At 43.4% G+C, this 72,089-nt stretch overlaps 1 protein-coding gene across 1 annotated transcript; it reads right to left on the bottom strand.

Moving 5' to 3' along the window:
* Window positions 1–19,854: 19,854 nt before the first annotated feature.
* NUAK1 (NUAK family kinase 1) lies at window positions 19,855–71,464 on the bottom strand. Its single transcript, XM_064155411.1, has 7 exons — window positions 71,101–71,464; window positions 46,465–46,585; window positions 34,733–34,884; window positions 33,469–33,534; window positions 26,181–26,300; window positions 25,758–25,890; window positions 19,855–24,191 (listed from the first exon to the last, which is right to left on the bottom strand). The coding sequence occupies exons 1-7, from the start codon at window positions 71,425–71,427 to the stop codon at window positions 23,038–23,040; spliced, it is 2,073 nt and encodes a 690-aa protein (XP_064011481.1). The 5' UTR covers window positions 71,428–71,464; the 3' UTR covers window positions 19,855–23,037.
* Window positions 71,465–72,089: the final 625 nt, after the last annotated feature.

The following is a 72,089-nucleotide window of genomic DNA, read 5'->3' as shown; positions in this document are numbered from 1 at the left end:
TCTCATGAGCTGCATGGTTTTTGTTACTCAGGATTAAACTGTAATGTTACTGACACTTCTTTAACTTTGAAATGCCGCATAGTAGGAAAGTGCAAGGGTAGGAAAAGCCACCTGATAGACATTGTATATCCCTTTCTCTTTTTAATGAGCTAAAAGCTCTCAAACTCATTCATAATCTCAAAACAGGATTGCACATTTAATCTAATTATGCACTAGACTTTGGAAAATCCTGAGAGTTTCCTGTTATGATGTTTGGCTTTATCCCTCCTGTAAGCTGAAGCCTCAGAGCTCACTTCAAGGCTCTGTGACACCGTGGATCTGATTCAGCAAAATGCTTAAGTATACACTCAGCCCAAGCACTTTGAGGACTTGCATCCTTGTTTGGCAACACTTACAAGCACTTACATAATTTTAAGCATATACTTAAGTCCTTTCAACTTCACTGAAGTGTGAGATCTATTAAGTATTTTATTTAATGAAAGTGTAAGTGATCAGACTGTCATAAAGACAGACTGAGTTTTCTCTGGGTTGCATTGCACACTTCCAAGTAACCCAGCTTGACAGATCTATTTGTTTATACTCATTTTAAATGCAGAACTGTCTGTGGGAACTCTACAATCAAATTCTCCAACCTGTCTGTTTGATATTCCCTGCAGATGTGGGAATTCTGAGCTCTTTCGGGAAGTGCTGTACCACAGAGTTTAGCACAATGCTAAAGCTAAAGCTGGGCTACAAGTCAAGCTCACTGCTTGTTACAGAAGCAGATGAGTGAACTAAACTCTGTTTCAACAATCTTAAGCAAGATTTGTGGATCTAGTTAGTTATCTTTGGCTTTAAATGAGCAAGACAGCTATAAGCAAATTACGTTCACTCACTCGAATATCTTGAAGTTGGTGAGAGCAGTTGGTGTGCAGAAAGTTTACAGGGACTGATCTTTATATAAGCAAAGAGAGGAGAAAAAGGTGCAAACCAAATCCAAGAGAGATCATATGCATTTGCTACTGAAGTCAGCATCAACTTACCACCAGCTTCAGGAGAAGCAGGCTCAGCAATGAAGGAGGGGCTGGACGCTTTGTTGTCTGTGCCATCCATACAAGCAGACAGAAAGATTGCTTTTCCCAGACTATTGTGGCATTAAATAAATGAGTTCAGGCAAGACCATCTACACTCCTTGTCTCTGCAGCCTCTTTCATAAGGCTAGGTAATTATACAGGAATTACTTCTCAACCTGATTTTTCTCCTATAAGACAAAGACAGACAAGATATCACACAATGAAGCTGACTTTGAATGAACAGTTATTAGGAGCTTCAGCACTCTTGTTAGTGTGCCATGTCCTCACAAGCTGGCTCCATGGGGAAAAGGTTACATGGAGACAGCAGAGAACAGCGGAGCCATGGTGGGTTGCTCTGAATATCAGTGTATATCATGTTCTCCCAGTGGCTATACCGACTGACTCAGGGCTTTGTTCTCAGTGCCAAACCTATCCCAGCTCTTTCTTCTGGAAAAAAAGAAGTCATAAAATTTCAATTGGCTTGAGCAAAACAGATAATAAAAGAAATGGAAACAGAGAAAGGTTGTTATTGCCAAGTTTTGTAAGAACTAATACAATGGCACCTGAAAAATACAAGCAAGAAGTTTGGTTCCATCAGAAAACAAATTCTGTACTGCAGAACTGTTGTCTTACATTTGTGAGAAGAGCCCAAGCTGCCCAGCCTCTGTGTAAAAATATCTCTCCCTAGTCCTTCCCTTTAGCAGATGAGTCCATGCTATTTTTCTCCCTGGCAAAAAGACACAGCTTGACTCCTTAACACGCAAGATGACATGCCAGCTGTTAGGAAATCTGACTGCTGTGATGAAATGGAAGGGATTTTGGTGTTCTCTCTACAGGAGAGCAATTCCACTTCACAGCTTGGCCAGATATAGTTGTAAAGAGTGATCCTTTCTCAGGATATACTTAGGAGAAAAGCCACCCAGAAAAGCTGAAGGCAAGTGGTAAAACTGCACCAGGTTCAATAAACTATGTTGACAGAGACATTGATTTCAGCACTCAAACGAAAAGAAGATTAATCTAGCTTTGGTGATGCTAATGCACTGGGGAATCAGCACAAAGGGACTGCAGAAAGCCCTAAAACCAGAATTCTTGTCAGAAGGTTCTTTTGGAAAAAAACAAAACACCCAGGAAACCAGCAGCTTTTGAGCAGTGAGGTACACAGAAAGAGGGCTGCTAGAGGAAGAAAAACACTGCTTTTCTCTTAGCTTTGAAGGGCTTTACCTTTGAACAGAGCTAGTTGGCAGTGCCAAACAACATCTGCTAAAAAGAAGGGTAGCTAAGCACAGGCATCAAGGACATTCCAATTGTAAATCTGCTATCTTAGTCAGAGTATCTTGATTCTGATTTAGTCTCAGGCATCTTTAGTGATACATCTGAAACATTCACACAACGTGTTTCATTGTCCTATGCTTCTTCCACAGCCAAATGAGAAAGGATGATTCAGATAATTTATTCTTCACGTGCAGGGTTGGGTGATGGTTAAAGAATTCTCATCAGGGAAAGGAGTTAAGTCCTGCACCTTGGAACAGGGCTGCTTCCTTGTCTCACATTCATAGAATTAGAGAGCCATGTAATTGACTTGGTTAGAAAAAACCTTCAAGATCATTGAGTCCAACCATTATTTAACTCTACCAAGTCTGGTGCTAAACCACATCCCTTAGCATCACTTTTATGCATCTTTAAAACATCACCAGGGAGCCTACACCAGTGTTTTATTACCCTTTCAGTGAAAAAGTTTCTCCTAATATCCAATCTAAAGCTCCCCTGGTGCAACCCGATGCTATTACTTCTCATCCTATCTCTTGTTACTAGAGAGAAGAAACTGACATCCACCTTATTACAACCTCCTTTCAGGTGGTTGTAGAAAGTGAGGAGGTCTTGCCTCAGCCTCCTTTTCTTCAGACTGGAGAACCCCAGTGTGGTGGTTTGGCTGTTATCCCACCCCCCACACACACTTTGAGAAATGCCCCAGCTAACTCAGATGGGCTCTGGGAATATAAATGAAGCTATTTATTTACAGCTAGCACAATATACAAGCAGCTATTTACAATATATACAGTTATAGACAGAAATATACAAAGTAAAAGTAATACAGAAACACAACTCCCCTCCCAGAAACCTGAGTCCCCAGGAGGGGCTCTCAACCACCCCTGCACCTCCCCCTGCCCCTCTCAACCTTACCCCAATCCTGAGAAAGAATAGAGGTGCAGCCAAGAGGTTAAGAAGGAAGGTTAGTGGCAGCGAGGTTAACGAGATGTTGCTCAGTCTGAAGCCAAAAGCAAAGTGAGACAAAATGGAGAATGTTATCTAATGTTTACTTCTTGTTGCCATACTTCTCAGCGGGACTGTGAGAGAAGAGACACAACCATGTTTTCCTTACATAGCCAATTATCTGCTTTCTCTCACCAAAACATTCTAGCCTGCTTTAAACTAGCACACCCAGTTGCCTCAGCTGCTGCTCACCTGGCCTGTTCTCCAGACCCTTCAGCAGCTTCAGTGCTCTTTTCTTGACACTCCAGGACTGCAATGCCTATTTTTTTATTGAGGGGCTCAAGGTGTGGCCTAAGCAGTGCTGAGTACAGGGGGACAATCACTTCCCTGGTCATTCTTGTCACACGGTTTCTGATGCAGGCCAGGATGCTGTTGGTCTTCTTGGGCACCTGAGCACCCTGCTGCCTCATGCAGGTCTTTCTCTGCCGGGCAGCTTTCCAGACACTCTTCCCCAGACCTGTAGTATTGCATGGGGTTGCCATGTGTCTCTGGAAGGACCTAATTTATAGGAAAGGCAGACGAGGCTCTGGAAGGAGCAGCTGGTGTTGCTCACACTGACAGATCAAACACGTGAAGTGGTCTACTCCAGCTGCAGGCAGCCAAGGTATCGTGGACCGTGGCTGATGAGCATCCATGGTGCGCTAGGTAAAGCCCTGAGTAATCTTTCTGCTATCACTAAAGGGAGGGTTTTCTGGAGAAATGAGTCCCACGCCGAGCCCTGAAAGATGTCTGCAGAGCAGTGACTCAGCCCTGCGTGGCAGCAGGACACCCTGGTTAGAGCTCTCATCAACGCACGGCAGCACCTGCAGGGACACTCGGCGCACAGCCGTCAGAGGCGCTGCCAAGCCGCCTGACCTCATCTCGTCTTTCCCCCGGCCGGCTGCCGGGAAGGGCCTGCAGGGCTGCACTGGCGCGCCCCGAGCACTGCCACCGCCGGCAGCCGTGAGCCTCTCAGGGCAGGCTGAGTGGCTCGCAAGGCTCTCCGTGCCCCGCGCCGTGGCTGCCCTGGGCGTGCCAGCCGTGGCACTTGGCACGGCAGGCGGCGCGGCGCCGAGCAGCTGGCAGCCATCGGTGCTGCGGCGGAGTACCTTATTTAACCTTGGTGAGGGAAACACCAGCGCTTTTCCCTCTCAGCATTTGTTTTCAGTCGCTAATCCAGGAAACACACGTCCTTTCTGTTTACACGGAAAAGAATGAATAATAACCGCGTTTCTCCTCAGCTCTTTCCCCCTCCCTGGTCCTCTTCTCACTTCCCCTGCAGCTCTGTTGAAATGGAAGCCCCTGCGCTGCAGACCTCGCCGGGCTGCTAGAGCACTTAAGCAGCGCCCTGTGGGCTGCAGCCATTTACTGTGTGCGATTGTTTCTGCGAGACCTAATAATTCTACCATTGTTATTATAACACCGTGCACTAATACAAATGAGCTTGTAAATAGAGGTCCAACTAAAATAAAACCGTTATAATCACAGCCCGGGCCGTAAATCACAGACCAGTGTGTTCTGCTGTGGCTTGACCGAGAGCCAGGCAATAGTCAAATAATCAAACTGCAGATGTTGGGATAGCAAATCTGCTTGAATTTAAACAGTGGCAAAGGTCCAAACAACGGGGGGGGGGGGGGGGGGGGGGGGAGGGGGGGGCAGAAAAGAGTCCTTTGCACAATGAAGGAATTCCTCCACACCCCCTTTCTTGTTAACCGGGTCTATAAAGTAACCAGACATGTTACCTGACGATAGTGCTGCTCCTCAGCAGCTTGCACACACCAGTGCTGGCTCGCAGGCACGGGAGCTGTGCAAAGCGTCTGCGAAGTAACTGATGATTAGCATTAGCTACCAGGCTTGTGTGGTGTGCTTCTCACCAGCCCCACGGCCATTGTCCTTCAAGATCAAGCCCTCCAAGCCTTCTTGGCAGAGAAGCCATAAGGTACCCGGTAAGGTCCTGAACTTCATCAGAAGTACCTCAAAAGTCAGTGATACAGGGTCACAACTTGACCCTGTCTAGCTTCTTGAGCTCTTTGTTATGACTAAGCTCATTCCCTCTGCCACCTCACTCTCACATGATCCTGTTTCACCATGGGGCATCGCAAGACACAGCTTCAATTTGAATCCTTGCTCATGGGAGTTCATGGCAGGCACTTACTACCCCACGCCAGGCCGAGAGCTCATGTCCCTGCCCTGAAGCATTCCTGGGTCAGGGCACAGTGAAACACCTGCCTACCAGTGGCATGCTGATAGTTGTTCCACTGAGCAAAGCAGCATGCAAGGCAGTGGTGGAGTACTGCAAACATGGGGCAGCTGAGCTGAGAAGGAGGCAAACAAGGCTGCGACACTCTGCCAGCTGCTTCCACAGCTGTGGGAGATGCGGTGCAGTTGCTTCTCTCCTTAGCTCGAAACCAGGATCTGTGTTGATGGTCTTCAAACATAGGCAGTGTGTTTTCATTTGAAGAATACATGATCCTTGGCTGTTGCCCCATGACATTCAAAGTGATGTTATAAGCTTCCTCAGGAAAAGTATACGGTCATTTATTTCTCTGACAGCCCAAGGCAAGCAAGTTGGATGGGTCCTGTTGCCCACCACTTTGTCACATGTGGTCGCGGGAGGACTGCTAAATGTAAGAACCTCCTTGATGTAACTTTAACTTACCATGAAGGAATTTTTTATGCTGCTTTTTCTAAATGCAATATTTAAGCAGCTGCCGGGCAACAAGTCATAAGACCAATCAATCATGCAAACAGATGCCACGTTACTACTTCTTTTAAGCCAGGAGCTCAAGAAATCCTTTAGGGGACCAAGCAGTGATGTCTTCAGGGGAAAATCAGCAAAATGAGTTTGCCAGCCTCGGTTGAAGGCTGGTCAAGATAGAAACCAGCCATCGTCTTGAAGCTGCTGCTCCTCTGTGGCACAGACACAGCAACTGTGGATATTAATGTTGTTTCCCTGAAACTTTGTGACTCAATTCAACTAGCAGGACAATTTGCCCTTCCTGCTCAGGAAATATTTGCTGTTAAAATGACTTGAAGGCAACGTGAACCAAGTATATTCTACCTCCAAACTGCAGGGACCCCAGAAGGGGATTTTGGTTATGAAAAGCTCATTCATTGATTCAGAACCTTTTTCTTAGAATTTGAGTAATCGACTTGGAATAATATTCTCTTTCTCTTCTTTTTTCCATTCTTGGTTCTTTTTAAAGGACAGTGTATCTCCTGGATGTGGAAAAGGTTTTTGGCCTGAGTCTCCGTTCTGGGGGGGAATATGTTATTAGAAGCAGAAAAATGTGCTGCTCTGAGTACATATTGCAAAATTAACACCTTGGCATGCACTTCTTGCGTATCCATTCTGCTGGATCCAAATTTCCACAGGTTTTCCTGCTCTTTTTTTTCAGGGACACCGTTTTCATAAAGTACTATTCTTTTAGTCTCAGACTTACAGTAAGTCCGTCACTCAGAGGAAGCTTGCAGAGAAAGCCTGGCTTCCTTTGATGCATTCCTAAGTGTCTTGGTGAGAGGAATCGTTCTGGTGTGTGAATCAGCTCTGCTTCCTCTGCTTGTCATGAAAACAGCAGAACCTTGTATGGCTGATATATGCCACGCCACATGAGATGTGGTTGATCTGCTGCTGCTGCTGCTACTGCTCCACAGAGATCTGTTCCACAATGTGTGCAGTAACCAGATTAAAATCAGTGCTGGAGGTTGTTGTGAATATTAAGCATTAAATAAACTCCAGCATTGTACTGTAATTCCTCATGAATGATTAGATCATCCTGCTGGGAGTGCTACCATTATACATAAGGCAAATGTCACTGGGTGCCTCATAAATTTAGCATACAAGTACTAAACATATTAGGTCTGATTCACTGCTGCCTAGCTTCAGTTTATCCTCGTATGAGGCAAAGGAGTTACATCGGCATAAATGTCCAGTGAAACACTGGTTGCCTTCTCATTTTAAAGGATCAGCTGTTTCCACTGACTTTCATAAGATTGATGCTAAGTGGATTCACAGTTGCTCTACTCCAGCTGTGCTGTTAGTTGTGGTAGATCATGCAGGGGAACCAGTCCTAGGGAAAAAAATATAGGCTGGTATTTCTGGCATAGAAATTGCATCCCCTAATAGCGAAGATAGGTCTAGACTGAAAAAAAAAACCATAATGTGCTCTGGAGCTGAGTTGACAAAATCAAATTAGCTGATTTAGGCTAAAAAACTCACAGAGGCAAGGAAGGTTGGCTTTTGACACTGAATAGCTGCTCAAGTGCAAGTCTACCACAGAGCTCACGTGGAACAGGAGCTGCGCACATGATCCAAAACTCGGATTGTCTCCTATTCCTTGGAACTTCAAGCAGAGCACTCCTGTCACCCACACTGAATAGTTGGTGGGGGAAGAGAAGGTCAGCATGAGACCATTTTGGTGTGTTTCACAGTCCCAGGTCCAAATACAGCCACAGAGTGGAAATAAATGTCTCCTGCCTCAAAAGCACTGTTGTAAAAACCTTTAAAATCATATCCTATTGACGACAGCACTGATACTAGAGCAGAATGCAGCCACTGAAGCTCCCTGGTCCCTGACTGAAGGATTACTGTCTGCAGTCCCCCTCAGTGCATGTTATCCAAGGTATTGTTAATGAGGTGTTGAGTAATTCCCTCGGGAAACTTTTCTGCAGTCTGACAGGTCTCATTGTTAGCATTCTACCCAGACTAAATTTTGCTTTACCAGACTTTGTCTCAAACTATTTCCCTCTTTCCTTGGTGTATTTTGCATCTTTCAAATATTTGTAGGCAGTTATCATATCCCCTTTTTAGCTGTCTGTCAGCCAAGCTAAACATAATTAGCTTTTTTAATCTTCCTCCATAAATCCAGCTTGCTTTCTTGAAATGCAGTCCCCCTCTACTTACGTGTCTTTTTGGTATGATGGAGCCACATATTTTGTGGTTGTTTTTCACACGCCATCACTGATAGCAGTAGGAAGAGGCATCAGAAAACCAGACACTAGATCAGAGATGGTTTCTATTCTAGGCTATTTTCTTTTTCCTTTTTGCAATACAAACTTGGCTTCACTGTCAAATAATTTAAGGCTTCCTTTCAATATTTATACCAATTAGTATTTGCATAATAAATCCAAACCCTCTGCAGTATTTTTAAAGCTAATTGTTGCAAGAGATTAATTAGGAATTTTGTGGACATTTTATGAGCAGACTGTACAACAGTAGAACACTACTGGGTGATTTAACTTACCTGTCATGAAAATTTGTTAACTGAGGGTGAAAAATTGTGTAGTTTAAAATAATAATTAAAAAAAAAAACAAACCACCCAAACCCACAAATCAGAAAATACTCTGCATGACTGGTTTGTTGTTTGGCATGAGTGAAGCAAGCACTGCAATACTTCAGTACTCACTCCCTGAACATTGGCTAGAGGATGCCAAAATTCCATTTTTCAGATCTATCTAAATGAGAGGGAAGCTTTTCCCAGCATATGCATCCCTCAGAAGCAGATGGAAACTTAACCAAAGATTCTGGACATGGGCAATACCTATTTACTCATTCAGCCATTATTTAGTATATGGGCAGATCTCTGGGGAGGAAGGGGCAGAGGGTCATGGGCACACAATGGACGTGGATTGAGTATTCTGCAACCATTCTTAAATTTCTCCTCAAGATGAAAGACTTCAGGGACTTAACAGCACTCTCCATATGTTCCAGAGGGACACTATGGAAACTCTACAGACATTTGTCATATGGAGATTTTAAAGATGAACTACCTTCAGGACTTGGGCTGCTCACTTCTGAAGGCGACTCTGAAAATCCTAGCTTCATGTATTAGTAATAAGTGACTGAAACAGTTTTCTGAGGAATGCAATTGATTCTTCATCCACTGGAATGCTTGGACCAAAGTTGGCTATTTTCTAAATTATAAGCTGTATTTTAAACAGATGCAAGTCATGTCTGGCAAATCTCTAGAACTTCTGTTTAGCAAAAAGGGCAGATCAGAAGCTAATCCGTTGTTTGCCTTTAAGCATATACTAACAGCTCCTTCCTTCTTGTTCCTTGTATAGGTTCATTGATTTTCACTTTGCCTCTCTCAAATACCATAACTGTGACCAAAAATGTTGAAGAATCTGACTAGGCAAAATGCCTTCAGGAAAAGCAGCAAATGAAGCAGGAAAATCCCCGCTGCAAGAAAATCCCCTGAAGCAGAGGTAGAAACATGCTCAAGTGTAGGCCTCCTTCAATATTAATATCCTTCCTGAGGGCTCAAGCCTTTGTTCTTCAGGGCTCTTATTTACAAATTCCCAACTCTCCTCTCAATGCAGCTGCAGAATGAGTGATCAGTGTGGCTTCTTGAACTTTCCGAATTGTTGGGATTTAGGCAAAATGCTTTAATTACAAATTGAAGGAAAGGTGGGGGGGAAAAAAAGTCTCATTTTTTCCAGTGGCTTGTATTATTTTCACAACTTTTCCTATGAGAAAGTGCCTGTACCCAAAATCACTTAGAGTCATGCTATGCTGGTCTCCAGTTTCATTCAGCTCACAATAAGTTCATAAGGAATAAAAGTGTGGAAATGTTGAAAGATCCAAGTCCAAGCAAATGAATATTAAAAGAGAGAGAGAGAGCTGCTTTTGTTATTAAAATAGCTCCAAATGTCCTGAACAGCACTGACAGAAGCAAAACCCTAGTTGATTTTCATTTCTTTTCCTGACGATGGTACTCCTGCAAGATCTGCCCAGTGCCACTCCCCATAATCATCATGAAAGCAGAACAAAAGCTTGAATGCCTACATGGGACTTCTGGCATGAGTAATCGTGACATCAGTCAATGCTCTCCTAAGGACTGTGGTACAAATGTGCATTAAAAATTGCATAGCTGTCTATGTGTCATTATACCTCCACAAGGAGTGCACAATCTGCAACATGTTCCACACAGACGGCAATCATCAAATGCATGGAAGGGTGCACCGAAGGTACAGTCTACAGTTTTATTTATTAGTTCATCTTTTTCTTTTTAATAGAAATAATGTTATAACATTACTCATTTTTATGACTAGGAAGATAGCTGGATGAGCAGTCAGGAGCAGACTCTTGACCAAAAGAACTGCATCTGCTAAGGCTAGTGGAGCAGAAGCTGCTAGCTCAGCAGGCTATTGCAGGTCTGAGGTGTCCTGGTGTGACTCTCAGTTCTTGCTCTGCAACTCAGCAAACAAGTTAGCCTTCATTCAGCCAGAGATTCCTAGCACAGAAACCAACTGCTTTGGCCTCCCCTCAGCCTTTCCTTACTTCCTGTACTTGATTATCACAGAATCACAGAAACATCCAGGTTGGAAAAGACTCTCAGGATCACCAAGTCAAACCTATAACCCTGCTCTACAAGATTCACCTTAAACCATATCCCTAAGCACCACATCTGAATGACCCTTGAATGCATCCAGGGTTGGTGACTCAAGCACCTCCCTGGACAGCTCATTCCAGTGTCTGACTACTCTCTCTGTGAAGAACTTTTCCCTAATGTCCTCCAATCTAAACCTACCCAGTCTCAGCTTGAGGCCATCTAATGTAAAGTAAATTGACTGCCCAGCAGAAGGTGTAGATTTGCCCTGTCTTAGGTGAGCCCGTGAGAATGAACCATGAAGATGTGATGGATAGTTAAGAAATAGCCTCTGCTCTTGCCTATGTAAACCCACAAATCAAATTAGCTTGGAAAAATGGAGAGAAAAAACATGATTGTGGCACACTGTCCCTCAATTAGCAATGATCAACAGCGTGCCAAGCTCCAAGGAAAAAAAATAAAGGCAGTGGTAGAAATATCAGGAGATCCTGATCTCATTCAGCTCAAGGTGTGTGTGGAGAAAAGAATATTCAGGAGGGACAACACAAAAGGGATCTGGGAGGTTTCCAGGATTTGATGGCACTTTTGGAGCAAGAAGGTCTGGGCTTGTGCTGGTGGCTGCTGCTGACATGCTGGGATGTCCTGTGTGGCCCTTGGGATGACAAGAAAAGTCAGGATAGAAACAGCTGAGGAGAGACTTCCTGCAATATCCATTTGCTTTCAGCTCTGGCTTTGCCTCTTATTTCTCCTTCAAAGAGAGTTTACTTTACTTTGGCAATTAGAAAGAAATCCATCAGGTTAAAGGCCAGCTCTATTATTTTTGTTACATTTTATAAAGAGTTTAAACCATAGCCTAAGGAGATTACCTATGCCATTTGGGAAAGAAAAATCTGCATATAAACCCAGTCATTTTAGATGGAGGTGAGGATGGCCTGTCCACTACAGCAGGGAAGATTTTAGGGGCTACAAGACTGAAAAATGACAGTGGCCTTGGATGTACTGAAATGATCTCTTCAGCTTTCTCTTTATCACTAAGTTTGCTGGTTGAATTCCTTGCAAATTCATAATTATGCAAAAGAAGATCAGGGCTGCCATTGTAGTATTGCCAATGTGTTCATTCCTTATGCAATAACTCCTACAATGATCCTATCAGAAATAGGAACAGTTTCTTCTGGGATAAAGGCAAAGGGCTGGTTTTTGAGCATCCCTCTGCAGAAAAAGGGGAGGGAAAAATCACTGGGGGTGGGTGGGGGTGGGTGGGTTTGCCAGTAACTCAAGCAAGAGCAGAGCTGGGATTGTGCTGAATGTTTTTCAGACTCTCATCTTTGATTCGTTAATGGTCATTTGCATGATGGACTACTGCAAGCCATTTATCCACAGAAATAAATACTCACATAGAAAATAACAGGCCATAGCCAGGCAAGCTGTGGTTTGTACCAGAGATTCAGATTTGCTGAAAGACAGATATATAATATTCCTTAGATTATTTTTTTTTCTAGCAAACCACTACTGAAGATCTTTTGCCAGCCTCTGGCATGTACATGTCAAAAAGTAATACTGAAAAGTGACCTTTGGGGATTTTCATGGGTAGCATTTCACTGTCAGATAGAAAGTCATGGTCCTGAGTCAGCAAGGAAAGGGCAAGCCTACCTTTAAACATGTGAAAGTTATTTATAGGAGTAATTTACTGTATCAGGCCTCATATGAGCGAGATAAGGGGGCAGACTAAAGGAAATCCTGGCAGGGTTTGAAATGTCACAAGAGACCCTTCCCCATTCTACCTTTAAAAGGAACTTTTTAGTTGAAGCAAAACTGCACCTTATGTAAGTGGTGATGGTTTGCTGGAAGATGGACTTAATGTGGTTGCTGCTAACCTGGTGGTAGACATATTAAAGTGAAGTATGAAAAACAAGCAAAGTCTCCAAATACCAACACAGAACAGATAACTGGAAGTCTTTCCTATTCTAACAGCAACTTGGAGTCATAATTTCCCAAGTGCTAACATGCACCAGTCAAAGAAGCAACCACCAAGACGTTTGTAGTTTGAGTGCCTATATTTGCTGTTTCCTCATAGGAGTAACTCATTCTCTAAGAAACAAATCTTGCCAGGGTGTCTCAAGTGGAACATTCAGGAACCCAAAGCCACTAGACACTTTATTAAAACCCTTGCCTGAACCTAGAATGGATTGGTCCAATGCAAGAATAGATCTTTCTAACAAAAACTTGCCTGTTCTGCTGAAAGAAAATATCTGTAATCACTGGTAAGAGGACCACATTTGGTTAGTTTCTGTAATTCTCCCCACCCCTCGAAGCAAGCTGAAATGACCTTCCAACAATAGTTTATTTCTTCTTGGCTTAATCTGAACAAAGGCTTTCTATTCACATGTATGTGAAAGAGAGTGTGGATATTTTTGTGGTGAAAGATCAGATCTCTCTTTTGAACTTTCCAGTGGCTAGGCTAATTGTAGCATCTCTGAGGCTTTCACTGTCCTTTCAGAAAGCAGCCAACTAAATGTTTGTTTTGAGTGTTTACCAGGAGAGACAAGTATATACACCATAACAGAAGATTAAATTAATCTAGAGTCTGCTGATGCTTCCAAGACATTTCCTACCAGTGAACAGTCCATCAGTGTGGCCTCAGGGTATTTCTGGGAAAATGCTACTGGATAGGCAATGTTCAGTGCAGGCTGGGTGGACAAGCTGTGACTGGTCATAAATCGGGCAATTTTTGATTCATTTTTTAGTCTGACATAAGAGGAGAGGCTGAGGGAGCTGGGGTTGTTTAGCCTGCAGAAGAGGAGGCTCAGGGGGGACCTCGTTGCTGTCTACAACTACCTGAAGGGACACTGTAGCCAGGTGGGGGGTGGTCTCTCCTCCCAGGCAACCAGCAACAGAACAAGGAGACACAGTCTAAAGTTGTGCTGGGGGAAGTATAGGCTGGATGTTAGGAGGAAGTTCTTGGCAGAGAGAGTGATTGGCATTGGAATGGGCTGCCCAGGGAGGTGGTGGAGTCACCGTCCCTGGAGAAAAGCCTGGATGAGGCACTTAGTGCCATGGTCTAGTTGACTGGCTAGGGCTGGGTGCTAGGTTGGACTGGATGATCTTGGAGGTCTCTTCCAACCTGGTGGATTCTATGATTCTATGATCATTTCTATAGCTAGAGTGAGATGGTCACTTAGAAGACCCTGGCCATCAAGTGCAAGGCTAAAGATTTTAGAACTGTTCAGCCTGAGAGGTTCAGTAAGCCTTATGCTTGTATGCAGCAAATGCCTATGGCTTAGGATAAGGTCTACAGAACAAAAGGCAGGACATGGTTTGCAAAAATGTGTACGCAGCACAAACTGGCTTCTCAGAGGCAGCTGTTTCTAACACTACTTCTGAATATCTGGAATTCTTATGGGGAAATCAAATGGTGAGCATATGGGACCTGAAGCCATCTCCACTGAATCCAGTCAGAATTTCCCAGTGATAACAAACTTATTTTTTAAGGCTGAATACTCATGTGGCTTGGGTCAACATCAGTTTGCACTGTCTGGGGATCTAGTACTTGACCATTACACATTATCTCGTTCCACTCTGGCACAATTTTTTTTCCTGGGAGCACAAGGGGATTAACTACCTTGGGGTTTCTAAGAGCCAGAGCTGATTGAACATTCCTTGTGGCACTGAGCTGTATGAGAATTTAGCAAACCTCCCTTCTCAGGCAGCAGATCCCTTGTCTACAGAAATCTGCCGATTAAACTGTCAGGCTGTTGGACGTGCAGCTAAAGAGAACAACAGAGTTTGATGGAACATTGAAAGAAATGTTTTTGATAACTCCCAGTGCAGCCAGGATGATGACACACACTCTGGTCCTAGCAAACTCGCCTGGCAGGCAGCTAGGGCTTTAAGTGTAAATATAAATATATATTTACATATTTCCTAACATCTGGTTTGAATTTGCTTTCCCTTTGGTTCTATTTAAAGTATGTCTTGTCCTATTATCTCCGAGGGTGAAATCTGGAAGAGTCTGTTAATAAACTCTATCACTGCAGAGCCACAAGAAGAATTCTCTCTTCCTTCTTGACTTTTCAGTTTCTCTACAGTGTTCCTTGCTTGTATTTCTAAGTGCAATAGTATCTCCCCAGCCTACGAAAGGAGCACTGTTTTCTAAGTGGATTCCTGCTGGGTAGGGTATCATCTCACCACCAGCTTCCAGGGGTTTATATTTGGTTGTCCTAACCCGTTTCTCCTGGCAGCCCAACCTTTTAATTGTTCCTCAGCATGATATCTCTTTCAGAGAATGCCTTGCTATTAGTTCAAGGTCCCATCTAGTTTCTGCATTCAGGATGAAAAGTTACCTGGTGCAAGGCACCAGAGCTGGAGTCAGTGCTGCAGAACAAGACTGTGCCTTCAGATGGCAACCCAAATAGCTTCCAAAGCAGAAGTGATGCCATGGCCAGGGTTAGCGCTGCAAAAGCAGCTTGTGAGCAATGTTCAACCCAGTGTCCTGACAAAGCATTATGCAGGCTCTGGAGCAAAACTGAACAGGACAGTGAACAAAATGTAGACCACATGACAGAGTAAGGAACATTATCTGTGTTAAATAAATGGGATAAAATGAAAGGAGGAAGGGCAAAAAGAAAATGCCAAAGTGGGTTGACACCGACATTTCCACATGGTCTCTAATAGCAAAGCCTTCAGCTCTGGGTGTGCATTGTGAGAGAGCTCAAGACTGAATTTTCAGAAGTGCTCATTGTCAAAGCCTGCTGATTTTACAACAGCAGTAGAGCTACTTTGCTGAGTAAAGAAACGGGGTGATGTCCTGAGCTGCAAGTGTACCTGTGGCCAACATCCACAGCTGACATTCTTATTTTGATGGCTAATCCCTTCATGGTCCTGGACCTCATGAGCTGCTTCTCACTGTGAACTCTAAGCCCAGCATATGAGTTGGGATAAGGACCCTTCTGGTGATGCAAGAAATTGCCTTGCAAAATGCATTTCCAAAGAACAGTTAAGCATCTGTACAAATACAGATAATGTCCTTAAAAGTGCAGAGTTCTGTATGGCCAGATGATACACAAATCAAAGGGTTCTCTGCACTGATTAAATTCCAGGAAATATGGGGCAGGGGGTGAGGGCTAGAAGGAGATAGCCAGAAACAAAATGCTCAGATCATCTATCCAAAAGTTGCTTCTCCAGCCAAATTACTCAGCCTTTTATGAGAAAGATGTCTTGGTTTGGCAGGGAGGAAAAGACAGCTCCACCAGACAATAACAATAAAAAGAAGCCCTAGCTGAACACTAAATACCATTAATCCAGGAGAAACAGAACTTGTTCTCCTCTATGATAAAGCCTTCAGTTGAAATCCTGAAACCAGTAACCCTGGGACAGGTATTGAAAAGCCTGGGCTGATGCTAGCAGACACTGGAGTTTCTATTGGCTCAACAAAAGCATTCCTGATGCTTTGTCTCCAGAGGCATCTAATTAAAAGGAGATGTGAATCATCAAGATAAATGCTTAAGTGAACGATAAGCTTTCATATACACCAAATTTAGATGAGTACTGGGCTTCTCCCTCCATTGGACTGGTTATGACTTACCCTGTAGCTATAACTGAGGCTCTGGTGTTGCAGAGTTTATTATGCATGCTTATGGAATCTTTAGTAACCTGATCTGTAAATACATTTGTCTGCAGTAATGAAGAATGCCATCTTTTGCCTCAGTTTAGCTTCTTACTTTGCAGTACTTGAAGTCTCTAAATGGAGACAGCCTCTTCTGTGAAAAGAGACATAACTATAAACCAGATGCAAAGTTATGTGGCTGGAATTGGTCCTATATCACTGTGCTCTGAATTTTGATTCTCTTGCCAGCACTACAGAGTGGTTGTGGGGACCACCTCAGAGACTGTGACAGCACTGGAAGAGAGCTGATTCCCACTGTCAGCACAAGTCCTCTCCTTTTGCATCATTAACTTAGGACTAGTGAGCTTTGAGGAGCAGTGCCAGGCTCTTCTGCAAGTTTTTGTGCTGCATTCCAGGTGCTCCACCGATACATGGAAGCACTGCTCAACATCAAGCAGTGTGCCTCTTGTGTGACCTGGCCGCTGGACTTCAGCAAGTCTACCACTGAAGTGAGTGGGATCCTGGTATCACCACATTAGGCACACACAGAGGCTTTGTTATAATGGACAAGATTTGGTTTGGGCTGTATTTAAACAACTTTCCTTTGCTTTTGTCACTCAACAGTATAGCACGCAGGGTTCCTGTCTTGCCTGGTTCACGAAACTTCAACAGTCCCTGAGAAACACTGGAATCTCCACAGAGCAGGCATGAAGGAAGACCAAATCTAACTACAGACTTACTATGCAACTTCAGCTAAGGCATATCACTGTACACTGATCTCCTTTCATAACTAGGGAAATTAGACGCCCACCTCCCTATCCCACCCCAGGAGTGTGCACTCTCAGAGCTGTACAGACACGTTTGAAGTGCTTGCCCCATATGTGCACCATACCCAGCCACCCAGAACTCTGCCATCCGAAGCTTTGGTTTAAAAGTTACTGTTTTCAAGGCAAAACAAATTGTTTGCCTTCAGCTTCATTTTTTTCCCTCATGTGGTTAACAAAAAAATTAAAAATACAAACAAACAAACAAACAAACCCTAATCATAATTGCTATTAGAGAAGAGACTTGCGTTACCTTTTCCCAAACCAATACCAGCACAGTCAGACCCAAGTTATTCAGCTCAGGTATAAGAATACATGTGCTGACCTTTCAATTTCTGACTCAGTTAGCATACAGCAGCTAGTCATTCCCTTTCTAATGTATTAATGGCTGCTTGCCTTTCTGCATTGTTGGCTTTTCCTCTTTATTCCCACTTACTTTTAAGTGGTCATAATTAACATACCTAGCACCTACAGCTATGGTTTCTTGCTTTGAAAGGCTGAAGAGAGAGAAAATGAATTTAAAAACTGAAAGCCTTTTTTTGCATGATATCTGAACCTTAGATCCCAATCCAAACTGCCTGCAATTTAAAAAGCAGACTAGGCACCACGGGTATCTTGGCTGGCTGCATCAAGAATGAAGTTTAACGGTGCCTTGTTCAGAGCTAACGTTAGGGCATTGCCAACCATTTCCTTTATTTCAACAAGTCCCCTGCACACACAGCATAACTAACAACCAGTTTCCCTTATGATGCTCACCTGTTTTCCAGGAAAGACAATCTCAAGCCTCCTGATTATCAAAGATGCTCCATGAAAATGGAAATTGTCTCCCTTTTCCCCTCTCACCAGCTGATTATGCTGGCTGCTTGTCTCACTGAAATCATCCCACATTTGACAGCTGTGGAAGGCCATCAGTCTTTTTCCCCCCAAATAACTCCTACATAGAATCATAGAACCATAGAATCAACCAGGTTGGAAGAGACCTCCAAGATCATCCAGTCCAACCTATCCCCCAGCCCTATCCAGTCAACTAGACCATGGCATTAAGTGCCTTATCCAGTCTTTTCTTGAACACCTCCAGAGATGGTGACTCCACCACCTCCCTGGGCAGCCCATTCCAATGCCAATCACTCTCTCTGTGAAGAACTTCCTCCTAACATCCAGCCTATACTTCTCCTGGCACAGCTTTAGACTGTGTCCCCTTGTTCTATTGCTGGTTGCCTGGGAGAAGAGACCAACCCCCACCTGGCTACAATGTCCCTTCAGGTAGTTGTAGACAGCAATGAGGTCACCCCTGAGCCTCCTCTTCTCCAGGCTAAACAACCCCAGCTCCCTCAGCCTCTCCTCATAGGGTTTGTGTTCCAGGCCCCTCACCAGCTTTGTCGCCCTTCTCTGGACACGTTCCAGCACCTCAACATCTCTCTTGAATTGAGGAGCCCAGAACTGGACACAGTACTCAAGGTGTGGCCTGACCAGTGTTGAGTCCAGGGCAAGAATAACCTCCCTTGTCCTACTGGCCACACTGTTCCTGATACATGCCAGGATGCCATTGGCCCTCTTGGCTACCTGGGCACACTGCTGGCTCATCTTCAGCCTACTATCCACCAGTACCCCCAGGTCCCTTTCTTCCTGGCTGCTCTCCAGGCACTCTGTCCCCAGCCTGTAGTGCTGCTTGGGGTTGTTGTGGCCAAAGTGCAGAACCCTGCACTTGGCCTTGTTAAATGTCATCCCGTTGGCCTCTGCCCACCCATCCAGCCTGTCCAGGTCCCTCTGCAGGGCTCTCCTACCCTCCAACAGCTCCACACCTGCTTCTAGCTTGGTGTCATCTGCAAACTCACTGATGCTGGACTCAATCCCCTCGTCCAGATCATCAGTGAAGATATTGAACAGGACTGGGCCCAGCACTGATCCTTGGGGAACATCACTAGTGACTGGCTGCCAACTGGATGTGGCACCATTCACCACTACTCTCTGGGCTCTGCCATCCAGCCAGTTCTTGATCCAGCACAGAGTGAATCTGTCCAAACCATGAGCTGCCAGCTTGGTTAGGAGCTTCTTGTGGCAGACAGCGTCAAAGGCTTTGCTGAAGTGCAGGTAGACTACATCCACAGCCTTCCCCACATTCACCAGGCGGGTAACCTGCTCATAAAAGGAGATTCAGGTTGGTGAGACAGGACCTGCCCTTCCTAAACCCATGCTGGCTGGGCCTGATCCCTTGGCCATCATGTAGGTGTTTTGTGATGGCACTCAAGATGACCTGTTCCATCACCTTGCCTGGCACTGAGGTCAGGCTCACAGGTCTGTAGTTTTCTGGCTCCTCCTTACGACCCTTCTTGTGGATGGGTATCACATTGGCCAGCTTCCAGTCTTCAGGAACCTCTCCAGTGAGCATTGTCAATATAGTACCCATTTCTCTGCCAGAGAGAGGAAAGGACAGTGACCTTCAGTCTCTGGGTGACAAACCAATTGTGGTCATTAAGCTTATTTTGTCTCACCTGCAGCACACCTGGCCTACAAATCTCATTCCTTTCCAGTAGCGAAACCCCAGTTAGCTATTCTCCACCAAACACTTCTACAGCTGAAAGCTTTGGCTGTTCTGCAGTGCTAAACACTTCATAGCACGGGAGACTCTGTGGCCACCCACACTATATTCAAATGCACAAACGAGCCAAGAAGCTTTCCATAAACAACTTGGTACAATGTGCTGAGACGTTGCTGTATTTCTGCATGACAAGTTCATTAGCATTTGCCCTCGGCTTATGCTGATGTACAGTGAAAAAGAAGAGAGAGAGATTCCTCACAGTTACAATAATTTCATTTTATTTAATAAAAAACAGTATCAGATTAAAAATACAAACACTTTGGGTGATTATCCAGCGTTTTCCCCTGTGTGCCTCATAAAACTCAAACCAACCAAGGATTGGGAGAATAGAAACAAAAAAAAAAAAAACCAAAACACCACCAAACAATTTTGGCCGCAGCTGTAAAATAATGTTGCACCAATTAAATTACACCAAATATATTATTATACCTTTGAAATGGCTTTCAGACCAATAAATTAAAAAAAAAACAAAAACAAAAACAAGAAAAAGACAAATTCAAATAAAAAAGTCAGCTTTGCATTACAAAAAAATTAAATTAAAATCACAACACTAATAATAATGATGTGCAGTCAAGTTTGGTTTTTTTCTTCTCTTCTAGGAATGATAACATGCCAGTAAACATGTAACATGCCAGTAACATGCCAGTAAATCCCTACATAACATTTCCAGTTTGGCAGCAAGCAGTCAGTCACTCGTTCACATTTGTACACAAGTAAGCAGGCCTGGGCAAAACCCTTGGAAGAGATGAGCCTTCGAGGTGCTCCTCATTTCCCTACCACAGCCATCTGAGTTCCCTTCCTTTCATCCTCAGACTTCTAAAAATCAAGGGTTTGTGTCAAGTCTGCAGGGAAGATGTCAATCAGCATAACCCTACCGAAGTGATGCTCCATTACATCAGCAGGACAGTGCTGACTGTCTCCAGTTGAGGATCTGGCTCTTATGCTCCAGGGCCCAAGTTAAAAGCAATGGCTGCAAAGCACATCTTTGTTTCAGAGAGGGCATGGAGACTCTGTTGAGTAGTTTTAAAATGCCCCGCAGCAAACTCAGTAACACCGCAAAATGAGATGTTGATTTCAGATGGGCTAAAAGAGCACATGCAGGGCCTGTAAGAAGATGGCACATCTGAATATCATACAGAGAAGTACACATCTGTAGAGAAAATACCTGCAATTGCCCTTCCTGAGCAAACATCTAAACTGAGAAAGGGTAGATTTAGTTTAGACATTAGGAAGAAAATTTTTACTCTGAGGATGGTGAGGCATTGGAACGGGTTACCCAGAGAAGTTGTGGATGCCCCCCTCCCTGGAAGAGTTCAAGGCCAGGTTGGATGGCTCTGAGCAATGTGATCTAGTGGAAGGTGTCCTTGCACGTGGCAGGCAGGTTAGAACTAGATGATCTTTAAGGTTTCTTCCAACCCGAACCACTCTATGATTCTTTGAAGCAGACAGTGAGACAGATTTCACTTGACCACCTGAGAGCACACATGTCTCATATTTCGTGCTATTGATGCCATTTACCTCTGGGCCAAATTTGGTCCAGTTTTTCACAATAAGGTTCTTCATACAGCCAAATCAACTGATTCAGGAAATACAAGCTCATTCATCTTTATGCTAGGCAGCCCAGTTGGAAGAACCAGCAGACTTGAGTACCAGGACACACTGAATAAGGAACCTTCAAGTGAGATACTCTCTGCCTCAGACACCAATGATTTTTGGGGTTATCCCCAATGCCCAGAGAAACTCTATTCTGTTTCCATGCAGTCTCTAGGATTTTGGACACAATGGGCCAAATTCTGGTTTCAGTCCCAGTTAGAGGGTAGGACTGAGAATAGAATTTGCCCCATGCTTCTGCTCTGCATTTGCCTGTAGATGTAAGTTTTGCAGCTGTGGATCATTTGACATTGCAGACTGAAACCTGCCCCTTGTTTGCACCAGTGCACCTCCAAGAAAGCTCTGAAAAGCCAGAGGCTATGTGCTCACAGAAATGAGACTGAAATGGGCCTTTAGATTCCAGTTTGCCCAGGCCTGTCAAACACACAGTGCCTTTCTGACATAGGCTTACATTCAGGTAATCCAGTAGACCCATGTGGTACCTTTATGGGAGTTGAAGCCTTCAGTCTGGATAGGTAGATATGTCTGAGAACACAAACACATTCTTCTTTGTTTTCCTCAAGCTGGTATCGTTGCACACACGGTACCAGCTACACTAGAGAGAGAGAGAAGCCTGCAATTTTCTGTCAACTCTGTTATCAAATCTACCATTATCATTTCATTGCTCAAGTCTTTCTGTTCCTTTACTACCTAGCTAGACACTTTTTCATTTGGTGAAAGGCATCTTCCTACTAACTTTCTGACCTCTATCCATTTCCTACTTGCTACAACCCTTTGTTTTTTTAACCTAACATTCTGGTTGCAAACTACCTATCACTCTCAAATACTACAAGCTAACAGCAAGGTTGCATCATTTGCTGACAGCATCTGAACACTAGATTGGAGGGTCAGTTAACCCTTGAGATCTTTTGTTACCTCTGTCTGTGTCTGGGCATTCATCTGGCTAGCCATTTTGAAAGAGTCATAAATTGGACACAATGGGTTGAAATGCCTTAAAAAGTGCTTTAGCTGCTGCTAACTTCCATTCCTTCCACTTCTCATTGTAAGTTCTGTGACTTCATTTTTGTGGTAGGAGCAGTAGCTAGAAACAATTTTAGGGCTTCCTGCTCACTGAAGAGCATGGCTGTGGAAGCAGCCAGATCTGAATAGCCACCATTTGCCCACATGCACCTCATGAAGCTGTTCTGAGGTGAGTTTCACAAGTTGTCTGTCCCAGGATTCATTCAGTACCTCTCAGGTCACCCTGGTGGAAGGAACCATGGTGACCACCCAGCCTGGCTTTCTGCATGAAGTAAGCAAAAGATTCCCAATGTGCAATGCCTATATCCTGATTAATAACTTCAGGGGAAAATAAAGGCTCTCTTTCTAAAAGACATCACAGTTTGACTTGAAGTATTCAGATCATCTCTTGATAAACCTAATTTAACACCAACTATGAACCTCCCAGAATTTGTGTCACTCACTTCCAGTTTTAATTCTGTCTAGCTTTGACTTCAAGCTATCAAATCTTGATGCTTTTGTCTGCTAGATTCTGATGTGCTTTTACCACATACACAAAGACCAAAGGTTTTTCTCTAGTCAGGTAGTAATATTTTGAGGGCACACAGTTACAGAAGTGTGAGATGTCTTTGGGGTTACTTTACTAGGAGTTCAGCTAAGTAGGTACAGTCAGCAAAACCTACCATTGTCAGCAAATCAGTGACCTGGCTTACTCCATCATAAAGGTACACAGAAAAACTCCATTCCTTCCCTTTCCATTTCTGTCTGCTAGTTGAGCTTGTTGCAGATCTCTAGGGCTTTCTTGTAGACCTGAGTCACATCATCCATGTCTGTCAGAAGGGAAAAACTGCTGTCCCCAAGACGATTGCGATAACGTTTTAGGTACTGCGGCCGTGGGCGGTTCTGAAGCCCTTCAAAGTCTTGGATCTTGAGGAAATTCTCAGCAGAGACACAGCTGCGTATCCTCTGTCTGTTTGGCCTGTTCTCTTGCAAATCCAGCAAATCAAAGGAGTCACTGGACAAAATACTGTCATCACTAATCACGCTGGAAGGGCGACTGTAACTTCGAGGTAATGCATCCCCAGGCAGGACCACTTCTTCCATAGCCTCCAGTGTTGGTGTGTCAGGGCTCAGCAAAGCAGCCTCGGTGCTGCTGGCGGAATACTTGCCGTTACGTTTCAAGATGCCCTTACGCCTGCAGGAATGGCTGTAAAACCCATTTCTGGATGGCTCAGTGACTCCAGGAGAAGTGTCACTGTTGACTGTCTCATCATTATTGTCCAAGAGTTCAGAAGATTCGCTTCGTTCTGGAGAGGAGTAATAGCCAGACTCCCTTTGCTGAGTCTTCTTTAAGATTCCTTTTTTTGGCATTAGTGAAGACTGCTTAGTGCCATATTTGCCTGCTATTTCTCCCTCGACAACACTTTTAATGGCTATGCCAGTCCTACACAACTCTTGTTCCAGCTTAAAAGCAGAGGGTAATACTGGGCTGACCACTCCTTCAATGAAACCTGCACTGTGAGATCGATGTTCACTGTTGCTCCTTTTCTTCAAGATGCCTTTGGGTCTCTTGGAGGTGGGTTTGGATGCATTGTCAGCTCCTCCTTCCTGGACAGACTGTGCAATGTCATTTTCCTTTTTTGACTTTTTCAGAGACCTCTGTCTCTCTAATGTAGCCTCAGGACCTTTGGGCTTAGAAAGGCACTTCATTTTGGTATCAGTCTCTGGTTGGAGGCCAGTAGATCTGTGATGCCAGTCAATGAACCTCGCCAGTAAGGGGGACTCAGAGTCCTTCACGGCATCACAGTCACAAACACTACTCTTGTAGCCCCAGTTAACCCACCAGTGATTGGCAATGTCTTCAATGGTTGCTCGGCGTTCGGGGTTCACCATCAGCATCCACCTGATAAGACCACGAGCATCTATGGACAAAGAATGAAATATAAACTATTTAGACTATGAGCACTCTTAGTTTTGTCATTTTTAAATGGAAGTGCAAAGTCCATCAAATGAGCAAAAATAATTCTTCTTACAACAGAAGATAGAGGGAACAAGGGTTTGGCCAGTGTTGGAAAATGCATTTGAATACTATTTCTTATCAGAAGAGTATCATTCACTTTGGGAAATAACTATTTATACTATTTGGGAAATGACTATTTATACTGTATTAGTGATAGAACAGTTCCATATTCCTGAAAGAAGTCACCAAACTACCAGCTCTAGCTGTTATGCAACTTCCAGGGAAACAAAGGGGAACTGGATATTTTAAATGAGCTACACATTACTGCTTTTGATGAAAGAAAATTGAAAGAGATGGCAAACAACCAATGCAAGAAAAATATTAATTCAAATATAACATATACATAAGTACTTAAGCCTGAAGAAATCATTACATTCAATGACTCAGACTTAGATGATGCTTTTCTGTCAGGTGACTGCTTACTGTGTTCTTCTCAGAGTAGAAGTAAATTAGCATAGTGGCTCTACTTCAGATTTTGGCTTGTGCTCTTGGGGTAGAGATTGCAGCACTGACATATTGGCCTGCATCAGGAATGGTGTGGTCAGCAGGAGCAGGGAGGTCATTCTGCCCCTGTACTCTGCACTGGTTAGACCACACCTTGAGTACTGTATTCAGTTCTGGGCCCCCCAGTTTAGGAGGGACATTGAAATGCTTGAGCGTGTCCAGAGAAGGGCGACGAGGCTGGTGAGAGGCCTTGAGCACAGCCCTACGAGGAGAGGCTGAGGGAGCTGGGATTGTTTAGCCTGGAGAAGAGGAGGCTCAGGGGTGACCTCATTGCTGTCTACAACTACCTGAGGGGTGGTTGTGGCCAGGAGGAGGTTGCTCTCTTCTCTCAGGTGGCCAGCACCAGAACGAGAGGACACAGCCTCAAGCTACGCCAGGGGAGATTTAGGCTCGAGGTGAGGAGAAAGTTCTTCACTGAGAGAGTCATTGGACACTGGAATGGGCTGCCCGGGGAGGTGGTGGAGTCGTCGTCCCTGGAGCTGTTCAAGGCAGGTTTGGACATGGCACTTGGTGCCATGGTCTAGCCTTGATCTCTGTGGTAAAGGGTTGGACTTGATGATCTATGAGGTCTCTTCCAACATTGGTGATACTGTGACTCTGCTTGTGATGTGCCACAGCCTAGGTAGAGGACTGGTCTGTACCAGTATGTTGTATCGGTTTACAACTTGTCTGAACAATTCCATTTGCAATAGCTAACAGACCCTCCACTGTCATAGATCTAGTTAAAAAAGCCTGTTACAAGTTCCCTGAGGCAATAAAATCTGCTACAAAACTTTAATTTCTAAAAGGCTTATGGTAAATGCTGTGCCCAGATGGGAATTCACAGCAGATGAAGTCAGTGGGAGAATGAGAGATTCCTTTGTCATTCTAAAACGACACCAAAAAATGTTGGAGGGGCCAGGCAAACCCTCCATTCTGAACTCCTGTCAGGTCAGCATACGTTGCCCTCCCTCTGTTTGTATACCTGAGGTCTGTGTTGGCTCACGATACTCTCCACTGCTGATCTGCCTGATGAGATTTTTGTGATCGAAGCCATCAAAGGGCATCGTTCCATAAACCAGAGTGTAAAGCAATACACCAAGGGCCCAGCTGTCAACCTGAAATACAGACAAGGTATGTGAAGCTCAGGAAAGCTGATCCTCACTCTTCTCCTTGCCATTAGCATCACAAGAGCAGCATCGTACCCAGCTGTGCCTACCGATGGGCAAACCGGTATCTAACACTGGATTAACCACAGGCAAAGCAAATGAAAGCAAAGGAAGGTGGCTTAAGAGCTCTCAATACAGGAGACCCAAGCAAACCCACACGCACAATAACATTAGAATTAAGACTAACTCTCAGGAATACCATCAAAAACACCCCCATCAGAAAAGCTGACTCTTCTTACCTCTGGGCCTCTGTAAGGTCTTCCATTAACTATTTCAGGGGAAGCATACAGCGGGCTTCCACAAAAGGTCTGCAGAAACTTGTCTTTGTGGTACAGGTTGGAGAGTCCAAAATCAGCAATCTGCAAACAGAATTGCACAAGGCATCTGTAGTATTAACAATACCTTAATGAAACAGAAAATCCTGTATCAGGAAAGTCTTAGATGTGTTTTACCCTGCAGCAGGACAAGGATCTCAATGCAGATAATATCTCAAGTTCCCCAGCTAACTCATTGTTCTATGATATTCTCAGCTTTCTCTCCAAAGATCCTCAAAGAAAGAGAAGGGTCCTCGGGTTAAATCCTCCAGATAAGGAACAAGGATGCTTTGGTTCCATTCACAGACAGGTCACTGACTGACTCCACAGCCATCAGGCAGTAATTTAATCCCAGACGAATTGCATATGCTTAGAAAGACAGTCTCATATTGGGAGGCACTGGGCCTGCTGTCTGCTGATTGCTCTTCACCTTGTATAATCATTAATACCAAAGGAAAGCAAGCAGAAAATGCTGATGTACAGCACACATGCAAGCCAAAAGCCAAGACCTCTAAATCCAACAGGAGGAGTGATGCAGGAGTGTCACAGGAAACTAAGCATTACAGAACAAAGTGATTTTTGCAATCGTCTGGAACTTAGCTACACTTGGAGGAGGGGAAAGTAAGGCACTCGCTCACTCTTCCAGATTCAGGGACTCCGGCTGAGGAATCTGAGCTGTTGAGCACATGAGATGTCTATCACGAGATAATAAACACAAGTCTGGTTCCTAACTGGAAACAATGGGCCCAAATCTGGCTTTCCCAACACAAACAAAAGTTCCCTTGAGACTGTTGGGAATTTTGACCATGTAGGAATTGCAGGATCAGGTCCAAATATTTTGTTTACTTCAGTTCTCTGTTCTTGTTCTTACAAAACAAAGGCTGAGGATAGCAACACTAAATACTCCCACAACCTCTGCATTTCCTTTGTTTCTCTAGCACAAGGCAACACTTCTCATTTTTTTATCTTGCTTAAAATCCAAACGCTTCTGTTTCCCAGAGATTTATTACTGCCCACTACTGACATAGGGTATAGATAAAAGACAAAAAGCACAGGCATAAGAAGGTATTATAGCTATAAGAGATAGGAGTCTTCTCTGGGCTTTCTTCACCTTATTTGGGTCTTTTCTACCAGAAAAAAACTAAACCCCAGGAATTTCTACCAGAAAGAAACTATACCCCAGGAATTTTCATTCAACATTTACCAGCAGCAGCATTCACTCCAGGGGCTTTCTAAAACGTGTATCATGAGTGTCTCCAACGCCTGTTTAATTGCAATGTCTAGTGAACCCCTGGGAGACATAAAGGCTTTGTATCTACTATCTAAATTCCTACAGCTACACCTAAAAATATCACAGTTGAGCCCAAAATGAACAATGTTGGTGAAATGTGGACAGCAGTTCCCAAAACAGAACTCCATACAGACACTTCATAAATAAAGTGATATAGAGATACATAGATAATCCCATGTTAGAATTACAAACTTTCTTTTTTCAATGTTCACAATTATTTTAAAGTCACAGAGCAAAAGTAAAACTTAACACTTTGCCCCCTCCTGTTTTGATACTCTGCTTGTGCAGGTGTTCCACTAACAATCGGGATTCACAAGATCCTGCTCAAAGAGCAGCTGATTCCTGTTCATTAACGTTAATTCATCTCACCTTGTCCATTCATAGTTTGAAAACACTTAGTCTCTCAAGCAGTGCTTTATCAACCAGCAGCAGAAAATTCAACCCTTAAATAAATGTGGTTTGTAAATTCTTCATTGTATGGCTGGAATGTCATTGAAAACAGCTGGTGTGCAATTGCAGTCTGCAAACATATTCTCATGGCTCAGATTGCACTTAATTGCCCTAAATTCCACTTTCTTATCAAGTCACCCTGCCTGGCTTGCAGGAAGTTGGTTTTAAGCCTTATGAAGTGTGCCCTGTCAATCAGAGGAAGAATGGGACCACTTCAGTGTTAAAAATTCATGCTGGTCATTGAGTTTTATTTTAGTTCAGGATGCTGCTAAGACAAGGACAAACACTGCACAGTGTGATTCCTTAAGAAAATACATTCCCTTAACACCACGGAATGTATAAAATGCATGTGGATGTGCACGGATATATATAGAGGGATACACATACCATTGTTCACACTAAGAAACTTTTAGACTTGGGCATTCATGTTTTCATTTTGACCATTCAGGAAAAGAGTATTTATGTTACAGTCCACTCCCATACTCACAGACTGATGTTTATCAGCTTTTCCCATTAAAACTGTCATGCCCCCCAAAACAAGATTAATAGAAGGCAACATTACTTCATGTTCTTGGCACTTAAATGGAACTAAGGCATCAAGTCAAAAAAACTTCCTAACTTGGGAGGAGCAGGGAAGTGGACTTTTATTCCCCTCACTTCAGGAGGTGCATGTTTCGTATTTACTGCCAGCTATGATAAACCAGATGTAATTTATTGTTCTAAGTGTGGACTATAAATTCCATGAAGTTCACACTCATGGAAATTGTCCGGTTTATCCCACCTAAGAATCTGTCTCTTTGTAGTGTAGATAAAGAAATACTTAGGTCTCTTAAAGCCAATGTATGTGCAGTCAGTGAGACTTCTAGCAAGGTAAATCCCAATTACATATACTTACTCTGTACATATGAAACCCTCATGGGTTTTCAGTGGTTAGTCTGACTGGTGTCCCCTTACTACCCCAAAAGAAAGTGCAATTAGTAGGATTATGTTACCGTTATACTTGCATTTTTCTCTACTTCTATCACTTTGGGGTTGGTCATACAGTTTACATCAGCCTCTGCTAGACGTCTCTTTTAGGTGCAATTGGAGTAACCACAGCCCTGTTGTGAACAAGGAGGCCCCTCCATCATGCCAGGCTGCACGGCAGAGGTGTCCCTCAAGGTAAGTTGTGGAGTGGGAACAGGACATGGGATATGGATAGGTCAGCAAGAGGCACTAATTCCCTGGTTGCTGCACTGGGCAGCAGCTTCTCTCCACTGCCCTGTATGCAGTTTTGAGGACTTTGGCACTGGAGAGAGCTACAGTGCTGAGGGACATACATTCCTCATCAAGCCAAACTTCAGGAGCTATGAGGATATATAGCAAGCAGCTATATCCTTGCCCCACAGCTACTTCTGGTAAATTCATACCTACAGAGAAGTAAAAACTAGCATACTGAATCCTTTTCAAACTAATGAAGAGGAGCAGTTTTTTTGAAGACCATCAAAGGTAGATGCCTAAAGCCAGCACAAATTTCCTCATTCAAAGGCTTCCTAACTCATCAATGCAGGCCAAATCTTTTGGTGCTTTGATGATACCTTAGACCTGCTGCCTGTCTGACCCTACCCACATCCAGCTGTGTTAGAATTATGAACAATGATATCTTCAAGCAGTGGAGACATCTCCTAGTTACTTAGAACTAGAGGGTGGAAGTCACCAAGTGCAGGCAGCTGAAAGGAGAACAGAGTACACTTTAAGGAGAACTGCTGTTAGCAGTTGGCATATGAAGGCAAGGGAGGAGAGGCTTGCACATGTTGCAGAAATCTTAATTCCATTTCTACATTCCTTCTTTAAAGAACAGGGCACCAGGAACAAGGTAAGAAAGCAAATAACACTCTTCTGCCCTGGAAGGCTGCAATGTTTTGGTAAGGTTTAGCTCTAGGATTGTGCTCCACTACTGTTCTCCACAGGCAGGCTAGGTCCTAGGAGAAACATTCGCATTTGAGTTTTTTGCTAAATGGTTGAGTGTGTATCTGGGGAGCAAGGCAAGGCACTATTTGATTAATTGTCTAGATGAACTCCTTTTACCCCACAGAACTACATCTATGTTCAGTCTCAGAAGTGTTTAACATTAATTGTATTCACTTGTGCTTGCTGCATTTAGAGGTATTAAGTGATGGTTTGCAGGAAATATTACCAAGTCCCTGAAAAACATGCTCACATCCAGATCACTTTCTTCCCCTCATCACCCTCCTGGCCTGTGGACCTGTGGACATGTAGTTATTATCAGCTTCCAGATACTGGTGTTTCCTAGCTGCAGGAGCATGTGACTCTGCTTCCAGAGACTTATATTCACTGCTACAACTTTTTAAAGAGGACTATGTCCCCATACACTATATATCAGGACCTTCATTTAATTAGCTAAAATTTAACAATGGTAACATGTAAAATGGCTTGGGGTCCTTTTAGATTGGATAATAATTTCTTATGGATTACTCATCCTCTTTCTTTCCTACTCTAAAAAGTATTATTTCAATTCCTACCCATGGATCTACTTCTACACTTTTTTCTGGACAGTACTATGACATGTTTTTTTATATCACCATGGGCTTCCTCAGAAACAGGTATTTAATTGCGTGTTGCACCGAAGGACAAAGGGATTCCTTTCATTTCCTCTTTCTTAAAATCAAATGCCAATTTTGTAAGTGCTTTGTAATCCAGTGAATGAAATATAAATACTGGGAAAGTACAGATAAGACTATCACTCCATTTCTCCAAACTGCTTTCCACTGAGTAATTGAAGCCATCAGTCCATATCAACCCCAAAACTGCCTGTTTCTTTCTTATGCCTAAATAAAGCGTCTAGAGGAATGAGGACCTGATAAATTTACTCCTACTAAATAATTTACAGTTCTATATGTGTTTCCTTGCCAACAGTTTCTGTTCAGTGAAAACAAAGAAAATGTGGGAAGTAACATTTTATGCAAGTAACACAGAAACCACAGTAACAAATTCAAAGCTTCGGCATCCATAGTGGTGTGCTTAACATCAAGCATTCAAAGCTGACCTTAGTCGTGAGGTGTTAAAAAAAAACTGTGGAGAGAAAAAAAGGAAAACAATGCAAAAAGTAATTTCTTGAAGTAACCCAAATTCAAACACTAATAGATAGCAAGATGTATGAAATACCAATAGCTTCCTAAGCTTGGCCTATTTTTAGCTTCCTGAGGATGAGGGGACAGCAAAGGAGCTTCTAGCCGACTATCCACGCCAAGGCAGCCTGACCTGCTCAGAGTGCTGTGTTCAGTTCTGGGCCCCCCAGTTTAGGAGGGACATTGAGATGCTTGAGCATGTCCAGAGAAGGGCAACAAGGCTGGTGAGAGGCCTCGAACACAAGCCCTACGAGGAGAGGCTGAGGGAGCTGGGATTGTTCAGCCTGGAGAAGAAGAGGCTCAGGGGTGACCTTATTGCTGTCTACAACTACCTGAGGGGTCGTTGTGGCCAGGAGGAGGTTGCTCTCTTCTCTCAGGTGGCCAGCACCAGAACGAGAGGACACAGCCTCAGGCTGCACCAGGGGAAATTTAGGCTTGAGGTGAGGAGAAAGTTCTTCACTGAGAGAGTCATTGGACACTGGAATGGGCTGCCCAGGGAGGTGGTGGAGTCGCCCTCCCTGGGGCAGTTCAAGGCAAGATTGGATGTGGCACTTGGTGCCATGGTCTAGCCTTGAGCTCTGTGGTAAAGGGTTGGACTTGATGATCTATGAGGTCTCTTCCAACCCTGATGATACTGTGATACTGTGATACTGTGATACTGTGAGCGAGCCTTAGAGCCTGCAGAGAAGTACCTGAGGAAAGGCTCGAAATACAAAACACACCTACAAGGCAGCTTAAGCACAATGCAGTTCGGGAAATGAAAGCCTCCAAGGAAAAGATGTTCCTGAAGACAGGAAGGGATGTGGGTAGTTGCAGCTAACCAAATGTCTTCCACAGCAGTGCCACTGGGTCACCTCCATTGTCTGGACCCAAACACAAAGCTACCTTTCCCTGCACCATCTTCCCACTCTCCCTGCAGGACAATTAGGCTCCCACAAAGAAGGCAGGGGAGGGAGCAGAGCCTTCTGACAAAGCGCAGCTCCCCAGAGGGTTGGGGAAGTGATTGGTTTTGCATATGAGGAGCACAGTGCCGAGGTCCAGGCCGCCGCAGCTAGCAAATTCCCCGAATTCCTCTTTCCTCTGAAGAATTCTCCGATTAGCTGGGAAGATAGCTCGGCGTGTAATGCGGAAAGAAAGGGCATCCTGCCTGCGGAAGCCTGCTTCGGATACAATGTCCTAGAAAGGCTACTTCTTCTTTTCAGCACTGCTGAGAGCGGCTCAAGCTGCTGCAGCCAGGGTCTCTACAGGAACAGGAGTGAGGAGGTTCTCTCTAACACTGCATGTTAACAGCAAAATGTCCAAGGGTTGCATCAGATAGGCCTTCTTTAAAAGACTATTTTTGGATACCACATATTTATCTGCCTTTAATCCACTGTTGATCCAAGTTAGCTTCTGTCATCAGCATTACACAGATGGCAGCTACCATATGTTACTTTCCATTTCCATTGCACATCAGCTTAAAATGAAGACAATCTCTCCAGCATGAAGCACAGAAGGCAGTACGTGCAGCCCTGTAGCTTTCAGTGGAGACAAAATTAATGTACATCTTTGGCTGTGCAGGGAGCTCCTTGATTGCTTGGATAATTAAGCAAGGATGCCCACTCTTTTGGCATCCCTCCCTCTATCTGCACACAGATGAACACACCGAGTCGCATCCAACTATGCAGGAATGAACAAAGTTGAAAGTGAAACAGGTCCAGCAACCTGGAGACTACTTTCATCTCTACATTACTTATCTTTGTGCTGCAGCAATTAGGGGAAAAAAGAATGAAAAAGGGGGAAAGTTCATTCCCATGCTTTTACTGGGGAAAAATGACATGGAAATGACATAATTGTCATCACCATCCAAAGTATACGCTTCTATCTGGAGTTCCAAGGCCATTTCCTAATGAAGCACATGTGCTTTAGTAGGTTTATTTTGAAACTTTATTTGCTTATTTTCCAGCCATGATCAAAAGGACATTCAGAGTGTTCTGTAGGAGACACTTGAACCCTGTAGACCAGGAGAGTTTTTCCCTAGCCCTAGCAGCAGCCAGCAATAATATAATTCATTCAATAAACTCAACTGCACAAAATGCTCTGCTGTTTCTCAGCAGTAAACTTGCTTTGGGAATCATTGCCCTTGGGTGGCAGGACAGGGTCCTCTCCCCTAAATTATGCAAAGCTTCATTTAGCATGGATGATTCATCACACCAGTGGTGCTTTTTCCCCAATCTCCAAGCCCCTAAGCCACTTGCCAGATGCTGTTGCTTAGTAGCTGTTGCCATAACACTGCCTCTTTTAAAAAAGTTTTACAAAACATGCAAATCCATTCTGAGAAGCTAAAAAAAAAAAAGAATCCTACCTTAATATTAAAATTGTCATCAAGAAGGATGTTTTCCAGTTTTAGGTCCCTGTGGACAACACCATTCTGAAACAAGAAAGAAAAAAAATGGGGGAGAACATGAGAAGATATTGGGAAAATTAAAGGTGAGCTGGCAGGGTAGTCTTTGCATGTATGTTTCAGGGCTGATTTCACTGTCATAACACTCATGGCCCAGTGACTAGTGACAGGCAATGTATTAGTCTCTTGGTGTGTGGTTAAGAGAAGAATGACTGGAATCTGTCTTCCCACAAAGTCTCTACACCAGCAGGGAATTGGGGGGTGCATGGCTGGTGTGTATCTTTTCAGAACTTAATTCCAGCCTAGATCCTGCCTCCACTGTGTGAAAGCAATACACTCTTCCCAGATACCAGAAAACACTCTCTGTCAATGATGTTAGTCCTCACAAAAGCCCTCATTCCCCCAGTGGGCAGCCATGTGGATGAGGGGTTCCAATTCTAAAGGACTGCAAACGCTAGGAATGGAAGTGAACACGCTGGGTTTAGGTCAAAGTCTTCTTTAAAGACGTATGCTTACCAGAACTCAAATGGAGAATAAAGTGTTTAAGAATTCAAATAAAAAATCCTGTTAGCTGCTCACTGCCTTCAGCCTCAAGCACATTTTGGTTCTATGCAGTTGTTCACAGGCAGAGATAAAAGGTCCAAGATGACAGCCAGACAGCTACCTGGGGTTTAATTGCTTAAACTGTCCTTCTAGTTTGCACCACGATGGATGAAGTCATTATGAAAGAGCATCTTTCTAGTGCTTCTGCTACATCTGGAAAAGTTAGTACATTCTCATACATGAACACTTGGACATTTCTCCTGGCTCTTTTTTCCCCCTATATATTGTATCTCTTATTCCAAAGTTATTCACTTGCACATTCAAAGTGCAAGCTATGGTTCATCTGAATGTATTAATATTCATGAAGTAGAAGTCTTGTGGGATGCCTGTTCTAGTTAATGCTGCTGATTTTTTTTTTCTTTCAGGAGAATGATTTCCAAGGCAAAAACACAATATAGGGCTAAAGTAAGGGAGTGGCTGGAATCTGCCTTAATGCAGGAAAACATCCTTAGTCTTCAAAACAGGCAGTGAACTATTACATTAATGAGGTTCTCCTGTTGTAATGATATGATCACATGCTGTCATACTTAATAATGAATGCTGCTGCCTTAGACATGCTTTGAAATCTGTGTCACTAGTTAGCCTTCAAATAGCATGTTTTAGTATTGAATCCTTTGCTCACCTTGTGGCAGTAATGTACAGCAGAGACTATCTGTCGGAAGAAGTGCCTTGTCTCTCTTTCGCTCAGTCGCCGCCTCTCGCTGATGTAATCATACAACTCTCCTTTACTTGCATACTCCATGATGATCACAATCTTATCTTTATTTTCAAACACTGTGTAGGAGAAAAAGAAAAAACCACCATGGTTTGTTCAGTGTTTGAAAACCCACACTTTAAATTTAGAGTGAAGAAGACTCGAGATCACTGAACACACCCTATATTGTCACTGCAGCCTGCAAAGGTGTAGTACCAACCCCACTGCAAAAAAAGCAAGCTCCATAGTTAGTTCCAGAGGAAGACCATTTCATTTCAGAACAAGAGAAGCAAGTTGAAGCTATCTTCACTTTCATATGGCTACATAAAGAAGCTCTTTAATATGGAGTCACAGGGTGGCAAAGTCAGCTTGATCCTAATGAGGTGTGGTGGACGCTCATGCCAGAAACACCTGAATACTAAATCCCTGCTCCAACAGGGACTGCCTCTTACCAGTAGTCCTTTTGAAGCCAGAGGACAGGAGGAAACAGTACCTCTCACATCATTTGCAAAGGATTAATAGAAGGCATAATAAACTCTGTCCTCAATGACTGGTTGATACAATATTGCCATTTGGCTTGTTGTTGGCGAAACGTTCGGTGGAGCGCCATGGGAAAATGACTCTTTGTTCACCAATATGGTTAGATGGTCAAATCCACTTTATTTCCGTGATACAATGACTTACATGCACTTCTAGCAAGAGGCGTGCTCCACCAAGATTGGTTACAGTCAGAGGGTCCAGAGTTACATGTAAGGCGTGCATAGGTTAGCTTATCACAACATTCTAAGGGTCAGCCTCCATCACCACCCACTCCAGCCCCTTTGCTTATCTAGTCTCTGCCCACTGCAGCTGTGTGTGGGGTGCTCAGCTGTTTACAGCTCGATTTCCTGAGCTAGCTGGGATCCAAGGATGTTCTCAGCGCAGGTTGCTCGTGTTTATAAATTTATGTCCTCGACTGGTGAGAAATTCTTCCACAGCTTATGGTGGTTGGCTTTCACCTATGACCAAAATCCAGCAAGTGGATTCATGTATGTGTCCTCTTCAACATCAGCTCCATCTGACAGCATGCTGGGCACAGACACTTGAACTACCAGTAGCTGAAATGTCTCCTGAGTTGTACAGCTCTTGTCAGTATAGCTCTGCATCCTGTCTCATGCACCCAGTATCCACAAGCTTACTTATCTCCTGCCTCCACTGCAAGTCCTATTGCGTGCTGCAGATATGCCCTTTGCCACTCATGCAGAGCCAGCAGCAAGGCACAGCTCCCACGTAAGCAGCACAAGGAACATTCATCTAATACACGTCACAATTTGTCTGCTTTTGGGGCTAAGTGTACTCTGTGCCACAGGCTGTCAAGGATTTCCCCAGGAGTTGCAGATAACTAACCATTTAATCTTTTGAAGTGGGCTGTCTCAAATTGCCATAATGCCCTGGGGGCTGCTAAATAGATTTTTCCTTTGGACATCAAAATCCACTACGACTGACTGGAAATTGCCTGCACCTGCTGTAAATAACTCCTGCTCATACTAAAACATGGTGATTTTCCTCTTCTTTTTGTCTGTGGCAGCAGCCTGCTGAAGCTAGGTCGTGCTGGCAGCAAAACATCTGCAAATTAACGAGGTTACAGGGGTTATTACAAATGGATGCTAGTTTTGACCAGCCCCACTGGAATGAAGCCTTCCTATATCTCTTCAGCAAGGCTCAAACATAATTAAAAAATAAATAAATAAACCAAACCAAACCAACCAAAGCCAAATGAAAAAACAAAAAATCAATTTCAGGTTTCTGACTGAAAAGAGACATTTTTCAGCTCAATGAAATGAAAAGCTGTCTGTCTCAACACAGGTTTTAGGCTTTGTCTCATGTCCTCTCACACCTTGTCACTCAGTTGTACAAGCCAAAGCCTATGCAGTTCCCTCTAACACCCCTGAACCCCAGCCAAACAGCTCTGATAAAAAGGAGAGTGAACAGCCAGATAAAATTGGCTGCTTACTTGTCTGCTGGCCTCAGCGTACCCCAGAGCAGAGGCTCCTGCCAGTGATTACATCCTATGTGCATCCTCATTAGCAATAAACTTCGGAAACCAGTTGAGCCGTCTCTGGATGGATTATACTTGCACTATCCTCTCCAAGAATGACAGACTGATAATGTCTGGGAAAAACTGATACTGCCCTGTGTCATACATGGAAGTGCTGTGATGTGCTACCAATAAAGCAGCAACACACACAGTTGTTTCTCCCAGCTTGGAAGATGCAGGGTTCTTTAGGAAGGCAAAAAGAAAGTTTCAGGAAGCTGAGACAGATCACTAAAAATGCTCTTATTTACGAGATTTGATTGTTTAAAAAAGCCCAAAAGTAAACATACAAATCAACAACCACCAATTCCCCATCCCCACAAAAAAAACAGCTGATTAAGGGTTATTGTATCATGCACATATAAACGAAGTTGCCACATGGTGCCACTGATCTCAGTGGACTCTCATAGGACTGCACATTCCAAGAAGTACCAGCCAAGGACAGACTGAGCTCAGGGGCATATTTGCCTCACCAGAGTGGTACTGATGAGAGAGAAGGGGCACTCAGCTCCTCTTGCCCCGCTCCTCCAACTGCCCTACCACAGATTCAGTGCCTTTGATGACAATAATAGCAATAATAGCCCTGCTATACCAAAGGATTTTCCCAGCCTGTGTTTTATTCAAGCTTTGTCTTAATCACTCGGTCATTAGAGTTTTCTCAAATTATCCTTGATGTTCTTGAGTCTTACACAGCAAAATCCAAATTTTCTGGACCAGTATCTGTCTCATGAATAGCCAGACATTTTTGTGCATTTCTACAGAAATGAAGTGGAAAGCATTTGGTTTGGAGGAATGTACATCTAAAGCTACTTTCAGTTTTACATTTTTTTTCCAGTGTGTTCTAGGAAATAAATACCTTAAAACTGAAATGAGAAGAGCATAAATCACAGTTCCAAATTTTGACTTTTTGTGATAAAACCTTACTAGAATCAACAGGAATAGAAGCATCCCAGTACGTTGCATTCAGGTTTCAGTTTACCAACACACTCAGGACAAGTTGGTACATTCTTTCTCTTCATGAAGGAGCACTGTGAGAATGGCACTACCCTTGGGCTTCAATGACATTAGAGGCGTCCTCAGAAACCTCCTAGCTGAACAATCACAAAATTACACAGCAATTTATCACTTCACCGAGAAACAGAGGTGAATGGAAAACCTTCTTTTTTTCCAGAGACATGGGATGTATTTTTTTACAACTGCATCATTTCAGTTCACAACACCTCCACAGGATCAACTGAATCTCCTGAAAGGCTGCACAGCTGCTTCCTGCAGAGAGGGAACTGAACAGTGGACATAAATGTCTTGAGAGCTGCACTGAGGGAGGAGGGAGTGGAAAGGCAGTAGGAATTATGTCTCATGCACACACCCGCTCTTGAAGAGGAATTCAGTGGTCAAAACTATCAGGCACATGACAAGGTGGTTTTCTGCCAAGTCTGAGACCATCGACCACGTACATCATGATCTTCACAGAGGTAGTTAGGATACTAGACAGGCTTTATACAGACACTTAAGAATTTCCCTTCTGAGCACACTGTGTAGCTCTATAAACATATGCTCCAAGAAAGCACTGTGGCCAACAGCTGTGGGAAGAGAGGAGGGCATTAATTAAAGGCTGGATTGACTTACTGCAAATAATAATGAGGTAATAAATATATTGCCCTGTTAACACCTGGGCTGTAACCTGTGGGCTGATGACAGACGGATCACCTCTGTATAGCTTCTGGGACTGTTTGATTGACTCTTTGTTTTGTTGTGGATGATTTATTACCTGCCATCCTACTGGATATTCTGAAACTCACCCCCGCCTAGAAGTGTGCCTGAACCCTGGCAGCAACTACTGCTGATGGAGAAGCACAGCTTCAGCAGGATGTTTTGCCCCAGGAACACCCTGTAGCCTCCTACTCCTTGTGTCACACAAGCCTGCTCCTCAGCTCTGACCAAGGTCAAGGTAAAGAGGGAGGTTATGTGTAAAAAAGGTGGGGCTGCTCTTTCTTTTTCAAACCATGAATATTCTGCAGACAGCTGGCCAAATAAGATAAGCAGAGAAGTGTCAGTATCAACACCGAGACATGGTAGCAGGAGGTATGGTCTGTCGATCACAAACCAAGAGATGGGGATTGCTGAGATAAGAGTTCTGCGTATTAGAGACACTAGCACGATAAATTCTTGCTACAAGATGAATGTCATTTACTTCTGAGCCATTACTCTTCAAGGTGAGTTATGCTGAGATAGCTGTAGTGGGAAAGCTACTGTACTGCTACAGCCATTGTGGTTCAGTGGTGCAGGGTAGTGGTTGCAAAACATTACCACTCCTTTGCAAATATAGCCCGCAGAATAAAGGATTGATATCTGGGGCAGCTACACTTCCACTTGCCCACAGAGGGGGAGGAGGGAGGAACAGCACTGTTTGAGCACATCGGGAACAAAGGATGTACCACAAGGTGTGAGGCAACAACATGTTAGTGTCTCCAGGGGATAAGCAAGTGCACAGGCTACAACAGTGTGAGAAACACCATCTACCCCTGGGCTACAAGCTTGCTTGCTTGAGCTTGGTCTGTTCAAGAGCCTTAGCAGAGAAAAAGAGCAGCACTCCACCCATATAGCAAAGAGTGCTTGAGATGCAATGGTCAAAGAAAGACTTCTCACAGCATTCCTTTAAACTATGCTCTTAGCTATAACATGTTTTTTGCTGTTTTGGTTTGGGATTTCAGAAGGACAGGAAGGAAAGGAAGGAAGGGAGAAAGAAAGAAAGAGAGAAAGAGAGGAAGAGAGAGAGAAAGAGAGAAAGAGAGAAAGAGAGAAAGAGAGAAAGAGAGAAAGAGAGAAAGGGAGAAAGGGAGAAAGGGAGAAAGAGAGAAAGAGAGAAAGAGAGAAAGGGAGAAAGGGAGAAAGGGAGAAAGGGAGAAAGGGAGAAAGGGAGAGAGAGAGAGAAAGAGGGAAAGAGGGAAAGAGGGAAAGAGGGAAAGAGGGAAAGAGGGAAAGAGGGAAAGAGGGAAAGAGGGAAAGAGGGAAAGAGGGAAAGAGGGAAAGAGGGAAAGAGGGAAAGAGGGAAAGAGGGAAAGAGGGAAAGAGGGAAAGAGGGAAAGAGGGAAAGAGGGAAAGAAAGAAAGAAAGAAAGAAAGAAAGAAAGAAAGAAAGAAAGAAAGAAAGAAAGAAAGAAAGAAAGAAAGAAAGAAAGAAAGAAACTTAGTTCTATATTTCTAGACTGATAATTGAAACCAAATCTGCTGGCTTCAGAGTTTAATGAAGAATATAAATGTGAAACTGGAAAAGAATTTCACTTTTCACTACCAAAGACATATCTGAGACAAAGTACATTTTGTAACATCAACAAGCTGTCTCTTTCACAAGCTGTTCTACTATAGCAATAATTCTTGGATATAATCTCCCCACTTATTTATATTTAGAGGCCGTGAAATGATGAACTCAGCTTCTATCTACAGCTTTCCATTTTCTAAATGGCACTGGTTGCGTAGGGACCTCTTGCTGATCAGCACTCCTCTTTCAACTCCACTGCTACATTCTTCCCTTTAGCTAAAGGAAAGTGACCTCCACTGAAAGTCCACATGACAAGTCTGACACTAGATGAACACATTCACTATCCCTCTAAAATCCTGAGACGGACATCACCCTAAAAGCATTGAAAGCCCACAGGGGCATGGCTTTGAGAACGCCAATCAGAGTTCTAATAGTTCATTGTACACCTCTCTATTAGGACAGCTTGCCTTCAAGTTGTTTACTATCAAATTTAAAAGGCAAAACCAAGCAGAAGGCTTTTTGCCCTTCCTCCAAGCGTACAGGATGCTCAAGTCAAGTGAGTGCAGAGGGAGGTGGATTTCTTTCTTCCCCCCTAATGGACTAGCTCCTTGTGGGCTGATTCCATTTGGTTTACATGTAACCCTGGGGTAAGGATTTTAGTTTGTTAGTTTAAGAGGGGCGGCCAATCTCTTCGCACTGGAACCATTTGAATTCTCCTCATGCCTTTGCTCTCTATCAGAGCAATCTCCTAAATTAGTTCCAGTATGTTGACATTCCTTCCATCTGGTGTCTTTCCATTCAGCGGTATTTTTATTACTCTCCTAACAGCCGCAGACAGAAGTACCTTTCCACTGCTACAAAATGCTCTTTTATTAAAGGTCAGCCAAATCAAAAGAACAAGAGAGTTTGTTTTTAATTTTGGAGATGCAGACTAGAATAACCTTTTCATTCAGAAAAGTCATATATGACCCAATTACCTCACTCGTGTAACAAGGCTTGAATTATTCTTCAAAAAGCCATGTGGGTATTGAAAAGTGGTTTTTACCTCAGAAATGCAGCACCGTGTCTCTTCTGTGTTCTTGACTGCTTTGAAAGCCTTACAGCCCCGTGGCATATTTTCATTTTGGGTTTTATTATTATTTTATGACTATTTTTAAATAGAAAATACAGTGGACACGAAACTAATGTAGAAAGCCACTTGCATGCATATGCATAAATGTATGCATATACTTAATTATCATTGAAGATAGTGAGATATAAAGTGTTTTAAAGCTAAGCTTATGTTAAATTGTTTTCCTGAAACTCAACCAAATTGCATCTCTTCTTAAATTAAAGGAATACAATTATGATTCTGCAATAATCATTTAAAATTAGACAGCATGCTAGGATTTACTCCCCAGCAAGATTACATCAGAAGGAAAACCATTGTCCTTGCTGAGGTTATTTCTCAGAGAATGAGACCAAGAATGTGCAGATTTTGGGGGTCGGCTCTTTAAAAAGGAATGAAAAATGAGATTTGCTAATTCAGCCATAATAACATGTTACACCAATTGCCTTTTGTTTCAACAAAGAATACAAGAGCAAATTACTCTTCTTCTTTTTTTTATGATTGCAGACTGCTGAGGAACTTCAGACAAGCAAACATTTACATTGCAGAGGGAAGACTGTGTAAATAGAAAGTTAGAAATAAATATCATCATTGCATGCAATCATTTTGATATCTGAGTTGGACCCACCACTGATCTCACACGTTTGAGTTCAGGTTTTGTCCAGCAAGGCATTGTTTAGGCAATCACCCTGAATGACAGGAAACTCATAAAGGTGGGGTACAGTAACTGAAGAGTTAAGTTTGTTTATACTTGTGTCCTTACTATCACCAGACTCTCGAAATACTACTTTATGTTCTTGGACGTTATCAACTGAAAACAATAGGAATAAAGCACTCAAAGGTCAAAAGCCTACATAATTAAAGGAAATCAATTAGGAATGCGGTTAAATAGTGTCACCACTGAAGTACTTTCTCTTGCCTAATGAATAAAAAAGGATCATTCCAGCTTTCCAATTGTTTAAAGCCCAGTTGTTCATGTGATGTTTTGAAGAACTTTTGGCATTTTATGGTGTTTTGCACACAGAAATGGTTGAGGTCCTTAAGCACTAAAGTTTGTTTTGATTGTATCTGGAAACCAGAAGAGAGCAGAAGCTGGGAGAGAGGCTGGGATTGCCTCCCCAGCACTGTTAGCCTGAGCCACCTACCTCTGTTCTGCATGTGCACAAACTCAGTGACAGTGTGAGCTGCCACCTCAGTATCCAGCTGCTTGCCACATCCAGGGATGCACATCAGAACTGTTGACAGGGGACACTTGTCTGAGCTGGCATTGCTGGGGGGCACACAGTTTGTCAGCAATGGCTTGTGTCTGTGCTGGCTGCCATCCAGGTAAGTTTTTGGCAAAGTGGCTGCTTTCACTGTCAACATGGTGACTTGACTGACTCAACTCAAGGAGCTCTGTACTGGCCATAGGCCTATGTGCGTCTGAAACATCAAGCATGCATTTGCTTTTTGGGGCGTGGAATCTGGCACAAAGTATGAGATTAGGCATGTACTGTGCAAGTAAGCTGAGTACATCCTCAAATACTGAGGACCATCATTACACTCTGTCAGATCTGCTTCTGTTACCTTTGGGATTTGAAAGTGCAGAAGAGCTGAAGCGGTTTCCCAGTTAACCAAAGCATGCAACTCTATCTCAATCCATTGTGGACTGATAGATATATGACAGAGAATATCTGTGCTTTTTCTTAAGAATACCAGAAATGCAACCTAAAAAAAGTAAGAAGCCCCTCTTACATGGGAAACAATTTTTGTGCCTTGTTGCTGTGAAGGGTCCAGCACTCCTCCAAGCATCCCTGGTCCCATTTCAGCAAAGCAGCTCAGCACATGCCTTCAGTTACTTGTTCACATGAATGCCATCATCTTCCAGGGACACCAAGTTCTGATCCTCATATTTATTCATACTTCAGCGTATATCTTTGTTCAACTTCTTATACTAACATGCTAGTTAATAATCTATTAATTTTTAAGTTCATTTGCAAATGGACAGACTTTTCTGTAGGGTTATGCTAACCAAGGACAACTCTTCCGGCACAGAAACACTCATGCAGGCACTGTTTTTCACACTACAAAGATTCAAAAGCCCTCTCCTGAACGTACCAAGCATAACTTCACTCTCAGGATTGGTCTGACACATGTTTAAATGTTTGCAGAATCAGGCCTGATGCTCTTTGCCTGGTTTAACTTTTATAAAGTATTGCCAGATGAGGTAGATTTTTGCACTCAGGCTACTCCTGGAAAAATATGTTAGCTCTCAAAGGCTTTATTTTCAAATCCAGGAGTTCTGAAGGCAACAAAAAAGAATAGGGCAGTGGAAAGATGGAGGGCAGTGGAGGAGACAGGCAGATGAATGGACAGAGGCATTATTCTATAAATTAACATTTACATGCTGAAATCAAAACACAGCTTCATCTATCCAGTCCCTTGCATGGAGTTTAAAGTCATTTGAAAGAGCACTTTCCCTCACAGTCGTGCTCAACAGATTGCCAATTACAACCCTGCTGAGAGGATGGAATTTCTTTGGAATCACAACTGTGCTCTCACAGTAATGGGCAAGGTATGTGCCTTTTGATTAGGTTAACAAAAAGTCTCTAAACTGGAAAGCTTCATTTCCACGCATCTGAATTTGCTCAGTATCAAAAAAAGATAAGCCTGTGGATAAGCCTGTGTTTACATAAAGTTGACAAATTCAGAGGTTAATTGGTTTTGAGCAGGCAGGTCAAAAGGATACCTAAACAAGGATCCTACTTAAGGAAAACACATGTTTGTAAATGCTATACAAAGAGCTTTCAAAGATATTAGAGGGAGTTACAGCACTGTCCACATAGGTAGATCTGTGCAACCTGGCACCTATAGAAAGCACTGTCAGAGGAGCAGTGGCAGTTTGGAAATCACAGTAAAAATTAGTGAGAGAGGAAAAGAGTATCTGTGGGGTGGCTTCAGTTTAAAAGTTAAGCATTTGATCTAGGTTAGTCAGCTAGACTCTATCTATAGTCAACAGGAGCCTCCAGTATGTTGTTTATACCACCTATTTGAAAAAATATCACCCAGCAGGGAGCAAACCACCCTGGGTAGATGCTGATCTCTCTTGGCTAGAGAGGGATACCAGACTTCTGACATAACATTAAACCCATCCCTAAGGAATTAATTACTTCAACATTTCATGTCAGAGGACAGCAATTTTGTCACTTGTTACGTATCGCTCAAGAAGAGCAGGCATGTGTTTAAAATCCAATTTCAGGAAGATACAAATACTTCAGTCCTAGATGCATTCCCTTAACTTCACTACAGATACTCTTCATTTTAAAATGAAGTACGCATCTGAGGTTTCCTGAGCTCACATCCTTATCTCTGGCAGCACATAATTGGTCCTTCTCAGCTGCACAACCACACATCTTCCCCATGCTGCCATACCTACATCACAGAATTGGCTGCCAAAGGCTAAATATTGACTCTGTACAGTTCTGGGTGAGCTGTACAGCTGCTATAGCTCTGCTCTGTGTAACTCCTTCCAATAGGTTACAGTCCAATCAAGAAGCTGACTTCCACTGGCCAACCCTTCAGGCCAAGAATTAAACATACAAAGCTCAGAAAGGCTGATCTGCTTTCTAGAAAAAGGAAAAGGATGCAAGTAGTAACAGAATGGAAAACAATCCCAGAAATGAGGGAAAAAAACCTGCCTCCAGGTTTGTCACCACTATGTGCTACTGCTGGCTGAGGGACTGTAAGAGGACCACAAGATCACCTGCCCTAGGCTCTCACTCTCCAGCAGACGGGATGTACTCACCATGGTGGAGCTTCACTGGCTCTGCTGCAGAAACACTGCTCCTGCCACCACGGGGCCAGAGGGGAAGGCTTTGTTCCCGTGTGACAATTATTGCCTGCTTCCTAAAAATGTTGTCATCTTTTAAATTTCTACAAATGTTTTAACTCAGTAAAAACTATTTAAGGTAAGGATGAGAAGGGCAATTGGTCAAAGGACCACAGTATGCTTAATCTTTTTTCTGTCTGAGTTCCTGTGCGCATTTGAAATAACTTTTGTTCCATTTGCAACCCACATGCTGACACAGCATCCCTCCCTTTTTCTGTTCCCAGACCCTGTTATGAGTTTATTCAATAAAAAGACAGATATTCATCTCTTTTCAAGTACAAGAACATGCTTTTGAATAACTCAATATGTGATACTGTAACAGTATGCCAAGCCAGTCCTTGTTTTAATCAGTCGTATCAACTCTGAGAGCAGAGTTGCCATATACACATCATCACCTTGCGCTTTACCTCACGGGTATGTAAATATATAGGGCTAAATCTGGGCTGCCTCTTCTGCACATAGGGGAAGACATCCTCAGAGACAAAGCTGCTCAACCTGGGTCCCTCTGAAACTCTGGACTCCATACCCTGGGTCTGCCATGCAGCTGTCCTCAGTGCACCAACAGACCTCGTGGCCAGTGCCTTTTAGCACGTACTCAGCCCGAACATCCCAGCTAGAGCTAGGATGTTGCTTGAGTCAGGAAGGAAGGAAGAAGGAGATTTTACTACAGAGTGACACTGTATAAGTATATAAACAAACAAACAAACAGGCAAATCAGGGAGGAATGCCTCTGGCTTCCTGCTCCTTGTTGTAGGACCAGGGAGCAGCTGCCAGAGACAGGAATTAGCAGGCTTCCCAGCTGTGTCCCTGGAAGAAAGAAGTTAGAAGGGGAAGACAGGATGAGGAAACAGGAATGATTAACCAGCGACCAGACTGACAGGAAAGTGTGCAGAGGTGGCTATGAAGTGGATGCTGGGATTCAGGAGAAACAGAAGCAATGACAGAACCGGCAAGATTAACTGGTAGGTAGGGGAAGACCAAAGGACTAGAGCAGGTAAGACTGATTTTATGAAGTTCAGGGAAAATAAAGCATACAGAGACTGGTTTAGGGAGTGGGGATATAAATGCATATCGAAGGGGATCAAGGAGATGAGGTGATCATGCAACAATTTCCCACCTGCCATCAACACAGCTCTTGACTTACATGGGAAGAAACTCCTCCAGGCAAAAGGTTATGCATCTGTGAACCACTGGTGGTTCAGATTGAAGACAGTGCTCTAAACAGTCTCTTGGGTAAGGAATGGTTTACACTAGGAGTAGGGTTTTGTTTGGTGCTTGATCTCAAGAAACATGAACATCAGGTCTGCAAGAACATAACAGAGCAGTCAGGAAGGAGAGCTGCATTCACTAACCTTCATATATGGTGATGATATGAGGGTGGCTGAGGGATGACATGATCTCAATCTCCCGTCTGATGTGAACCATATCTTGTTCATCCTTAATTTTGTCCTTACGAATGGATTTTATGGCAACCTATAAATTCAAGAAATCAGGCATTATTCTTGGAACTGAATAGATGCATACAATCCATTAAGGAGAGTTCAATACAGATGTTAGATGTTGGCAGAACATGGGATGAAAAAAACAAAGCTTTAAAATACAAAGCTTTAAAGTACAAACCTCCATGCTCCAGCTCTTTCATTTTATAGCAATAAATACACTCATTACTGCAACAGGTGACATGAAGTTTGGGGCTCTTCAGGTCTTAAGATTTCACTAGGGGGGAACACGGCGCCTTTTGGAAGGATCTCTGTGCTTTCTAATTACTCTCCACCTGAGGCAAACGGTAAAACTCCCAAAAGATTGTGATGGATGTACATTTGCCTAGACCTGGTTGCATTTGACAAGTTCAAATAGAAGCTCTGGAGGCAATTTATCTGAAATAAGTTGGAGATCTCTGATGGAACAGAGGCAGGGAACCTGCGGTGCTGATTGCAAATCTGCATTTGTCCATCTTAATACATAAAGGATCACATTAACACAGCTTGCTCTACAGCTCTGTAAAGCAGACAAATTGCTTCAGGAATTATGATTTATCTAAAAATCAGAAGAAATAAGTCTTTGACATTCACATCTAAAGTCGTCCTCATATAAACCCATGGCTTTCAGTTTCTACACAGCACTTATGCAATCACTGCAAAACCATATCCTTCCTGCATCCTTCCTCAATCAGCAACCATTTTTCAAGCACATAGTGTGACTGGGTATCTTTCCAAAAGGCAGGGTGGGAACAGAGGAAGTGATGGCTGAACTTGCAATATAAATTCAGATTTGCAGCAGCCCTTGTGAGTGTGTGCATGTGTGCTGCCTGTGAAAAAAAGCCTTATCTGAACAACGCCATAAATAATCGCAGAGGTCAGCTCATGCCCTGTGAGAAATGCAGAAGCCAACAATGGCGAGAAGCTGGTGGGAGAGGGAAGGTGAGGGCATTGTGCATACAGAATGGCAGCATGGCCTTTATTATACTCAATATTTATTCTGACTTTTTTTTTTTTTTTTTTTTAAAGCCAGAGTTCAAGGAATAAATTACCAGCTCCTTTAAAATCAACAATACATCTTTGAGAACCATCATGGCCCTGCTGAGATGTTGAGGTGCTGGAACATGTCCAGAGAAGGGCAACGAAGCTGGTGAGGGGCCTGGAACACAAACCCTATGAGGAGAGGCTGAGGGAGCTAGGGGTGTTTAACCTGGAGAAGAGGAGGCTCAGGGGGGACCTCATTGCTGTCTACAACTACCTGAAGGGAGGCTGCAGCCAGGTGGGGGTTGGTCTCTTCTCCCAGGCAACCAGCAACAGAACAAGGGGACACAGTCTCAAGTTGTGCTGGGGGAAGTATAGGCTGGATGTTAGGAGGAAGTTGTTGGCAGAGAGAGTGATTGGCATTGGAATGGGCTGCCCAGGGAGGTGGTGGAGTCACCATCCCTGGGGGTGATCAAGAAGAGACTGGATGAGGCACTTAGTGCCATGGTCTAGTTGACTGGCTAGGGCTGGGGGATAGGTTGGACTGGATGATCTTGGAGGTCTCTTCCAACCTGGTTGATTCTATGATTCTATGGGTAAACAAAACTTCTGCCATTCTATGCAGCCCATTACCGTGTCCCTCTCCTGGGAAAATATTTGTACATCTGTGATTTATGTGCTTCAGTAATTGCAAGTGGCATGACTGGTATTGTTTTCTTTGTACTATGTAGCATCAAGGATATTGAAGAAATAAGGGAGAAACTTAGAATACTATATGATTCGAATGTACATAAACAGAAGCTAGTTTAAAGGATCAGGTTTCCTAACACAACTCTGAAAAGCAACACTGTTGAAAAAAAAATTAAGTACATGCCCCATTCCCTCAAATTCTCAAATATTTCAGCACCTGCTTGAAATTAAGCTCATGATCAAGAGCTACCCTACTTTAAGACAGCAGAACAGAGAAATAAAACTCAGAGGACACCGTGATGTGCATGTTAAAACCAAGTTAATTCTCTCGCACTTGACCAAACATTTGGGATAAAGATTTTATAGGTAACAGTGTAACTATGATCTTGTCTACATTTCACCTATTTCTAGAAAAGGTAATACAACAGATCTTATTTGAATGAGTGATCAAGAGTATCTCCAAGTAACTCTAGAGATGGAGAAAGTAACTAAAACTAATATTGAGGATGGTTTTTCCCCCCCTTCCCATGATTGCACTGGGACAGACTGCAAATGCAAATACACCCTGTATACAAGAAGGATGTGGGTGGCTCTTGGAGCACCATGTGCATTCCTACAAGAAATAAATATAGACATTTTTTATTAAAAGACAGCCTTGTACTTGGCTCTGAGGAAGAATTTAAGAAGGGCTTCGTTGTCAAATATACAACGGGGAGCAAATTCTTCACCATTGATGGCTGGTAAAGCACTAACAACATGCCAGAGGGTACACCAATCTCCTACTAACTTGACTCTGTGCTTCACAGACAGGACATTTGTTTGTCTACATATAATTACTGCAAATGGCCTCCATGGAATAATTGCATCTATGAAAACATACATTTTTAGACAGAAAGATGCAAATGTGATTGAAAAGTGTGGTGACACTCTTTAAATTCATGTTTAGATTGATCTTCAAATACAAACAGATGTGCTGCCTGGAAACATATTTTTTAACAGGACCAGAGAGTTTACAGTCTCAGAAGCCATGCAGTTTACAGTCTCAGAAGCCATGCTGAAGAGATATTAAGGCACCTAGAAGCCTTCATTTACACAGGCTATACCTAAAAGTTTAACCGAATTTTGAAGATGTTACTCAAGCACTCCTGAAAACATCACTTCCCAGTTGCAGGGGTAGAATTCAGCAGCCCAGTCTGAAGTACCTGGATTTTGTCAGTGACATCCAGACTGCAAGATCTCATCCCAACATGAAGAAACACTGAACACATATCTCAGGTTTTAACATTGAAGACTTTGTCTTCCCTCTCTCAGCTACTTCAGATCACAGTGTCTGGCACTTGCAAACAAGGAAAGACAACAGACAGGTATGAAATATATAATGCCAGTGGAGCCAGGGCAGCTGGCTAAGCATCCATGTGCCCATGCTCAGATCACTCCCTGCAATCCTGACCAACAGCAAATGCTCTGTGGAGGAAGCAATGCCCCTTGGCCAGGGCACAGCATTCCACATCGGAGCAAGGCTTCAGATACCCACACATATTAACAAACCGATATCGTGGTTTTCACAGCATGAAAGTGGGCTCAAAGCAGAATGCAATCATTTATTAATTAAACCTAGGGAAACAAGTAGAGAAAAAGAAGGAAAAACTTCTTTAAGGGTGGCAGAGCATTGGAACAGGCTGCCCAGAGAGGTTGTGGAATCTCCTCCAGAAATACGACCTCCAGAGGTCCCTTGCAACTGCTACCATTCTGTGATTTTGTGAAACAGCACTATTCATCTGCTTTTAGGAGACACTGAAACAAATCTGACATCACTCCTAAAGGAAACAAGGACAGTAGCATCTCTTTGCCTCTCCCTCCAAAACTGTACAACACATCACAGGACTGCCTGGCTTAACAAGCCATCTGATTATTAAAGGCTGATTTCTGATACCCTTCCCCATGTTCAGCTGCTATTTTTCCCCTCAAAAGGTGCCTTGGGGAAGTGAAAGGTTTGAAGGGATCTCAGTAAATACTTTTTACCCCACACTGTCTGCATGGCAGCCTGCACAAACTCAAAGCAAATAGGCTCCATATTTAAGAGGCTAACAGAAGTTCATAGCCTGGTGACCTGGTCTAAAAGGCTGGGCAATCAGTCAGTGGCAACATCCCAAAGCAGGACAGGCAGAGCAGAAGGACAGTGTTTGATCCTTCTAAGAAAAGGATTTTTGCCAGCCAAGTATCTTTCACCTGCATAGGTTCTTGGAAATGTTACAAGCCATGATCACTTTTTAGACATTTATTACATCATACAAATAATTAGCTTTATGTTATGGTATCAGGCTGTAAAACAAATCTCTTCTCCAGGTAGTCTAAACTATCAATAATGGAACTTCATGAAATGTATTTTACTCAAAAATATATTTCTATATTTAGCTCCAGAAAACATATTTTCAAAGTGCAGTTATGCTTTTAAGATTAGACAGAGCCAACTGCATTTTACAAAACCCACTTACAGGACTGCTGCCTGATATGGTACACGATGAATCTGAACAGCTCAAGTGGAATAAGAAATAATCTTAATTGAGTAATACTGTATGAAATGGCTTGGTTGTTCATTTTTAAGTTCTTGTCTTTCTTGCTTGTCTGCTTATTTTCCTTGCTTTCTCTGAAAGCAACATCTCCACTGTGTGCAACATGAACATTCATTAAGGGTCACAGCCTATGAATCAAGATGAGAACAAAGGCAACATGCTTTTTTACATCAGCTACATTAACTACTCCAAATACTCCATCTTAAGATCCTCTGAGAAGGTACTGTTAGTCCCTTTGGTACTCTCGAAACATATCTCTATCATATGGTATCAATATATTTTGCTGATTTTAAAACTTAGATAATGTAATTAACTTATTTTTAGTAACTCCACTAGTAGAGGAATTAGGTTTTTTTTCCTAGATTCTCGTCTTAATGAGAAATTCAGATAACTCCAAGACCTTGCACTCAGAATAATGCAGCACCCCAACAAAACAGTCAAGCACACCCAAAGCCCCTGCAGACACAGTATCCAATATGGCAAAACACTTTAGCACCTGCCTAACTTCACAGGAGCAGGCCATTGGCTGTTGTAGGGCAGTTCACACATGTAAATTTAAACACATGCATAAGCATCAAGGTCACAGTTCAAAACTAGGCTATGTGATGGTCCCTGTGGGGATCAATACTGACTGCATGCCTCAGTAACATCCTTGGTATCTCTTCTGTGTCTTTGAAGGTCCCTTCCAATCCAAACCATTCAGTTCTATGGTCCCACACACAGGGTTAGAAGAGAAGGAAAAAGGAACACAAGAGATGGACTGAAACCACCTCTACTTCACTGCCAGTTCAAGTACTAGTCTCTGCTCAGAAGCAGATAGAAAGAATACCCTCTCCAAAATGTATGATCCAGGGCACAGAAAGCAGAGGGCTGTGGACCTGTGATACTGCCAGCATTTCCCACCAGCTCTGCATGAGTAGAGCTCCCACTCCATTGCTCCTCTGCTTTCCAGAAGTAGATGGGAAAGAGGGCACATAACTTTTGGCTTCTCATTCCTCCACAAGTTTGCTTACAGAGTCTGCTGGGCAGCAAGCATGGAGAAATAAGCCTCTCTCCTCGAAGCTGCAATAAATTACCTGTCTCCATTTGCTGGAAAGAGGATTTATATTGACACTCTGAACTGGTGTAGAGAGATTATTAAGTATTTTCCAACACACTTCATGCTTCTTTGCTTTTGTTTGGTACAAATAACTTGAATTGAACTATAAATACTTCAAAAAGACGACGGTTGCAAGGCTTTGGGTACATTCAGTCCTGTCTGGAAGAGAAATGTTTTTCCTCCTGTCCAAGCTGCTGTGCAGAGCAAAATGAGTGTGGTTGTCTTTTTACAGAGGCAGATCAAGACCATCTTATACAGAAGTCTGAATCAAAGTCTGAATATCTGGCAAAAGATATGGCAGGCAGTAGGTGCCCATTTCCACATCGGATCTCTATGTCTGCTAAGTCACTGCTGGCATCATTTATGGGATGAGCAACAAAGCTGTATTTTCAGCAAAGTGTAAAGCTGTTCCTCTTGATTTCAGTAAGTTGCTTCACGTGTTTGTTTTAATCTAACGAACTTAGGTTTGCCTCATTTCCAGGTGAGATGTGCACATACAAACAAAGGTAGAACCAAGCACAGGGCAGAAAGTCATAGATTTTTAAGTTGGCTAGTGTGGTATCCCAGGCTGACCACCTGAATGCCACAAACCACTGAACCTTCCCAAGCAATTCCTGCATGCAGTACATTCAGTCTTTATTATCTCCCAAAGCTATTTTTAGGACTGTGGTGAGATACGAACAAACTTTTCTCCACCATGGGGGCTGTGACTTTTAAGCTGGTTCCAGCACTTGTGCATACCACCCGCACTCCAGCAAATTCCAACAGGCTTTTGCAATACTATTGTGGAGTGAGGAAAATGACATCAGGACAGGGAGTGCAGTCCCTTGAGAAAGAGAAACCAGATTGCTGCGTCTGAGAGATATGTCAGAAATGTAGCTGAAATAAAATGATTTTAAAATACTTTGTTTGGGTAAAGAGGGAGGGGAGGGTTAAGTACATAAACCTCTCCTTTCCAAAAGCTGTGAACTGAGGCTGTAACCACCCAGCAATGGGAAGTGGGTGAGCCCATCTGGTTTCACAGCTCTGCTTCCTTTCTTTGAGACTCAGAGGTGGGAAGTAAAATGTGCCAAGTGCCAACAGGGGCAGGGAGGTAAAGAATAGGTGAATCAAGCAAAGGGGGGAAGAGAAAGGGAGAGCAGAGGATGTTTGGGGGTGGGGAGAGAAAAGGCACATTGTTCTTTCTCCAGTTCCACTGAGCTGAGCAAGAAAGAATTAAGTCTGGCACTGTATTATGTTTTTTCCAAGGGAGTCTCTGCCTATGGCTCTTGACCCAAACATCACCGACAGAAAAGGAAGAGAAACAAAGCTATGAAATTGGGTGGTCCCTGAGGTTGCTGCAATCCAATGATAAGGTGGGGGGGGGGGGGGGGGGGGGGGGGCGCACTGATAATGCAGTTGCATTGAAATGCATTGAAATGCATTGAAATGGCATTTTCAGAGGCTGCACAAAGAACAGAAAGGAAAGGCAGAGGATGGGCTGAATAGCTGTCTGTCTGGCCTCCAGACCTTCCAGGTGGGAATAAGGAGCCATGGACAAATATCCCTAGAGGGGAGCCAACCATCCAAAGGCTTCTGCAAACATATTCTCACACAGACGTCTTGTTAGCCTCTTCCCACAGGAGTCTATCTTTGCTGTGTCCATTTGCTGAAAAAAACAGCTATCTTGAGATTCCAGTGTCAGGACAAATGTAGCAATAAAGAGCACCATGCAGGACGTGTGGTTCTAAGACCAAGCTTCTGCAAGGTCATAGAAAACACTCCATACATTCACTGAAAAGTTGGACAAAAGACCACTGTGAGTTGAAGCCACATTAGTGCCTGGCATTGTGCATTTTACTAACACATCTCTGAGAGCTCCCTCAGAGAAAGAGCAAGGTTGACACAACGCCTTTGTTTTGGAGATTGCTACTTTTCAGATCCTAAAAGCCAGTTGATCTCCATGGTGACACTGCCTGGGAGACAAGTATGCAAAAAAATCCTTATTAATTATTTATCAACAGCCCAACTCTATTGTTTGATATGTTAGCAAACTACACAGTAAGCAGGGGAGTTGATTGAAGCAGTAACTGGTGCTAGCTGTACCCAGTGCGACCCTACTGATCTAAATCTCAGCGCTTCTGCCCACTACTTCTGTTCCATTCTATGTTTGTGTCATGGATATTACCAAAGGCAAAATGCTGCTGTTGCTGCGAGCCAGCAGCTGCACACATGAAGGCTGAGGATGCATGTGCCATGATGCACCTTTCAAGTTCATTTGCTTTGAAGAGGCAAGGGTATTTTTTACAGCTGCCTTATTCTGTATAGTAAAAGCCTATCGCAAACATCTGTTCCTCCCTGCTTCATTCCCCTCTTCCCAATGCACCACATAAAAAACCTCCAAAACTGATTTACTGACACTCCATCACTGACTGCATGTAGGGAAACTCATGCCAAGGCACTAAGAAGTCCCAAGTCAGTGTGATAAATGTTAAATCAAAATGCTATTTGCATAAGCTGAGGTACAACGTGCCAGTGCCTCTTGGAGAACCAGCGTACGATTACCTTGGGCTTAATTTTCCTCTTCCGCTTCTGCCGGACGCAGTCACTGCTATCATACCATAAATGATGATTTATCAAGTGAAGAGGAATTAGCTAATCACAAACACTGGGCCACTGGGATCATATCTTCTTTCTATTTCCCCCTTTATTCACAGAGAAAAACGCCTGTTGGAACCACGTTTTAATGAGCAGTAAAAGGCACCAGCTGAAGACATTTATGTTGTACGTATACAAAGTGGGTGCCAGGAGGAACACGTACAACACCCTTCCTCCACTTCTTTCCTCACCCTCGCATATGGTGCCTGTTAGCAGGATTTGTGAGTGCATTTCCTGAGTAACTACTGCCCTACTGGAAAACTTACATCCCTTCATTGTTTGATACCTGCTATCTTCAGCTTTGTATATGAAACTTAACATATATATACCATGCACCCTCTGACAAATTCACCTGGCAGACCTTTCCTCATTTAGCGCTGAGAATCTTGGCCTAGAGTCATCTATTCTAGCAGACAGATCTTACACCTCTGTATTAAACATTTTAGGACCTTTTTTACTCCTGGGAATAAAAAAATTTAAAAAAAAGCATTCATCTGGTTTAGCATAGATCTGAATTCCAAAAGTGTTTAAAAAACACAATTTAGCAAACTGGTGATTGATTTATCATAGTGAGGCAGTGAATCTTAAAAACAGTGAGGATAGGGCTGCAGAATTCAGAAATGAACAGTCCACTCATGTCAGAGATCTACCAGAGATCTTCCCAAAATAAAAAGGTTGTCATGCAACATTACTGAAGTCTCAAGTCATAGGACTGCTCAGGTAATCACCGCCCTTAGCAGTAACAGTTTCCCATAGAGCTGCCTCGAATTGCCCCTTCCCTCCTCTTTCAACTGTCCCAACAGCATGTCATGCAAACTTACACTCACTTCAGTCCTCCCTGATCCACGGTTTGCTCTGGTAGCAACAGAGCTGTAAAGGTTCTCTGAAAAGCAGAGATCTGACAAGATGATGTTTGCCACCACAGCCTGCCAGGTCTAGTAGCCCAAGGCTGGTATCATGAGAGAGTCCCTGTCATGTGCAGACTTCTCCTGAAGAAAGTCTTTTTTTCCGAATTCACTTCTAAATGGAACTCCATATCCTTCCAATTATCCAAGGATGCAATATCTAATACTTTAAAATGTTCATAACTCAGCCTCAAAAAAAGAGACTCATGATCTAATTCTGAAGTACTAAAGAGAAAAAAAAATGGCCAAGATGAAGTTTTGAGGCTGTCATGCACAGATCTATAGAAGACTATTTCTTTTCCAAAGTGTAATAACTCACAAATATCACATCCAACTACCTTCAAGCTTTCAAGGGAAGTTCAAGGTTTGGCACATAAGAAATTCTGTCTGGAAAGAAACTGGAGTAGGGGATTTCCCTGAGGCAATGGAGGTTCATAACTGTAATTTAAAATGAAAAAAATGCTTTACAACCTCAACCGTGGATTGCTCCTCCTTAATAGATGTTAACCAGCAGTGAATGCCACATTCACTGAAAAGATGAAAACTGCATTTACAGCTTAACTTCTGGTGAAGTTGCCAAGCAGATGTTTACTTTTGGGTTCCACATTTCCTAAAGCCAAATGCTACAGTGAATTGGGATTTTGCAAAGTCTAACTGCTTGTCTTCCAGGTTACAATGCTGTTGGAACCAAAAAGGGAAAGAGGAAGCGGGGGAGAGGCAGGAGAAAAATTACTTCACTTTTAAGTAGGAAAGAACACAGTAGCATCCGTTTTTATCATGTTTAAATATGGTTAGAATTGTGCAATGATTACTGATCAGCTTCCAAACGCTGCACAGCTCCATCCAGCACATGTGCAAAAGAGAGGAAGTCACTGGAAGTGAATCCTGTGTCAGTCAGACTTCTAACTTCTGCAAGTCTGTGTGCAGAGTGTTTAGCACTAATTAAATTACTGGCAAGTCAGGTTAAAGAGGAGTGAAAGAATTCACAAGTCCCAAGTTTACTGTTCTCAGTGTTACATGGGTATTACAGATTCCCCATCCAAGAAACGGCGGATAGATTTCACATTAATTTTGAAGCTTGATCTCACAGCTACCACAGCTGCTGATGTAATGCAAAATGCTAACCTGGGGCAGCAGAGAGGGACTTTAATTCAGTGTTGTTTTTTCATTGTGAATAAGCAGTGAACCACACTGAAGTAATCCAGCAAAGCAGGAGTGCACATTGTCCAAGGCACCGAATTGGGGATGAAACACAACACCAAGATCCTGGCTGCTTCGTTAGTAAAAGCCCTTTATGACTTTCTTAAGAAGAAAGGTTTAAAGCCTTGCTGCCTGGCTCTAGTTCCAGTTTGAAAATGACACAGTCTTCTGTAATTCCTCCCAGTAATTTAAATTGGAAATGGGGTTACTCACACTCTGCAAACTATTGCAATAACTGTGCTGTTAAATAATTGCTAAATAATGGCAACCTCGGCAGTTACCAGAACCTCTAAAGCGATTTTACACGTTTAGGTGAAAGTTGCTGTATCAGTTCAAGGCTGTAATTCACATTAAACAAGGAAGAGGGCTGGGTGTCATTTAAACTCTTTCTTAGAACCATTTTTTTTCCCCAAGAAACCACCTGACAGCACATTTTCCTTCACTGGCACACTTTGCTTGAGGAAGTTTTGGGTAAATAAATCTAACTCAGCATATTGTCTCTCTTTCTCTGACATTTCTTTGAGTTGAGAGAAGCTTCAGAACCCGTGAGAGTTTACACTTCTTTACAGTGCCTCTTCTGCCACAAATAAAAAGTCACCTGGAATTGTGTCAGTCTTTAATTTTACTGTTCTGGCTCAGCAGTCCTTTGAAGAAAAGAGGAATTGCTCTTTCACCATGAGAAGTACAATACTACAAATAGAACCCAGGAAGAGTCTTGCTTCTTTTGAAGAAATATCAGTACTTTTAGGTACCACAACACTCATTTAAACCCAATACCATACTGCTTGTCCACCTCAAATTCCTCATCAACCCAGTGAAATTTTGAAGCATGCAGAGATTTAAAAGTTGAGTTTATAGAGTTTAGGCTTTTGGATCCATACTGATGAGTAAAGATTCACCGCACAAGGATGGTGGGCCACAGAGATTGTATCACAGAAGGTACACAGATGTGTGTGAACAGCATAGCTGGAAGGGTTAATGACACAGAACTATCAGAAGCACCTATACCTAGTATATTTTTCTAAACTGATCAAAATGAATCAAAATGTAAATGCCACTTTCTGGTGGAAATTCAGTGAACCATGACCCCACATCTTATCTGGAAAAATACTCTTGGAAATTGTATGTATCAAAGACTCACCCAGGTTATGTTGCTCCAGGGCTTGCAGATAATTTTGCTGTATTAAATTTGGTTTTGTGAAAACATTGTTTCAGTACTACATTGCTTTACCTGGACATCGCCTATTTAATGGTTCCTTTTTGGAAGGGCTGTGCTAGAATTTATGACAGAACATGGTGGAAAATTGCTATACAGAGAGGAAAGGAGTTTGCTAACATTTTGTAGATATTCATCTCTGACTTCTGAGAAATATTTACACCCCTGAAGGCAGAGGAACCTTCTGTTGTTCCCTTCTATTTATTGGAAGTAAATTACCAAGGCTACCCTAATGGTTCAGCTGAAACAGTAACATAGGAACACAAATACTCCTGCTCTCTGCAGCCGTTTGGGCTTAGAATTGACAGGAGAGGGTGAGGAATGAATTACACTTTCCTACAATTAAATGGCTGGCAATCAAGTGGTTTTGCAGCCTTAAACACCTAATTCCAGCTTTCTCTGCTAGAAGAGGAGTTCACAACTGCAGGTTGTTTTGGTAAGCAGTCGCAGGGAGAGTTAACTCTGAAGGGGAGAAACAGCACAGCAGGTTTTTTTTCCCCAGATGGAAATGTTTTGGCAAAAATTCACCCAGACTCTGTGATCTCCAGGACTGTTGCCCCCTTTCTTCAACACACACTAACACCTTTTTTGGCGCGTGTTTTGGCTGAGGTCAACTGAGCAACGGAGAGTTAGCACTCAAATTTCTGAGATCCCCTTACCAAAAGCTAAGCTGTTAGGTAGTACAACAGCAGCAGCACAGGCTTCCCACTTCACCCTGCCAGTGACCTTCACACAGACTTGGACATACAACCTTCCTCAGAGTGAGGAGCAATTCCCTCTCACGCTGCTCGGTCCAGAAATTCATCTGAGCAAATACCACAAATCATGTCAGACCAAGCAGGACTATTAAAGCAGTGCTGCACAATGTGAATTGCTGTCCACAAGGGACCAGAGCAAGAAACTGCCTAACCCACTTTGTTTAACTTTTTACTTAAACAATCCTGAAAGAGGAAGCTGCATTGCTACTCTGGAAATCACAACTTTAATCTCATTTGAACCACACAGTCCTCAGTTAGGCTGCAGGAATAATTTAAGAACTGACTCCCAAAGAAGACATTTTTCAACATTTCCTGCAAATAGATCACCTCTGATGCTGTGAAGTAAGAGCAGGCTCATTATTTTAACAGGTTGAAGTTCTTCCAGTAGCCCAAATACACCCTAATGTCAGGCTAATGACATGCATTTCACTAGTTTTGCATTTTCACGTTCCTCAAAGCAACACATTGCAATGCCACTGGAATATCGATCAGTTCCAACTCAATCCCACAAACCATTTGCAGATATTGCATTCATCCCTCACTCGTGCTGCACTGCCTGTGGCAGGAATCGATAGTGCTTCCTTGAAAAAAGATCAGGCTTCTTTTGCCCTTAATGGTAACAGCTTTCTCAAGTTTGTTTTAATGCACATGCTGCAGCTCAGAGGTGCCAGTGTTTACGAGGTTGTTTAAACGTGGTTTAGCGTTTTGCTAGGAAGATAAGAAGAATAACTTGGGTGTGCAGTAAAACACAGATATACCTCCTTGTGCCAAACATTCAGTTTATGGCAATACTTCATAGGAATTATTTCCCATAACAACTGAACTGTCATATCCTACAACTACATCCCAGGCAACCTCCCAGTTGAGCTCACTACGGCTGCTGTCTGATGTGCTCTACATACACACACCCAGAACTACCCAGATGTTCTCTATGTAAAACATTTGGTTTGAAACACAGTGCTCCTTTCCAAAAAGCCATTACATTTGTTTAATGGACTCACACAGCACAACTAAAATATCCTGGAGCAGACATCTGACTGCAACTCTACTCTACAAGCCCCATCTGCAAGAGGAAAAAAAAAAAAAAAGAAAGAAAAAGTAAATGAGAATGCTTTGCATGATTTATACCATCTTTATGATCAGCCAGATCATAAAATACAAGCTCTGCTCTGCAGACAATAACGCGAATAGCTTTCAAGTGTATTGTTTAGTCCTTCCCTGTGTTAAACAAATATTTCGAATGAAACAAAGGGCCGAACTCCACTCTTTGGTTTACAACAGTGTTAATGTAGCTGAGAGCAGCATTTTTACCAACAGACATCACAGGGGATGTTCTACACTTGGAGCGAGTGAGTAATGACATCCAGTAATGATAACCAGTTACATTCACGGCTGCAGAGCTTTTCTTTCATCCAAGAAAGGCTGGAAGGAGGTTAAAGTACAGCATGAAATCCTTCTCCTCAACAAATTCCTAGCAAGCAATGCACAACCCACATGGAGGCATTTCACAGGTCCCACTAGACCAGATTTTCATCATGAAATGCCAGACAGGATTGGAGAATACATTTGTTTTACTGAAACAGAAAGGCAGGTAGGAAACTCCCAAATTGTACACAGGAAAAAACCCTGTTGCTCAAAAAACTGGCTAGTCCCTGGCCTGCATGTTAAAGCACTGCAGACTTTAGCTGAAGGCACTCATTGCTCCACACAAAGTGGTACCCACTGGTGATCAACCAGGCTTGAAGGCACCACAGCTTTGCCACAGACTTTCCATTTGAAACCCCTGGGTGGCCATAGAACAGGTGCATAAATGTCCCATACAGCAGATAGAGCTTAAACCCACAGATCATTGCTTCATTATTTCACCTCATTTCACCCAAAGAGAATAAATATGCCAAGGAAAGGAGTGTGAAAGATGCTATGCCTCCTGTATAGGCCTGGCTAAAAACGTGTCTTCCCAAGAGGACAGAGCAAACCCCTCTCAGTTTGTACTTACACTAGTCTGTTAAGCCTGTATTGCCTCCAGCAGGTATTTCACAGGTATTTTCATCTTGTGCTGGAGTGCAGCTAGCTCATGCTCCAGGTTGCATGGTGTTGGGGCAATCATCAGCCAGAAAGGTTGCATTCTCCTCTCTTTTCCCAAAAGCATTTTTTTTTCCCCATGCCAAACCAAAATCCCACAGTATGGCCCTGCTGAAACTACTGCCAAGTTTTGCCATGGTGCTCCCAGCCACCTGAGGGGAACTCCATGAGGGAAACTATGAAATTTGATTTGTGTAGAGTATCCTGGCAAAAAAATACAAATAAATGACAGCTCCAAACATGTGCCTCAGGTGCTGTTTTTTTTAACAAATGCTTCACTGTCTTCCCCTGTCAAAGTTGTGTTCAAATGACTTAATCCTTTTGCATTGATGACAGAGGCCACAACAAAACACTGTTAAACAAAAAAGAAACACTTTTTTATTTACCACACTGCACAAACAGGTATTTTTATCCAACTCTGTGCTAGTTTGAAGCTGGTTGGACTATTTTGGTGAGAAGAATTAGATTATAGGCTGTGAAAAGGAAACAATGGCGACCTCTACTTCACTCATAGGCTTGCTGAGATGTACAAAAACAACACCACAAACATAGATAACAGAGTTGCTCTCTGGCTCTGGCTGCCTGCACTTCTCTCTCTAACCTGCTGTCTCTGTAACTAATCTTTCTGCTTCCCAACCCCCCTGGCTGATTCTCCAAAATCACCTTGAATGTAAGGCAAAGTATGGGATAAGGTAGAAGGGTGGAAAGGAGGTGGAAGGGTGGTTGAGAGCCCCTCCTGGGGACTCTGGTTTCTGGGAGGGCTGTTGTGTTTCTCCATTACCTTTTAAACTTGTATATTTCTGTATATATTGCAAATATCTGCTTGTATATTGTGCTAAGCTGTAAACATAAAGCTTCATTCTAATTTCCAGCTTGGCTGAGTGTAGTCTGGGTGATTTCTTAAGTGAGGGGTGGGGGGACATGGGGAACACCCAAACCATCACAAACTCTTATTGCTACCTTTTGTGATCAGAAAAATATTCACATTAATTTTTAAAAGTAACACTTGTACTTCAAATAAAAGGAAATATAATTCACTCTCAGGAGCTTCATGGAGATTAGAAAGTGTAGCACAGCTTAAACGCCTTCCTGTGTACAGGAAACATGATATGGGAGCTTTGAGATCTCCATCAACAGCAGGACTCAAGCCTTTCTGGTCCACCATGAATGGCTAAATTTAGTCTCTGAATGTGGCGTAGTGTCTTTTCACAGCAACAATTAACTTTTTTTAAAGCCTAATATGCCTTAACAAGTGTCTTCATTCCAGGGCAGTAGTGCTTAAGCCCAAATATGCTGACTCAGCTCCTCAGCACAGTGAGACATCAGGATAACTGCAAGTCCCTCAAGCCAGACCTCAGAACTAAAGACACACCACTCCTACAGCCCCTCTGCTAAGTCATCCCACATGTCAGTCACTTGGTTCAGGGTAGCTGAGGGATTTGGGGATTTCCACTGGCGGATGTTACTCAGGAAGACAAGGCAACTGGGACAAGGTAGCCCACCAAGCATTGATGCTTTCTCATGGAGGCAGCCAGCCCCACACAATGGGCAGGAGATCCTGTCCTTCACCAGGCTGGCATCCCAGGGGACCTGACAAGCAAACAGTTTCAGAAGCCATGCTGGAGCAGGGTGGGAAATGCTGTCAGGAAGAGGGGAAGGCTGAGGAGGCACCTGGGAATTAACAGTACTATTGGTCGCCCATTAATGTAACCATCCTCTCTGTCTTATTGCTACCTATAAATCACAGGACCTGTATTTATTTTGTGATTTTGCATTCACCTACAACTGGCTGTCGTTCAAGGCAAGGTTGGATGTGGCACTTGGTGCCATGGTCTAGCCTTGGGCACTGTGGTAAAGGGTTGGACTTGATGATCTGTGAGGTCTCTTCCAACCTTGGTGATACTGTGATACTGTGATACTGTGTGATACAACATGCCAGCTACAGCAAACCCCTTTTCCATAGTTGCTGTTTGGCTTGGTGTATTTAGAATGAAAGGGGGTCATTTGGGGATTTTTTTTCCTCCATTGGTAAGAACAGAACCTGAAAACACTCACACTTCAGCAAGACCCAAGACCTGTACCCCTTTATGGACCAGAGGTAGCTGCAAGGACTGATGTCTCATAAACCAGAGCTAGAAGCAAATCCTGTCTGTCTTGGGGAGAGTTAGCAAACACTAAGCATTTCTAACATGCAATAGTTTAGCTGACTGAATGGGGGGTTGGTCCATGGTCTTTAGTTCAAAACATGAAAAATAATGAGCTCAAAGAGAGAATTAAAATGGCACGAGAGCAAGGGACAGCTAGAACCTCACCCTTTCCACTGTCTCCCCTCGGCAGTACACACACACCAAAGGTTGCAGAAGAGCCTCCACATCTACTGAACATCTGGCATTTTTGGTGTGGGGCCAAGATGTTTGATGGCTATGGCCAGACACTGTACACTCATAGAGTGTCTCAGCCTCCTAGTGTTTAAAGGTCTAGGTTCCACTAATTTATACAATGTACTATGCTACCCATGAAGACACAGTGATAAATACATTCTTTTTAAAAGCAGATACTTCTCAAACCATAACTTGCAGATGCTCAAAGTCTTTCATGTGGCTAAGAAAATGAGAGCCATAGAGACTGATTTTGTAGCCAGGGAGAACAGGAAGCAGCAGCAGGAGAATACTATTGAAAGCCTGGATACACTTATGGCTTTAATGAATTGGTCATCAAATATAACAACACACATATGCAGTTTTTATCTTGCTTTGTAGTTCACTTCCCACCCCTCTGCCCCAGCTATTCCCCATATATCTAGAAAAGTGGAAATTATTTTGAGTTTAGTTTATTAAATGGACACACACGGTACACACATCTGCTGGAAGATATTTGAGGGAAATGCTGACAAATGTCATTTGCATATTTAGTCAGAGACCTTTTCAGCTGAGACATTTCCTCTGACAAATCAACTATCTCAAGTACATCAACCCAGCAGGCCTCATAGCAAGAGTTTTTTGCTGTGAAGTGCCTGGTGCCTGCCTGGGTGATTTTGGGACAAATCCTGACTTACACAGGAAGCAAGAAGAGATAAGATCAATAGTCTCTGTAGGTTAGAGATCCCACACCAACCCGCCCATTAGTGGTAGTGTGCAAACCATACAAACTGTACGCTGGAACTGGGCATTGGCAGCAGCCTCCACCCCTGAGGCTCCAGTTCGGGAGCTGCTGAAGCTCTGCCACTGAACAGAGGAGAAGGTGACAGCTGCCATTGCAGTTCCTTGCCATCCATGCTCAAGCTCCTATCCCACTCTAAGCCCAGAGGCAAATCTGGGCTTCTCATGTTGGAGCACTGTCCAGAGCTGCAACAGAAAACATGTCCTGGCTCCACCTTACACAGTAGAAATATTCAAGGCAGCAACGGAAACAAGTGTCCTGCTAAGAGGACATGGTTGCATAACAAGACAAGGTGCTTTGGCATCAGCATCGTGAGGGTTAAGCGTGGTACGCGAGTTGGAGGCTTGAGCCACAGAGATACCCACAACAAAGCAAAGGTCAGCAGCCAATTTCCAAATCCCTCATATGTGGGCATTGGAAGCATATCCCACATGATCTGCGTTTGGAGTGCCATGGCTGTACACATGACCTGATGGTGTTCAAGGTTGATATACCTGGAGATGGTTTCCAACCCACATTTGGCATTCTTCCTTGGCACTGTCGTGACCACCACATCTCCTCTCAATTCCTTGCTCCAGCAAAGACTCTCTAGTTATTTATTTACCAGACAAAACACAGACTAACTGCCATTACAGCTCTGCAAAGAATAAACAATTGCTCACAAGAACTGCACATTCCATACAGTTTTATTCAACATGTATGACCCCAAACTACAATATATACAATAATTGTCTCCACAAGGCAAATCCACATTGTGGTTCTTACAAAATACTAATAATTTTTAGAACGCATGCCACCAAAAAATGCAGCTTATTTTGCCATCTAATGAAAAACTCTGTACAAGGAATTTCCCTTCTGTTGTGTTCTCTAGCATATGGTGCTGTGAAACCATTTGTAATAACACTTGGGCATTTTATAGTGTTTTTAGCTGAAGTCTGCATTGTAAACATCAGCTTAAATTCTGTTGTGAATCTCATATTTAGAGGGATCACACTAGATGTGTATCAGGCCAAAATGTGCCTTGTTAGGTAGTCTAGCTTCCCTATATCAAGTAGTATCCCTCCAGAAAAGAATACGCTGAGACACAGGGAATTTAACTGACAGGCCTCAAATTGTTCAGTTCAATGATGGGAGGGGGGGAAGAAAACAACATTTTATTTTTTTCACCTATAAGAGAGGAACATCTTTGAAGGAACATCACTTCATGTTCATGCAGAGCTCAGAAAGAACAGGCTGTTCTTTAATTCCTTAAAAGATTTGACAAGCCAACAAGTTCAAGCTGATGTGGCTAGTGATTAATTCAGCCATTCCTACATCTGGACCACATCCTTCTGCTTCTCTAGCAAAAATTCTTAGTGCAGAAAACAAGTATTGTATACTGGTACCTTTCCTTTAATGACCTGCATGCTTCAATCCGTTATTTCTGCTTGCAGCCTTTAAACGTTAAAGAAGACCTGAACATCAAATTATACAAGTGTTTATGTGAAGACTTAGTTACCACTGGTTGTATAAAATTACTCTCCTATTGTAACAAGACCATAACATTCACTGTGAATTACATTAGATTAAACCCAGTGGGTTTTTTTCCTTTTTCTTTTACTATTTTAAAGCTGTCTCAGAACATATCTAATAATTAAAGGTGGAACAACACCCAGTGGAATTGTTTTCAAGACCATAGACTCTTTTGAACTTCCACTCATTTCAGATCTAGAATTTTCACACTTGCATTTAAAGAATTTTCACAGAGGGTGACCTTAGCTTGGCTAACATGCCTTCAGCACTACAGAAACATTGTCCAGACTTAGTCACATTGTGAGTCTCTAAAAGAATACAGTCTGTACATCTTAAACAAACAAACGAGGCTTGGGCAATACATTTTGCAAGAAATAGTCTTTGACTGAGGAACCTCCGCCCCCCTATAACTGTTCTGTGGCAGGAGATGTATGCAGCACCCACCAGAGACTGCACATATTCTGCTGGCAGCTACCAGCTTGGAAACAGGGAGCAAGGCAGCACTCTCTGAGCAGGTCACAGCATTGGCACCCAGAACAAAGAGAGAGGCAGTAGCACAAGCAGAGTACAAAAGGCCCAGGAATGGAGATGAAAGCTGAATGTCATGCAGGGACAAAAGCCCAACCTAAAGAGAAAGCCCAGGAGGCAGGAGAAACCAAGATCTGCAGGGGAAGGTTGTCATGCGGAGGACCCTGATGCTATGTACTCTACAAGTCTACAAAAATCAGGTATTAGGCTATGCACTCAGAACTAGCTGATAATTCTGATGATTTTGGCTTTAATCATCAAGCTTTTCTTTCTCATGTATAAACCAGGGTAGTGATACAAGCCATTGTTACTATTATTCAAGTGTATTATCATAGCTGTGGAAACCACATTCACAAATCAAGATCCTGCTGTGCAAAGTACTGTACAAGCACTTCACATCACAGCAGTGTTGTGTAGATACTTCCACTGGTGTCTACAATAAAGGAAGACATCATAGTAAGAACAACAACCTAAAAAAACGCAGATAAACAGGTCTGCATCACATTTGGACATGATCCTGTAGAAAATGCACTCTGAGTGATCAAAATAAAAATCAATATTAAGTAACTGAAACAGAAATTGCAAGGAAAAAAATGGAACCATAACCTGTCATTAAAGATAAAAGAGCTCATGCACATAAGAGGAAAGAGAGATACACCAATGTTTTCTCCTTTATGACCAAAGCAGATGAGAAAACTGGGGGAAAATGTCCCAGCTGGCTTTCACTGGCCCCAGTGACCTACAAGCACACGTTTATCTTGTTATTTTGAACCCCCTAAAAACCGTGCCACAAACAAATGGTTGTGTGGCAAATGAGGCCTTAATTACTAACATGACAGAGCTGTCATTGTTGGCATTCCTGTTTCCATTTTGCTGTGATATACAACCAGCAAAGCAAAGGTCCTTCTCTTATGTTATCTACCGTTGTTTTGGTGTTTCTCAAGCCCTGTGAGACCGTGCAAAAGCACCATTAAGCAGAACAGTTTTGAAGCAAAGATTTTCCCTGGGGTTGAGACTAGAAATATTTTTGTCACTCTAAATTGCAGGTTGTTGGGTTTCTTTGGGGATTTTCTTTTTTCCTAAGATTTTATTTTGGAAGCCAATTTAGTTTGGTAACATCTCTCTACTTGAGCTTCTATGAATAAAAGATAAAGAACATGCACCACCACATATAACATGCCTGCACGAATACACACTGTATGCCTGGTTTTCATGTCGGGCTGCAACTTGTCATCAATTCCCAGAATTAACTTTCTGGAGGAACTGCTGTAGGAGAATAGTGCTTCCTCCACCTACTGGTGAGGAGGAAGAAAAGATATCCTACTAGCTCTCAGGCAGAGAGGGAGGTGAAGGCGGAGGGAAGGCCCCTGAAGCTGCTCCTCACCACAAGGGAGAAAAGCTGCTGGCTTTTGCAAAAGACAGAATCTCTCCTGAGGGCAGATGACAAACGAAAGAAGAACGGATAAAAAAGGGTGCAGATAAAAGGGAGCGCTTCATGGAAGTTTGTAACAAATATAACAACCAAGCAGCAACATTAGCAAGCTCCAGGTCCTGCAGTTGCAGGGAAAGCATATAACTCCCAGCACAGCACCTCCAACGAAGGCACACACAGGGCTGCAAACCTTTCAGAGTACTGAACCCCTAGGTTGAAGGCTCTGCTGGAAGTGCCCCAGGCAGCTTAACAGGGTTTACCTGGTATCTTCCACATTTTAAAGGTATGTGCTTCTTAATTAACATTTATGTAACTAATAGCAATGCCTTTTTGTATCCAGGAATTGCTTTCTACAGAATGTCAGGAAAAGACAGGTAGCAAGACTGAAAATGCCTATCTGTGATTTAAAATTCCATTACAAGGAGTATTTACCCCAGCAGAATCATTTACTCAAAGAACCTAGCAGCATCTACCATCATCACGCACCACGCATGGGATTGGCCAGACATGGTTAATACACAGCTTATCTAAGGCTGACATAAGTGTAACTGTGGATTTCTTGGCTAACAAACACTGAATGCATAATATGAACAAAAGCTCAGTTCTTTGGTTTAACATGTGCAAGATGACAAGTGGAGAAAACACCCACGTAAATGTCAACATGAGTGTTACTTCACAGGCTTGTGATATTCTCTCTTCATCTTTACACTTACTAACAGGTGCCTTAATTTAAAATATCATAAGCTACACAGTGCATACTGAGCCAGTACTAATGAAGGAAGCCTTGCTGGCAAAATTAGGTACCTCACACATCATGTAGTGGGCAATATTCTAACCACTTTGTGCGGCATGCACAGTGTCTGTAGTCACTGTGGTAACTAATACACAAATCCATGTAAGTTATTTCCAATAACAAATTAAATGTATATATGCTCTACCCTGGAGTTTTCTGGCAGGCAGTTAAAAGGAAAGACAAAGCACTGTAACAACCTGAATAAACCTGCAACCTGTTAACAACTGCCAAGTAATACTTTCATTCAACTCATCAGAAATCCTGCTATTGATTTCCAGCAACACAGGACTAAGGCATATCTGCACCCTGCATGGAACTGTTTTCTCATCTTGGTTTTACTTGACTAACTCAAATCTGCCGATTCCTATTTCACTCTTAAGCTCTGTATTTACACAGATGATGACAAATCCAAAGTTCATGCTTCATATTAAAAGCCTACCTAATCATGCAAATATCTTTATAAAGTGCTGTACAGCTGAAGAGATTGTTAACAGACAAGAAGCAGAAAGACCAAACAGGATTGCTTGGACAGGGCTGATGACGGGGAACACAATGCTGCTGCCAAGGTCCAGCTTCACAATCTGTTACCATACAGCTTCAAATACATGCTTATGCCTGAGTAAAGAAAAAGATGATTAGCTAAACCAGTAGCAAAATAGGAAGCAAACAGACTGATGACCTTGGGACTCTTGCTACCTAGTTGCTAGTTGCAAGACAATTTGCATTGGACATGGTGCAAGAGACTCTGTCAGCTGCATTGCTTGCTCTGTGCATCCCCTGCTGGACATACATCCAGTCCAACCTGCTCATGAGCACTGCCAGCACTGCCCACTAATAAAAACTGAAAGAAGGAAAAGGAAGAGAAAGGCTAGGGGAAAACTGAGGGAAAACTCTGCCCCTCTCTGATAATTCTGTCCATGCCCTTGTCTCACCCACAGAAAGCAACTGGTGTTCTCTGCAACAGTCAAACAAGGGAACTGTCAGAAAAAAAAACCAAGAGTTTTCCATTCACTTAGGTCTGGCTGGATTCCTGACAACCAGCTTTTATTCTGTAAGTATACAAAATGTGGATACTTTACATACACTCACAGATGTTAAAGTTAAAACAGACACATTACACCAGAACTTGCCTGCAGACTAGTTAATAATTATGAAGCGCCACACGCCAAGGCTTGTATTACTACAGTATAAAACTCACACTCTGGTAAGGATTTGTTTAGCTTCTACATGCCAACAGATAAGAGCAAGTGTAACATTTTTCCTGCATTTAAGAATTCTGGTTTTCACCTTCTCCATTTCAAGATGGCACTAGCCATAGAAATTGACTTCAGAATGCATCATCGAAATATCCTTAGCTGTATAACTGAAGCACTTTACAGAACAATACCAAAAAAACACAGGTGTGTTGTTAACTTAATGGAGGTACACATCCATGCTACATCCTTTCCTCTGAGGGCCCTTCCCAAAACCAAGTCTCATTAACGATAAGGTCACCTTTTTTTTTTTTTTGGGGGGGGGGGGGGGGGGGGGGGGGGTGATTAGTCAAGTCTTTATAAAAAAGGTGTTTTCAACATATTTTCTTCTTTACTACATTCTGTAATTCAACTCAAACTACTGAAGCTTTTGTTAGCCTTAAACTGTAAAACAGCCAAGACAGCAAACTTAGAAAATCATGGACTGGGAGTGAGCATGTGCAGAGATGTCCATCTCTGGTTTCTCTTTATCCAGCCTCCAAATGAGCTAATAAACTGAAAGCATACATGATATGACTCTACAGCTTGGCTGAAACTCATTTTCACTGTCGACACAAAGATATTTAGTTGCCAAGTAAGTGTCCCTTATTAAAGCCATGACATCTGCAATTTCATTTTCTTTTTTACAGTTTCTTCTACCTCTGGGTGTGTATTGAGCCTCCAGGCAACCGAAAGGGAAAGATAAATGAGATAAAACCTGTAACGTCACTAGGGACATGTCTTGCTTTTAGATGAAGTCTAGTGAAAACTCAATTAGTCTGCTTCATATGAAAAGCAGCATTAAGAGCTCTTTAGAAAACCATCTATTTCTCTGAGCAATCTTTAATGCAACGCCTGCTTCTCATTCACTTGCCCTCTGTGAATAGTTATGCATTTCAGGGAAGCAAAAATGACAATAACTCTGATTAATGTGTACATTTCTTCAGTTGCATTTCTGCGCCCTGCTGGAGTGCTGCACCGATCAGGAAATGCTGGAGCCGAGTTACTGCTGGACAACCTCCGGGCTGCTTGAAGTCTCCAGCCAGCCGGCACCGCTGAGCGGTGAAACGGATCGTAAAAACCAATGGAGCTGGGTTGCAGTCCCAGCTATTTTTTTAGGTGTCAGCAAAGTTCAGGTCACAAAAGCATGACTGAATCATGGCATTTTTAACCGGAGAAGCAACGCTTGCCCCTCTGACAGTACTTTGTGAGTGGCTTTGGTTACCTCAGGGGATGTGACAGGTTTCGCTAAACTGCGAATTTCCTGTGGGGAAAGAATAACACTTCACAGTGGACTTCCATGTAAAAGCAAGGCAAAACCCAGTAAGGTACCCTATATAACACAACCTTTACAAATTCAACGTTGTGTTAGCAAAATACTACTATCCCCCGACAAAAAAAAATAAATTTAAAATGGTTCTTTATAGGATTTGCACTCCAAACAAAGCCCTGGACTCGAGTGACCGCTGACACGGGTGGGATGCTAACCCACTTCTCAGTGCAGGAGCAGACCCGGGTACCCGCGGGTTGCCGGCCACTCTGGGCTCCCGCCACATCGGGACACACCAGTCCCCCACATGGACTGGTCTCCCTCTGAACGGGTCCCTGAGGGGATGCACCCTGGTGGTTCCGTTCTGAAGTGGGTGTTGGAAAGAAAAACTGTATGCACATACATATATAAAGGCAAAAGAGGAGCCTCTCCGCCTGCCTTACCACTCTGCCAGAAAACCTCTCGATGGCCCGCTTTACTTTGCCATAGGTGCCTTTGCCCAAGGTCTCCTGCAGCTCGTAGCGATGCTTCAGGTTGTGCTTGTGGTGATGCCGCTTCACTCCCTGCTGCTTCCTTACTGCCGCCGTTACCTCCGGGGACGGAGCCTCCCCGAGCGGCTCCTCCATGGCGGCGGCCGCCGCCGCCGCAGCAGCAGCAGCAGCAGCAGCAGCTGCCGCCTCGCCGCTGCCGGCCGGCCCGGAGCCGCAGGAGGAGCAGCGGGGCTGTGCGGAGCTGCTGCTGCCGCAGGCGGCCGCCTCGGCGCCCTCCATGCCCGGCGGCAGCAAGCCAGCGTGTGCACGCCCCGCCGGCCTCACAGCCTCTACCTCGGCCCCGCGCCCGCGCCGGCACCATGGGGCGCGGCGGGGCGGGGCGCGGCTCTGCACGGCGGGGCGGGGGGCGGTGGCGACCAGCGGTCTCCTCCCCTTCTCTGCCGGCGGCGGTGGGAGCGACAGTACGGGCGTGGGGCGGCTCCTCGTCACCGGCCGGGCCGCCCTACTGCTGCCGGCCATGCGTGGGCGTCCTCGCCGGGGTCGGCTGTGGCGTCTGGGGCTGCTGGCCCGCGAGCGGCCGGGCCGGGCCGGCCTTTTGTTCGCTGGGGTAGCTGGGCGCCGCTGCCGTTCTCCTGGCCCGCTAGAACGCGCCTCCGCGGGCCTGGCCACCGGCGCGGCGGAGAGGGCGGCCTGCCTCCACGTCCTGCCGCACGGACCCCAGAGTTGAGCCCTCAGCCTCTGCGGGGCCGGCCTGAGGCATGGCCGAGCTCTGGCCCTGGTGCTGCGGATCTGGCCCGTGCACCTGCAGAGCCTGGCCGCAAGCGTGGACATGGGGAGGGCGGGCAGGACCCCGGGTGATCCAGCACTAAATTCAGCTCCGGAAAGTTTTTTCCAGAAAACGCTTTATTTTCCTCGTTCGCCAAGCGAGTGAGGGTTTCCAG

The sequence above is a fragment of the Pogoniulus pusillus genome, chromosome 15 (genome assembly GCF_015220805.1).
Source record: "Pogoniulus pusillus isolate bPogPus1 chromosome 15, bPogPus1.pri, whole genome shotgun sequence".
In the NCBI taxonomy this organism is placed as follows: Eukaryota; Metazoa; Chordata; class Aves; order Piciformes; family Lybiidae; genus Pogoniulus; species Pogoniulus pusillus.
Note: the sequence above shows the minus strand (reverse complement) of the source record. Positions and strands in the feature narration are given on the sequence as shown.

Excerpts from the sequence above, each read along its gene's own strand:
- NUAK1 (XM_064155411.1), bottom strand. The coding sequence starts at position 71,427 with ATGGAGGGCGCCGAGGCGGCCGCCTGCGGCAGCAGCAGCTCCGCACAG. Across the intron at positions 26,301-33,468 it reads ATGACAATTTTAATATTAAG|ATTGCTGATTTTGGACTCTC; the intron begins GTAGGATTCTTT and ends TTCTGTTTGCAG. Across the intron at positions 24,192-25,757 it reads TGAGCCAACACAGACCTCAG|ATGCTCGTGGTCTTATCAGG; the intron begins GTATACAAACAG and ends CTTTGTCCATAG.